Genomic DNA, 67,977 nt, shown 5'->3' on the forward strand with positions numbered 1-67,977 from the left:
TTATACTAATACATGAGTGGGCTTTGGAAAGTATTAGCCACTTTCTCATAGCCCAGTTGTTGTGATCCTCTGTCTTCCTATAAACTTCTGCACAGGTTGTGATCCAGTATTTGAAACAGGCTAGAAACAGTCCTACTGAAAAATTTTCCTGTATTTGGACATAACAAGGCCTTGGTATTTACTTTCTTTATAATACTCATAACTTCCCCAGAAAATTCCAAATGTACTGACAGAAATGTTATTGATAGCACTTTTTACTCATTTCACAAAGGAAAGATGTACCACCTCTTTACAAGCTATTGGTACATGCCTCAAATTTTCTTCATAGAACTAAAATATAATTGTCATTTGGGGTTCTACAGCATAGGACTTTATCATATCAGTCTTCACCATCACTACTACAAAGGATCTTATGACTCTAGGGTGAAAAGACTCTGAAAAGGTCTTGGTGACTGATACCCAAATGAATCACTTGAGGACACAAAGGGCCAACTTTCATAATATATGTTTATTCTCACTGTCTATATTCCATGCCTCTGTCTTCCAGACTGAGTAGGTTGTCAATAGCCACAGAGCTGCTCCTAATGTTCAAGCAGTCTTAGTTACTTTTTCATCTAGAGCTCCCCTCACCCTTGGTTTAAACCAGATTAATGTTCACCAACAAGTGAAGCCCACATCTACCTTTTATCCCTGCCCTGTCATAGTTTCTCCAACCTATGCCTAAAACTAGAGACCTTTTCTTTCTCTTCTTGGGATATAACTAGTAACCAAATAATTAACACTTACTTTGTGCCAGGTGCTATACTAGATATTGAGGATACAAAGACAAAAATGAAACAATCCTTGCCCTCGAGCTTACATTCTAATAGGTAAATCATGTGTTTGTGTTCTAAGAGATGAAGATAAAGAAGTAGTCAATTTCAGGTGTGAAGCACAGTCAGTCTAAAGGCAAAGGGACATGAGATGGAGCTTTTTGTATAAGGAAATACAAGGAAGCCAGCTTGGCTAGACCACAGAATTCAAGAAGGGAAGTAATATACAAAGAGGCCGGGAAATGGATTGGGTACAGGTTGTGAAGGGCTCTAAAGTGTAAACAGAAGAGCTTATATTTTATCCCAGAAGCAATAAGGAATCATCAGGAGTTATTGAATAGGAGAGTAACATGGTCAGATCTGCACTTTAGGAAAATCACTTTGGTAGTTCTACAGAAGAAAAAGTATACTAGGGAGACATATGAGTCAGAGTCTAATTAGGAGGCCTTCACCAGATCTACTTCTAGGGCCTTCCCTCTGAGACTACCTTCCACTTACCCTGTATATATTTTGTATATATAATTTTGGGCATGTTGTATCTCCACTTGTATTCCCCTCCCCCTTAAAATATCAACTCCTTGATGGCAGGGATTGTGTTTTTCTTTCTTTGTATCCCCAGCACTTAGCACAAGGCCTGGTACCTAACAAGTCCTTAATAAGTGCTTGTTGACTGGATGACTGACTGATTCTGAGTTCATGAATCTAGTCGGGAGTAGATAATCAAATGTTCTAACTGTTAGGGCCAGAACCAGTAAAGGAATTATGCTGATACCTCCCATCATACACATCTGTTTGTAGGGTGTTAGTGCCCATAAGATACACTATATATCCTCTATTGAGATAAATCACAGTGACACCATTATGAGAATAGCAAAGACTGGGGACTAGATCCACCATCAATCTAGTCACAGGGGCTATGATGTGCTGTTGCAATAAGGATATACCCAAATTATCCCTTTAATTAAGGATGAGGCAGCTACTTCTGTTCACTAATATTCATCATGCCAATCAGAGCAAGCACATGTTTCTCAGACTGCCACTAACTGGCAGAGTGATCACATCAGCTGTCTTCACCAATGTCTGGATAAGAATTTGTTCAGAATACAGCAAATTCACCGCTATAGTAGCCAACATAAAAATTTTTACAAAACATGTCCTTGTGCTACTCCCTCTACCTTCTTTGCTCCTGATCCTAGCACCTATTTTACTTCAAAACAGATTCAAGATTGGGCAGACAGTAATCACATTGATGGCATTTTCCATCTCCTATATCATCTTTATACATCTGTTATTGTGCAATGCTGAAATGAATTCTTTTTTTTTTTTTATTAAGCAATCGGGGTTAAGTAACTTGCTCAAGGTTACACGGCCAGTTATTTCTGGGTGTGGTGCTGAGTGTCTGAGCCCAGGATTCGATCTCCAGGTCGTCCCAACACTGGAGCCGGTGCTCTTACTCGCTGAGCCACCTGGCCGCCCCTGAAATGAATTCTTAAAACAGCAAACCTCTGATTATTCATCATACCTCCTATTATTAAGGTTGGATCCCCCTCATAGAAACTGTGTGATGAATTGACATTATCCTAGAAAGCTGAGAGCTCTTGACTTCAGTGGTTTCTTGATCTGGTCTCTAAGAAGATTTACCTAAAAAGGATAGACTACTTTTAAACATAGTCCTAGTCAATCTTTTCTAGCCCTTCCTCATTCTATACCCTTGTGCAGGGACACCCAGGCCTTGTGGTTTTGGCCTCTTCAGAAGGTTCATTATATTCAAGGGAAATTTTTCAGGGTCTCCTTAATTAGCAAATCTTCTTAGCCCTGAGACAGTTTGGATAAATTCTTGCTGGAAAGGGGTTGTATTGCCAAGAGATAGAGTTGGTAGGAAGTGATTTTCTAATGATATAAGAGAGGTGAAATTGTCTTCTCATAATTATGGTAAATGTGTGATTATCTGGAAGACACAAGATCCTTTAGTGGACTTGGTGGCAATCTTGAATCCCTGAATGAAGGTGAGGCATCTTCACTGGACCTCTGCAAAAGAATGGGACAAGGGGCAGCTAGGTGGCACAGTGAATAGAGCACCGGCCCTGGAGTCAGGAGGACCTGAGTTAAATCCAGCCTCAGACACTTAACACTTACTAGCCATGTGACCTTGGGCAAGTTGCTCAACCCCAATTGCCCTCCAAAAAAAACAAAAGAATGGGACAACCCCTTGGTTGAGTTTCTAAAAGGGCATCTTTGGTACCATCATTGTACCAATCTCCTGGATGGGCCTCCTAAGGAAAGAAAGTTTTGTTTTTGCTTTATTTTTCTGGTGGGCCAGGAAACACTGAGTAATTGGCATTATGGGTCAAGTTTCTATATCAACTCTGTATCAACTGGTATCTAAGGACAGTTTGCATGCAAGAGGTTTGTGACCCCTTATTACAGGTCCATGGGTAACAGGTAATATTACCTTTTGTTACAGATGTCCCTAAACCAAAATGTAAATTTGTTATAGATTTTGAGATACCATGGTCTTTTTCACCTGATGCTGTTCCTGATCATTACTGCTGTTTTACATTGGGAAATTTATTTGGAACTATTTCTGATATTACCCCATTTCATGGACTATACTTTTCAGAGACTTTTATACTATTTGAAGTTTTTATCATTCTATTAAGTTCTATGAATTATTAAGTTCCACCTTCAGTGCTGTTTATTCTAGACTTACTTCTGAGGTTATGGTTATTTTAAGGTAGAAGTAGAAGGCCCTCTAGAGAATGTTTTTGGACCTTGCCACCAATAGGTGGAATATGGTAGGAATAGCATTTATTTTAAATATGCTGGAATGGGTTTGCAAAGAAGGGCTATCCTCCAGATTTGGTTGGTCCAGAGGACTAGGGGTATAAAAAGCCTAGCCTGTGGAGGGTGTTGTTGTTTCTGAGGTATGATGGAGTTCTTACTGCCCCTGATAACCTGGTAAATGTGAAGGCAGAGAAGAGCAGTGTCTATTTTTAGTAATTATATCTTTCATAATAAATAAAGTGATTTTTATTGCATGTTATGGTCAATAATCATTTTATTGCTTTCCAATCCCTACCCTTAATTATAAGGCTGGATGAGTTAGGCCTGGCCTGGGGAGGGGAATAGAAAGTGATATATTCAGAAATGAAAGTGATATAAAAACAAAAGATATAAATAAAAGTTAATTTTTTTAAGTATTTAGCTCAAATAGTTACTATTCATTTCATCTGTTTATAGGGAAGAACTCAAGGGTAAATGTCCTTCATGTAGGACAAAATATTATTTATATGCTTTTCTGCCTCAGAACTCTCTAACCTCACATTCTCCCTAATGACAAATAGTAAATTAGTAGAATATTACAAAACAATATTCATTGGAAAACATTATGCAGGATATGCCTATATTGTCTCAGCAACCCTTTAAGAGATATTTTGAAATTCCTTTCTAAAAGTCTTAGAGGTAACATGGCACAACAGAAAGGAAAGTCAAAGTCAAGGAAGGGGGAGTCAAAAGATCTAGGTTCAAATTCCAACTCCCACACTGTGACCTTAAATAGGTCATTTAACTTTGCTGATTCTTGGTTTCTTCATCTCTTAAAAAAAAAAAAAACTCAACCAAGAGTTAGACTAAATCAGTCGTTGATCCATTAGGGACATCACACAGATGGCCTCTGAGGTTCCGGTTCAGCCCCAGCTCTATTATAGCATGAATTTCCAGAGAGGTATTAAATGCTCTGATAGAAGAGAAGAGCAAGAGAACTTTTGTACAAGTACTAGACCTGATGTCAATGTACTGTGACCTTGGGTGAGTTCTTTAACTGAGTCCTGACTCTGAGACTTATTTTCCTGATGTGTAAAATATAGGAGGTGAGTAAATTATCTTTAAGATCCTTTCTAGCTCTAGGATTCTGAGTGTCACTTTCCTTCTGGGCAGTGAAGACTGAAAGTAATTGAATTAGACTTTATTGTTTTCTGATGGCACTACTTTCGCCTGATATGGTCTCATAGTCACAGAATCAAAGGGTTGAAAGGCAGCTTAGAAGCTGTCTACTCCAACTGGACCCTGAACAAGAATCCTCATTTCCTATAGCCCCCACTGAAGCAGCCATGGTATTATGTGTAGAGAGTCAGCCTCAGAGTGAAGAAGGCCTGGGTTCAAGTCCTGCCTCTAACACATACTAGCTGTCTGAACCTAGGAAGGCCAATTAACTTCTCATTCCTCCAAGCAATTCTGTAAGACTATAAACTACAGAACAGTTGCTCATCTTCACTGATAGAGTAAGCTGCCTACATCACTGAAATCACAGATGCAGATCAAAAAAATACACCAAACAAAAATCTCCACCAAATAATCATCCATGCCTTTGCTGAGCCCAGGGTAGCCAGTTCTACTTTCAGACAGTTAGAGAATTTTACCTTATATCAAGCTGAAATTTGCCTCTTCGTAACTTCTACTCATTGCTACTGATTTTTCCCTTTGGGGCTAAAGAAAACATTTTTAAAATTTTTTTTTAAAGCAATTAGGGTTAAGTAACTTGCTCAAGGTTACATGGCCAGTTATTTTTGTGTGGGTGCCAAGTATCTGAGGCCGGAACCGATCCCGGGTCTCCCAATGCCAGGGCTGATGCTCTTACTCACTGCACCACCTGGCCGCCCCAAGAAAAGACTTCTAAACCCTCTGTAACTTGGCACCCTTTCAAATATTTTAACATAGCCATCATGCCTCTCCTTTTTTTCCTCCAAAATAAATAGTTCCTTCAGTGCTATATGAGGCTTTTCAATATGCTGGTATTATCTTCTGGACATTCTCAAGCTTATTAATGTCCTTCCTAAAATGTGATGACCAGAAATCAAAAGTATTTCCAATGAAAATGTATGGAAATGGGAGGAAAATGTTTATGTAGATCCACCAATTAAACACCATAGAAAGCAAGTATGATGAAGGGAAAATGGCATTTGATACACCTAGAAGTCACAGAAGACAAAATCCAAGAAAGAAGCCATAAGTAAAACATAAAACCTCAAGTGTATTTACACAAACATCCAAAGATTAAATAACAACCAAAGGGAACTAAATAAAGGTCCTAATAGGAGTCAAATTTTACCTGAAAGGTGTAATAGTTATCCTCTAAAGGAAATCAGTTGTGGGGAGCCATCCCAGTCAGCTGAGAAAACCAACTCTTTTTTTTTTTTTTTTAAGCAATCGGGGTTAAGTAACTTGCTCAAGGTTACACAGCCAGTTATTATTTCTGGGTGTGGTGCTGAGTATCTGAGCCCCGATTTGACCCAGGTCATCCGGACACTAGAGCCGGTGCTCTTACTTCCTGAGCCACCTGGCCACCCCTAAGCAATTGGGGTTAAGTAACTTGCTCAAGGTTACACAGCCAGGTGTTTCTGGGTGGGTGCTAAGTGTCTGAGCCCGGGATTCGATCTCCAGGTCTTCTCAACACTGGAGCCGGTGCTCTTACTCGCTGTGCTACCTGGCTGCCCCTGAGAAAACCAACCCTTAAGAGAGTTTCAAGAACTTTTTGGCAAGGGGAGAGAAGATATCTTTATTCTCTTCCTCCCTAAGTCCCTCCCTTCCCCAGTCCATGGCAGGTGGTATCCACTGAATCAGAGTCCATCTGTAAGTTGAGACAAAACACACAGATAATCAACCTATATAACTGCCTTACAGAGATGGCATGCCCAGGAGAGAGCAGCATGAGGACACCATGAGAAGCAACATGAGGGCTCTTCAGCTTCAGATGCATGGCTTGCCTAGGGTACATGTGTTCCCTAGGTGTGTGTTTCTCAACTAGTATACTCTACATATGTGCCCACCCTTCCTACTGACACTTTAGAAAAGAAAGAAAATTATGGGAGAATGGACCCTAGGTGCAGGTTTGAGGAGGAAATATTTTGGTAGTCCTGTTTATGTTATGCCATTTTAGTAAATGCCTTTGCTTTTAGTTAATTGTATCAGCTGGCTCACAAATGTGAACACAACAGTGGGAGTATTTGAGCCATACTTTCAGAAGAATACATAGAATAAATTGAACCCAAAACAGTGGTTCCCTGCCAGCCAGCAAGTACAAGCTGGAGGTAGCCACAAAGTGAATGCTATATACTTTAGTAGATATTTGAGATAAATGTTGTCCTCCATTTCTACTGTACCTTATAAGTACTCACAGGTTCATAGGATTTAGAAGTAAAAGGAACCCTAGAAAATATTTAGTTCAACTCATAGTTTCTTTCCTTTTCATCCTCAAATAAATATCTAGGTTTCCTTACCATTATTAGTATATCAATTATTATTCCATTCCTGACACCTTAAGTCTCTGACTTTTCTTCAAATAAAGCAAATTTCTTTTCCTGTTTTTATACTGTATTAATGCCTTCTTTCACACCATATCTTATACCTAACACTCACTTTGATTTGTCATTCAGCAATTCATATCCTCTTTCCCACCCAAAAAATTTAAGTTCATATACACCTAGCTTACCTTGATTAATGGAGATGAGGCAACAACACATATGTCACTGAAATAAAAAATGACAGGCAATGAATGTCCCACTCCAATTCTCTTCTCAGTTCTGGTCCACTTTTAACAAAATTGCAATCAGCAAACAGAATAATGTAATTTTGAAAAGATTTTGGTAAGATTTTTATTAAGCATCCTCGGATGCTTAAGCATGGTGTTAAAATAACCCTGTTTTCTTATATCCCTGCAAACTGCAATCTCTGGCAGCTCCTATGAAGCTGGAAAGGCTTGAGTTTAGTGTATGACAGCTTGCTTACCTGTCATCTAAGAACCAGTCAACTTAAGTTTAGATAGGCTCATCACAAAAGTGGATTGTGACATTTTTTTTAATCAGCCTCTGTACCTCTCTGTACCAAGGTACAGAGAAAGCTGAGACAAAAGTAACCTTAGCTGGACATTTTTAGAAATGAGCTTAATTATTTTACCCTGAGGTCATAATTTATCCTTGGCTTTCTCTCACTCCCCATAATCAAAACATAGACAGGTGGAACAATAGGACACACAGGCAGGATATACCTTCCTGGGAACCAAATCTATCAGGACAGAACCAAGGGCAGGAACATAAACTCTCACAGGGCAATATTAAATTCAATTCTCAAGACTACTATAGGCAAGAGAGCTACCTAAGTCTTATACAAATCTCACAACAAAATCAGATTCCTTGTTGACATTTCTTGTTATAGTTAAGAAGGCAAAAGCAAGCAGCCAGATCTAGATAAAAACACAATTGCAAGGTCATCCTTTTTAAAGGTTCTTAAATGTTGACTGACTTTAGGAGAGACTAGTGCCAACTAATAAGTGCACATCCACATCAGAATGGTTTCCTTATTTGTACTTTATCTTTTGCAGATGAGTTCCTGCCTTCTCATTCCCAGCATTTTTTAGTCACTTCAGCTTTGACTTAGGGGTGAACTATTACTAAATGCCCATATGCACAGTGGATCAAATGAGATAATATTTGTAAAGTTCTTGGCACAATGCCTCCTGGCACATAGTAGGTGCTGAAATTAAATGCTTCTTCCTTCATTTCCTGTTTACTTTCATCAAACATCTCTTTGCTTGTGAAGGGAGACATTGCAGACATTGCTTGCCGACATTAAAAGAGTATTCTTGTTGGGGTTCCAGTCAGACTAAATCACCTTTGGGTTTGTATGAATCACTTCGATTTAGAGAAGAAGTTGTGATCTGCATTGGTGGAGGGAGTAACTATGTAGATATAATTATATATCTTTTAAGTGTAGTAATAGTAGGACCATTTCAGCTGAATTCAACAAATAATTCAAATCATCCTAAATTAAGTACTAGAAGAAATCCCATAGGTTATAAACCCTTTTTTTTAACGTATGACCCAGACGTTAAATGACTTATTAAAGGTCACACAGATAGCAAGTGAAGGAGGTAATATTTGAATCCAGCTCCTCTGACTATTGTCAAGGATCTTTCTACTGCATCACTGCGGGTATAAGGCACTGGAGATACAAAGACAAAAATAAAAAATGTTTGGGTTTTTTTTCCTCTACAGGAACTTATATTTTACTAAGAAAATGTAACATGACCACAAAAAGTAAGTTCAAAATATATACAATGTAATACAAAATAACTTCAGGAGGGTGAGCTAGCTAACGAATGGGGAGATCAGGAGAGGCCGCATGTAGGAAGTGAGCTGTGCTATGAAGGAAGCTGAGAGTGGTGAGGAGGGAGTAAATTCCAGATACGGGATGCCATTTGTGCAAAGGCACCAAAGTGAGAGGTTGTGCACGAGGAACAGCTAAGCAGGCCTGCCTCTTTGCCTGGAGAGTCTGTGCAAGGTAGGTGGGAGTCATATCGTGGAGGGCTTTAAATGCTAGGGTGAAGCTTTTACATTATATCCCAGTGGCAATGGGCAGACATTTTAGATTTTTAGGTAAAGGGAGTGGCATCGTCATTGCTGTGTTTTAGGATTATGCATTTGGTACATGTCAGGGTTTTATGCTAATCCTAACTTAGCATCCTCCAGCACCGGGAAAATGCTTTTAATACCCCATATGTTTGCAGAGTAAATCCTTGACCTCTTCCTGGGTACCTGTGCACAGCCGGCTGGTAGTCACTTAAAAATGCATTATTTAAGAAGAAACGTGAATCCTACCTCAAACAGCTTACCACCCCATAGAGGGATAAAACCAAACTATGGCCACCAACGTGTGTATGTCTACACCTATTTATGATTTCTAGGAGACTCCGGAAGGGAGGGCAGTTTTAGGTTTTCAGCCAGAAGATAACGAAAAAGCTGAAAAAGTAATTAGAGATCAGCTAGTCCAACCCCCTAATCATTTTATATGTTACGAGGGGAGGCCCAGACCCTTGCCCAAATTAACGCTAGGAGCAGGGGTAGGACGAGACTCCCGACTCTGAGCTCAGTCTCTTTTCCTCCAGGCTGGGGCTGCTTCCATCGCTCTTCGCTCCCCCGCCATCCTTAAGAACTATGGCCTCCCCTTCTTCTTTCCCTCAGTCTCATCTCTCCCACCCCTGATGCGCAGTACACAGCCCCACGCTCCCCCCTCCTCCCGGCGTGCACTGCCTCCGCCCTTCCCTCAACTCGACCCTCCTCCTCTGGGCGCGACTGAATGATGCGTGGCGCGGGGCATTATGGTCTCCTGCGCGGCCGAGCCGGCGCAGAAAGGATTGGGGGGGTGGGGGGGAGTGTAAAGAACAAGGCCGACCAAATAAACACAACGTGTGGGGGGGGGTGCGCGCAAGCGCGCTCAAGGTAGCGAGGTGGGCCGGGGTGGGGAGGGGGCGGTGCGTGGCTACGGCGAGCCGAGCGGAGCGGGGCGGGGCCAGGCCGCGCGGCCTTGGCGGGGAGGAGGGGAGGTGGGAGGGGGGCGGGTTAGGGGGAGCCGGAGGAGGAGGAAGTGTCATGGCGTCGGGCCGTGGGGCTTCTTCTCGCTGGTTCTTCAGCCGGGAGCAGCTGGAGAACACGCCGAGCCGCCGCTGCGGGGTGGAGGCGGATAAGGAACTCTCCTACCGCCAGCAGGCGGCCAACTTTATCCAAGATATGGGGCAGCGTCTCAATGTGTATCCTTTATTTTTTATTCCTCCCCCATCTCACCTTCCACCATTCACCTCTTAATCCCCCTTCTCCCAACCTCCATCTTCCCTCCCCTTTCCCTGTCCCCGCCGCCTCCCTCATCATCCCACCAGCTGGGACAGGCGTCCGGGGCCTGGACGCGGCGAACATGGCGTTGCGGCCGTCGGCCACGCCGTGAAGGGCCCGGTAGGGGCCGGCCCTGGGGGGAGGCCGGGGGTGGTCGGAGCCGGGACCCCGGATCCCCGGCCGGGTTTGAACGCTGCGTTGTGTAATCCCATCGGATGCTCCGCGTGGCGGGGCGGGGGGGAGCGGTGCAGCCTCTCCTGGGGCTGCTGATCCCGGAGAAGCCTCAGCGCGGAACCGGAGGTGGGGGGGGGGGGGGAGACTGTTAAGAGGAGAGGCCGGCGATTGGAGCTTTGAAAGACTTCTCTCCGGAGGCCCCCTGAGCATCTAGGAGACGGGGCGGCCCTGACCACATGTGCTGTGGCACGCACCGAGCCTAGGCTTTATGTTCTTGGGGTGGCTTTGAAGTGCTTTGATTTTTGGAGGAAATAATACATGCAGCCAGAAATCCTCCTAAGAGCTTTGGCGAGCTGGCTTGCTTTGAAAAGCTTCGTATTTTTTTCCTCCCACCTCACCCCCATAGCAATTTTAAGGCCCTCCTTCTCTCCTGCCCTCTCCTACTAGTTTTCCATTTTGATTTTTTTTTTTGGGGGGGGGGTCTTCTTTATGAAGGAGATGCTTTGGAAAAGAGCATTGAAATATTCCTTCAAATAAACTTGGTACCAATAGTAATATCAACCTTGTGCAGCATATTTTAAGAAGAAAAAATTAGATTCTATAATTAACGTCTTGAAAATGTGCATTTCCTAAACACTACCTTCCAGCTCTCAACTTACAATAAATACTGCAATTGTTTACATGCACAGGTTTTATATGCACCATTCTTTCACCAAGTTTAACAGAAATGTAAGTACAATTTTTTTTAACAGCATTTGGTCATATATTAAAAGTAGTTAAATTTTCATTTATTTTATAAAAGGGAAAGATTCTTTCGGTGGTTTTATTGATGTGAACTGGGTATTAATAGTAATTTTATTTTTGCAAATGATGTTTATATTTTCTTCAAACGGTCAGATTGTGTTTTCATGTTCGTATGTAGAACATCAGGCATCTTCATCTCTAATCCTACATGTTGGAAAATCATATAGTCAGAGTTATTTAATTGGCAACAATCCAGTTGAAATTTTATACTTACATATTTAAACGTTTCAGTAAAGTACAAAATTTAGGCTGAACAAGCCAGAAGTGTGAGTATACAGTTGTTAGGAGACTTTGTTTGAAATGTGGACTTGAACTTTGTCAAAACCAATTTTTCTTTATATTGACTTTATAATTGATTTTGGAACTGACCATTTGTTTTAAAAAAGAAAAAGGTAAATGTTGAGGGACGTTAATTTGCAAAAGGTCAGTATCTATCTAATTCATTTCTGTGGTAAACAAAGGATGCCAAAATTTCTTTAGCTATTAGGGCAACTTGTTACCTTTACAAATACTGGTCAACCAAATGACAAATCTTGCTTCAAACATACCACCTCACAGGTAAATTATAGAAAAGGGTTATAAACATTTTCTAGTTTACTTTTCCATGTGACATTAGTGTTTAATTTCTAAGTATGCTATTTATAGTTTATGAAAAATACCCATATAAGATATATTAGATGCTCTTCAGCAGAAGATGTGCTGTGTATGTTGCTTACAATGAAGAAAGTTGCCTATCTTTAGGTGGAATTTTGCACTACCCATATTCTATCCTTCCCTCAGTTTTAGTTTTTTGTTCCACCACAGTTTTACAAATAATGTTATAATGATAAAGATATATCATAGAGGGCTTGATCATCAGTAGATAATCCAAAATAGTTACAGCTAAAATAACCTTTTAAAAAAAGTTATTAGCACACTTTTAATAAATAAATGAAAAGGCATAATGTTTAAATTGGAATTTTGTTGTTTAACAATCCATTTTATAAATTAGTCTGATGATCCTTAGCAGTATAATTTGTTTTGCAAAATTCTGATCTGAATATTTTCTAGTGGACTTTGCAGCACCCCCACTTGCATTTTTCTGTTATGTATCTTTTTTCTTTCTCTGGTATGTTCCCCTTCTTCCTACTCAATCTCGTCTGTCTCAGTTCTTATATTTCTAGTATAGTGGATTTGAGTTAGTGGTGGTGGCAAGATGAAAGTTAAAGGTTGGTGATAACCTTTAGATTAGGAATTATGAAATTTTAACATGAAAATTGCTTATATAGGTAGACATAGATAAATATCAAAACTTTGATAAAGGTGGCCCTGAAAAACCCAATTGGCAATTAGTAATCAAATTGGAGTTTATAAAGCATATGGAAATTCTCTTATGTAGCTATAGATCATGTATTTTCTGAGTTAAGTTTGCTTTGCTCTTTGTATTGAAATCAATTACTGGAAAACCTCTTTTGGAGGAGGGTGGGTGAGAGTGGCTTCTTCCCATAATTTGTCTCCATGGCCTGTGTGGTGTGCTTTAAATCAAGCAATTTGTCAAATCTGGTGCCAAGATTCAAAGCTTTGTCCATTTCAGAAGTCCTTTGTGCAATATTTGAAAGTATTAGCAACTTTCATTGTATTTTTCAGTCTTTACTTAAATAGTATTAAATTGTAATTGCAAAGCTAAGTATCTGGTGTGTCTGACTTATGAATCAAACTTGAGTTTTTGAAACTTCTTGTGTGTGTGTTAATGTAAATTCTAAAGTGTTACTAATGTTTTACTCTGAAAAGTATTAAAAGGTAGCACAATACAGCCTTCATATAATCCTTTTCAGAATTTTTTTACATTTGCTGTCATAACATCAAAAGTGGTTTTAATATTTATGTTGGTGCCCTACCATCAAATGTACAACCTTACTCTTTTATCTTTTTTTTTTCCTATTCTTTTAGGGTGAAGGGGGTGGTCTCAAATTGAATGTGAGTCACTTTTAAATTCATACTCCCCCAAATCAGGAAAATTTAGCGAAATAATAGGGTTATAATTGAAGACTATAAATTTTAGGAAATTACAATTCTTTTCAATATTCAGCAAAATGAAAAAACTAGTTCCTTTTGGTAAACAAACTTGATATAGAATGTTACAACAGCAAAGACAGGCTTAAAGCATACCCAGTAAGATATTTTATATTTAAACAAAAATATTTTATTTGTGGCATGCAGTATTTCCATTTTAAATCCATTAATATAAAATTAAAAGTTAACACAACAGTGGAAGTGTAGTGTTAATGTTCTGTAGCAAAAGTGGATTTGATTTACCAAAAAAAAAAAAAAGCAAAAAAAAAAACCCATGGATATCTTTGTCCCTGAAAAAGATTTTGGCGAAAGAAGGCAGGTACAAATAGTCATTACTTTTCTTGCTTCAAATCTGGATTAAAAGTGGCTACAAGACATGGGAACTGCTTCCTAGTAACCCTTACTTTTCTCCTTCCTAAATGCAATATTGTATCTTTCTAGTGCTCTCCCTCTCTTTAACAGTTTTTTCTTATTGCTTGAAAATACTGTTGAATTGTATTGAGGATTTTATTTGGAAGGTTAAATATCACATTGAAAGCTAAATGACATGAATCAAGTATCTTATGATTAGGTAAATGTTTCCTTTTACCCAAGGGAAAGAAGGCTAGTTATTTGTCAGATTTTTTTTCCTAATTGGAATGAGGAATATAAGAATAGCCATACTAGGTCAAACTAGTATGGATCTGCTTAGCCCTGTATTCTATTGCTAATAGTAATTACAGACAGAAGTGCTTTCCCTATTGATAACTTTTAAAAATTAGCTATTTCCTAGTTTCTTGTAGTAGGCATGGTTTGGTATTCATTAATAATATGTGCAAACCCTTTTTTAATGCATTTAAATTTAACATGAATATTATTTTGAATAGATGCATTTATCCATTACTAAGATAAGCTCTCCTCGTTAATAGGGATTACTTTATTTATCTTTGTATACTTCTTAATTCTTAGTTTAGTGCCTGGAATGTAGTAGATATTCGTGTTTGTTGAATGAATAATTGGAAATTAGTGAGTTTTTGCCTCTGTTTTGAACTTGCTTTACTTCCCCTTTCAAAGATACCCTTTTGTACTATCATCTTAGTATTGCTGGATTTAATGTACAAGTCTATGCTTACTTTATCCAGTCATTTTAAGATTCTATAGCTTTCCATCTCATCCCTTCTTAACCTTTTAATTTTGTACATTGAAGAACTCCTGTCCTTTTAGTCTCTCTCCATACAACAGCCCTGCTTTTCCCTCCAACTCCTGCTCCCCACCCCAAATCCTCTGTTTATTTTAGTTATCTTTCCTTGGATCCTCCTTGGCCCGTCTAATTACCACAACTCAAGAAATACATAATGGAATGAGAGCACTACACACAATAGGCCTGGTGTGGATACACTAGTTTTACAAAGGTAGGATGATGTTTTTTCTGTATTTTCAACCTTTTTAAAATGCTCAACCTTTTTGTCAACCCTCAATAGAATATTTACAAGGACGCTAGGGCCCTTTTCTGGGTGTTTGCTGAGAACACAGTATTTTTATACCACTTATTTTGATCTATTTCATTTAAATTTTCTTTAATGTATTCCATTCATTTGGTACTTTGGTAGAAGTTTGTTATGTGAAAAACTGGGGACTTCACTGTACACTCACTATTTTAGATCTTTTATTAAAAATAACTAGAGCATTCTAATAATTCCTGAGGGACCCCACTATTTTATTTTCAGTGTAGGGAAAATAACCCCACCTTTTTTTTTTTTTTTTTTGCTTTCCCCTTTCTCTAAGTTTTCTAGCCATAAAACAAAGGTCTCTCTAGTTTCTGCTGTAGAAAATTTCAAAGTTATTTTAAATTAATTGACTTTTATAGGTTCTCTTTTACCTCAGTATGCTTTTTTTTTTTTTAAGCAATTGGGATTAAGTAACTTGCTGAAGGTTACATGGCTAGGAGTTTCTGGGTGGGTGCTAACTGTCTGAGCCTGGATTCGATCCCAGGTCATCCCAACCCTGGGGCTGGTGCTCTTACTCCCGGTGCTACCTGGCCACCCCAAAGAAACAATCCCTGCTCTTTTTTTTTTTTCTTCAAGGGCAGTTGGGGTTAAGTGTCTGAGACTGGATCCGAACGCTGCCCCTTCAGTATGCTTTTTAAACACCTCAAATACTAGTAAACTTTTTAGGCATGATTTCCCTTTGGACAAAACAACGATAACAGAAATTGGAGCATTTCCCTCAATTGTTTTTGTTTGATGATTCTGTCTTTTAGTGTATGAAGTCTACCAATTGCCCAGGAATGGGAGTTTTACTCCTGACTCACCTGCCTAGAATCCCCTTGAGCACTATTAGCTGCTTTTCTCATGAACAAGGGTCATATTTGTAGTCTGCTACTTCTGACTTTGTTAATTAAGTGTTGTGGAGTACCATTTTCTAGTATATTTAATGCTTTTAAGTAATTTCATTTTGTAACAGAAACTATAACACCTAAAATTGGAGTGGTAATTTTAGTTTAATCTCTGACAGTATTTTGATGTACTTTAGATTTTTATGCTGAGACTATCCCAGGTTTTAAGCATTACATTTTTTTTCTTGAGCCTATTAGATCAATACTATTTATTAACTGCTTGAACTTGGTGTCATTTTAGATTTCTAAAAAGATTTATTTGTTATGTATTTTATCCAGACAATATTTAATAATGTAGTATTGAACAGATTATTGAACTATAGAATGTTAGTGCTAAGAAGAAACTTAGAAATCTTCTAGACCAGTGGTGTCAGACTCAAATAGAAATGGCCTGCAGGCTGTATTGATTTAGAAAACCACAAATTAATGTTCTGTGTTGTATTTTTATTTTGTTAAATATTTCCCAATTATGTTTTAATTTTGTGCTTACTGAGGAGTTTTGAGGGCTGAGTTTGACACTTCTGGTCTAGTCCATCCCCTTGTTTTTACAGATAAGGAAACTAAAGGCAATAGAGTGATTTGCCCAAGGTCAAAGAGTGAATTAGTGGCCCATTTGAAACTAGAACCAGGTCTCCTGACCTGATTAATTTATTATTAATTTTGTTTTTAAAGTATTTTTCTTCTGAGCCATTTTGATTTTTTTTAATTTAATTCCTAGGTCACTGATAAAAAAGCAACATAAGGGCAATTTCATCTTTAATGGAAGTATCCAGAGATTTTGAGTTGGAAGGGATGTTAGAAGTTGGTCATCTATTCTAATCCCCTCATTTTATGGGGGAAGAAACTGAGACTGAAAGAGGGATGATTTGCCCAAAGTCACAATTAGTTAAATGATAGAACTGGGATTCAGATACAGATTCTCAGATTTCTAATCAAGCACTCTTTTCCATTGTCTTCTACTACCTCTAGTTTTATTGTTTTAAAATGTCTTTTAAACTTCTTACCTACCAAGGTAAATGTTTTAAAATAGTTTGTTTTAATATGTAGGTACAATTTCAATAAATATTAAATGTCTACTTTGTACAAGACTCTGCTAGATAGATTTAATTTGGAGGTCTTTTTGCTTGCCCACCAAATGGTTTATTGTTAAGTTAAACCAACTTTTGCAAATACACAGGTGAAAAAAATTTAGTCTGGTTAGAATTCTTAGTAGTACTCAAGAGAGTACAGGTCATGAGCTTTATTACTTCCAAGATTGTTAACAGAAATCTAACAGTAATAAAAACTAATAGCTTTAAATGTCTTCCCTTTAAATTGATTTACATGACAGAATTTTTTTTTCTGGGTAAATTTATTACAAAAATTTAAAAACCAGGAATAAGAAGTATGATTGTATGATATTCTTTCACTTTAATTGCATAAATATATTCAGTTCCAAAGTAATAAACTGACATCAAGGATATACCCTACTTTACCTGTGAAAAAGCCATCTTTTGCATTATTATTATTTTATTTTAAGCATTATTTATACATTAAAGGCAAGAAACTATATTTAGCAAGACAGTGTACAATACTTTTATAGCATTCATTACAGAAATACAACTCCAGCTTAGGGTTTATAAATTGCTTCATGTCTATGCACCCCCATTGAACCTAGAAACTGTCTGTGAATGGAGTTTAAAAGCAAATTTATTAAAATGTAGGGAAATTTAATACAACTGTTGCCAAGGAAAACTGCACTAGCTAAAAGCTAATCTAAAAGCTTATTAGAATTGCAGTCCTGATAAGCAATGAGAAGAAAAATTTGCTTTAAAATAAGATTTACAGACTTTTAGCATACTTTCAACATAACGGCTAAAAACATTGAGGACTTGTACTTGCAGGGTGCTTAGAGTCTAATTGCGGAGATGCAAAAAATAAGAGTAAAATTACAGGAACTTAGACATCAGAATTTGTGTTGTCTTTCAAAGCAAAAGCATTCACCATGAAAAGTAATAAGCTTGATGAAATTATACTGCCATTATTTAAAATTTTTTTAAAATATCTCTTAGGTTTGTCATGCAAACAAATTAGTTTTATCACTTAGTGAAATAAAAAAACTAAAACTGTCATCCATTTTATTAATTTAGCTCTGAATTCTGACTTTTCATAATGTTGAACACATTCAGGTACATGTTCTAATTTTTTTTAATTTCAGAAACTCCATATTTTATTGCAGTACCCAACATCTTGACCCCTTCTAACTTTGGTGCAGTTACATGGAGGGGTATATGTGCACCCAGACTCATTGTGGCAGAAAATATCGTACATTTAATTTGATCTTAAAATTTAGAAAACTGTTCTAAGTTTTATATTGTCTACAATAATAAGTGTTATAAATACAAGCTACCCAATTAAATGTATAATGTGAAGACATTTTCCTAGTTAGTTTTCTTAAAATGAAAGGGATGAAGGCCTGTGATATTTTCTCTTTGCTTAGTATTATGCTTTCTTTTTTAAATCATCTACCTTTCCTCAATAGTGACTGTATATAGTAATTCACATTTATGTAGTGCTGTATATTTGCAGAGTCCTTCCCTTTTCAATTGGTAGTTCATTTGTTATCCATATTTTACAGATGAGGAAAATGATGATCAGAGGCTTAATGAAACTTGCACGTGATCACATAGCTAGGAAGTTTTGAGGCAGTATTGAAATCCAGGTCTCCTGATTTCCCATAAAGATCTATTTATTGTACTATGTTGCTTATGTGACCCCTTTTCTGTTATAAATTTACTGTACTTTAAAGGTCATTTGTAGTACTTTTGTAACAGTGATATACGTATTTATATGCTCTTTCCTTTGAATAAAAAGATGACTTTTTTTTTTAACCCTTCTACATTTACCCAGTGTCTATGTATATATTGAGGTTAAGAGCATAGGCTGTGAGATGTTTTCTTTGCACAGACTAAGTTCTGTATGGAAATAAAACTTTAAACTTTGCCTTCGTTTGGTTTTTGTACCAAACTGAACTGATGTTATAGTGAGTTAAATTGAATGGCATCGGATTTCTATAAGTTTAATAAATTGCTAAAATAAAAAAATACATATGTAGCAGTTCAGTGTCATTTCCAACCCAAATATCATAATTCAACATCTGTTTCATTTATGAACTTTAATATGTACTAAATATCTGTATAGGAATTTTGGGTTGCTTTCAAATCACCTAAAATCAACCCATAAATCTTCACTTTTTTAAAATAAGTTTTTTTTTTCCCACCATGAGAGTCACAATAATGAAATGTTAGCATCCCAAGCAATTTGGATTCATCATTTAAGAAAGTAATCGTCCTACTTTAGATGGTAGTGGTTTCTTCTCTTTAATTTGAGAATTCATGTGGGAATTGAGGAAACAGACTTCTTGTTTTCCATTCTGTAAACAAGAAAAGGAGGGTCAAGACTCATAAACCTGAAAGAACTTGGAAGAAAAAGGTAAAAGATTTTCTGAAAATACTTTCAGTCTCTTCTCTATTCCTCCTCCCAATCTAAAGAGAAAAATTCTGGGAAAACCCTATTTTCCCAAAACCCATATTTTTTGATACCCTTATCCCCTTCCTATTTATCTCCATGTAGTTGCATGATCCAATATTTGTAGATTTTTCATTTGGGCTTTGGAGTCACCAGCTTGTTTAAACAAATTGGATTAGAGCTGCTATGGATATAATGAATTTCTTGTCTTTCTAATTTGGTGTTTACTTTAATCTTTGCTCTAACCCGCCAGTGTCTCTGCATGTAGGCTACTATTTCTACAACTATAACTTGTCACTTCCTGTCTGTTATGATTTGTTATGATTTCACAGCATGCAACATGACTAGCACCTTCCAACTATCTTCTTGAAAAAAATAGTTGTCATTAAACAGTTGTGAGATTTCTAAATAGTCTTTAAGTCTTGCTTTTTATTTCTTGGTCCCAAATCAAGTAATCTCTTCTCATCAGCAACATTAATAGAACCATCACATCAAGAAGATGAATAAGGAAGAGTGACTGCCAGAGATGAAACAATTTGAAAAGCTTTGGGGAATGTTCTTGAAGCTATATCAAAATGGGCAAAAGTTGAAAAGAATGGAAAAAATCACAAATTTTGCATTAACCAAAAAAAGTGATCCAGTAAAACGTTAGGCATATGGGTTCATAGTTGATACTTTATCACCTCTATAAAATCTTTTGAGAATGGTTCCTACTTTCTTTAAAGGCATCTTCAATGAAAACATAAATAATTAGGTAGTTTCCACAATGAATTTAATCTTTAGGGTCCAAAGACTATTTGAAAATATCAAGAATATGATACCATTGTGGGTTTTTGGTTGTTTTTTTTTTTTTTTTTAGCATTTAACTTGGTAAAGCAAGATGAAGCCTTTAAGGTCTTCTCAAACAAGTTCTGTATTATATATTTTAAAATTATAAGACTTCCATGGCAAGCTATTTCAAAGAAAACTAAAATTTATTCAGTGGCCCACTGAGTGTCTACATTGAGGGTGTTAAGTTAAACAGGAAAATTTTCACTCAAATGCTTACAATGTCACAGAAGGTATTTAACAGAAATTTCAAAGTAAAAGATTTTTCATTGATGGCAAGGTTCTCCAGATTTTCCTTGGAGACAGTAAGATAGCATTACATTAATTACATCAAGCTCTAGAAAACTACAAACCCCTTAATGTAAATACTAGAAAAAAATGAATGGAAATTATATATTGCCCTAATGTTGAGCAGTGTTTGGGAAGATTAGTCAGTATGTTTTTTGTTTAAGTGAGACAGGTAGATAATGAGTTGAGGCAAAATTGAGAGGGATAAGAGAAAGTTAATATCTGACATTTACATAGTGTTTTAAACTTTGCAAAATGTTTCATCTCTTTATTTTGATCCTTACAGCCACCTTGTGAAATAGATAGTATAATAGGCTTTATCCTTATTTTGCCAGTGAGGAAACTTGAGATGCAATAAGAGATATATGTATATGGCTTCCACATATTCATATAGGATAGCAAAGTGGCACAGTAGATAAGAGATCTGGGCCTGCAGTCAGGATGACCTGAATTCAAATCTAGCCTCAGACACTCCCCTCTTTATAAACTGTCAGTGATTGCTTACTCAGCTAGGAAAAAATACAAACTCTTCCTGGTATACAGTAAGTATATGAAGATACAGCCAGGTGAATAGAGTGCTTGGGCCCAAAGTCAGCAAGATCTGATTTCAAATGTGACCTCAGATGCTGTACTAGCAGTGTGACCCTGGGCAAATCACTTAATCCTGATTTCCTCAATTTCCTTATCTGTAAAATGAGCTGAAAAAGAAAGGCAAACTCACTACAGTATCTTTGCCAAGAAAACCCCAGATGGGATCACCAAGTCAGACACAACAGAAATGACTACAGCAACACATTTACATATCTAATGTCAAAGACAATATTTGAACTTAATAGTTCCTAATGCCTAAATTCAGCCCTCTTTCCCTTATACCATACTGCTCCTCATCAAGTTGAATTATCTTTGAAAAACTGAATAGTACTTTCATTGACAATTACAAATGTACAGCTTCCCGTCTTTTTTATATGAGTATGTGACTGATGATTTCTGTATGACTACAAATCTTGGAACACCTTGATCTCAGAAAGTATAGTCTGATGAGTACAGCAGACATAATAAGCACAGGGTAACATGTTACCTTAAAGGCCCAGGTGATAGGATTAAGAAGAGAGATGTCAAATTCAGACTTGCCAGTGTGACCCAAACCAGAGGGAAATGTTGAACAAGATAAATGAAAATACAGTACAGGCTAGATAATATTAATTTGTAGTTTTCTGAGTCAATATATGGCCCAAAGGTATCTGTTTCAATTTGAGTTTGACACCACTGATTTAGAGCAGTGATTGACCGTAGAAATCATCCATTCGAATCAGGCCCTTCATTCTGAATAGGAAACTTGAGGCCCAAAAGGACTTGCTTTAGACAATACAGGTTATTTATAATAGTTAGGATTTGAATCCACAGTCCTCTGGCTTCCGGGTTGGGCTCCATGTCTGTAATGCACTCATTGGCTGGTTGGTAAACTCTGGCCTCCTTCAAAGCTCAGCTCAAATGCATAAGGCTTTTTCGTAACCATATGCCCCAATTGCTATTTCCTCTTCTGCTGATTTATATTTACTTTATATCCATTTATGTGAGGATGTTGTTTTTGCTTATAAGTGATCTATGAGAAGGAAATATTTAAATTTTTTGTCCGGTCCCCCAGCACCTTATGTAGTGCCTCCCACATGATGCTTAATGATTGACCAAAGAATATTATTGAACAGATGTAAAATTGCCCTCAAGTCAAGATCCTGAAAGAATGAACATGTGAGAGGATTCATCGGACAAATACAAGGATCTGATGGGAAGGTATAGAGCGTTGGTACAGGATATACACACTGGTGACATTATGGATACTTTCCAGAATAGATGTCTTGCTGATTTGATTAAGCACTGCTAATATGTAACTGTTTTGCTTTCTCACTTGGTTCTTTCAGACTGCCACAATAGCAGTGAGCACTTTCTCCCTCTTCAAATGACTACCTATACTTTGTATTTACTTGTGTTTCTGTCCTATCCTCTCCCCTTGGAATTTAAGCTGAGGTAGTAATGGAATAGTAGAAAAGGTGCTGTACTTAAGAAGATTGAGATCAAATAATAAGACTGCCTTTTAATCTGTATGACCCTGAGTAAGTCCCTTAACTTTGGGGTGCCTGTGTTCTCATCTGTAAAAGGGAGGTTGGAATAGATAATCTATGATCCTATGATACTTCTATTTTTGACTTTATTTTCACAGCAGGTAGCTTAACACTTTGTACTTAGGAATATAGAATCCTAGATACAGATCTATAGAGAGGTCTTCTGGTCCAACCCTTTCATTTATACAGATGAAGAAACTGAGACACAGGAGGGTAAGTGACTCGTCCAAAGTCATACAGGTTTGTTTTTTTAATGGCAAAGCCTGGATTTGACCCAAACTCTCATGGCATTCCCTCTACTAAACCAGAATTGCCTCGTTCACTGGGTTTTTTTGAGTCATAGTGAATTGAAGAGGTCTGACCATGTTACTTCCCTATTCAAATGAATTCAGTGGATTGTTGTTGCTTTTAGAATAAAATATAAACTCTTTACTCTCCAGTTTAATTCCAACCTCTCACCCTTATTTCATAGTACTTTTACTCTTAAATTCCAACTAAACTAGTTGTTTCCCCAAACTTTATATACTTTCTTCTGCTTTTCTCTATGAATGCTTTACCCTGCACTTAGAATTTACTCCTTTCAAGAAACCTTTTCTGAGCACCCAGCTTATGATCATCCACTTCATACTTTCATATTGGACTTTGGCTCTCCCCATTATTCCTGTCACACCTACCTTGTATCATAATTAAACTGTATATGTCAAGTCCTCTCCCACCTCAAGTGGCCTGTGGGCTCCTTTAGATCAAGGACTGTCAGTCTACCACTGCGCTTTTCATACAGGCAATAATTTTTTTAATTAAATTCAGCGTTGCAAAATTGATTAGAAAAGTACAAAAATCATAGTAGCAAAAAATGCTGGAAACAAAGTGGGTACCCATTGAATGAGGGAACAGCTGAAACAATTTTAGTGTATGAAAATGTTGGAATAGTATTGTGCTGATAGAAAACAAAAAGTTAGTTTAGAAACTTGGGAAGACTTGTATGAACAATAATTTAAACAAAAAGAACATTAAAAGGAAGACAATCTTTAGTATTTGTTAGTGACCAGTCTTGGTCCTAGAGAACAAATGATGAGATGCACTTACCTCCTCTCATTAAAGAGGTGGGGTACTATTGAGTGCCAAATGTTGCATGCCCCGAGGTTGCTATTTCATTTGGTTGAAAGGGGGGATATTTATGTGTCTATAAATGACTGATGCAGTAGGATATCAGACATGTTTTTTAGAAAGTATATCTAAGTTGTAAAGAAAAGGGATTGACTAGATCAAATATTACAGGGTCTTAGAATTTTGATTGACTTTAGAGGTTATCTAATCCTATTTTGACACAAAGAAACATCCACTGAAATTGTTTTCTTGGCTCATTTTAACAGGTTTGATTTGTGTAGCATTTGTCCTTTTTTTTTCATTATGTGAATAATCGTTGACAAGTTACCACTTTGAAATTAAGGTCCCATTTCAGTTGGTGATACTGTAATGTCAAGTTATATGTAACCGGAGTTTACATTTTCTAGCTGAAAGCTCATTTTAACAGATTTTCAACTGATATGGATCTAATAAAATTTGAACAAAAAGTTTGTTTTCGTTTTGGTCTTTTTTTTTTGGAGGGGGGAAGGCAGGGCAATTGGGGTTAAGTGACTTGCCCAAGGTCACACAGCTAGTAAATGTTAGGTGAGGTCAGATTTGAACTCAGGTACTCCTGACTCCAGGGCCAGTGCTCTATTCACTGCCCACCTAGCCGCCCCTTTTATCATTTGTTCTTAAGGACCAGATTCGTCATTATAATTATTCAGAGTTTGGTTTTATTCTAGTGGTTTTTTTTTTAATCATTATTATAATACAGTCATTTTGTATTTTAATTACTCTTGTGGTTCTACTTATTTCACTGTGCATCAGTTGTATACCTCTTCCCAAGTTTCTTTGAAATTTCTTTATTTCTTCCTTCTTTTTTTTTTTTACAGTTGGAGTTAAATGACTTGCCCAAGGGTCACACAACACAACTAGAAGGTGTCTGAGACCAGATTTGAATTCATGTTCTCCTGACTCCAGGGCCAGTCCTCTATCCACTATGCCACCTAGCTCCCCTCATTTCTTAAATGTTATTCCATTATCTTCTTTACCAGAGTTTATTTTTTTTTTAATCCTTTACCCACTTGATGTACATACCTACATTATTTCTGGTTTATGCTACCACAAAATATGCTGCAGTGAATATATCGGTATATATAGAATATTTGTTTTTGCCTTTGATTCCCTTGGGAAATATACCAACTATGGGATTTTTCAGAAGAGTTGGTTCAGTTTATAAATAACTCCAACAGTGTTGTTAGTATACTGTTCCTTAATAAAAAACACTTCTGGCTTGGGGGAATTGGGAAGCTAAGAAAGGGACCAAGTTTAGGCAGGATAGAGTATTATGACAACTGTCTTAACTACTATGTCTGAATTGAGCAGGTGACTTCATTCAGAAAAATCATTCTTTTTCCTGTATCTCCAAAAAGTATTGTGGTCTTTTGATACAGTAGATTAGGATTTTATTTTTTTATTCTGCTATTGTGCCCATAAAGCAAAAGGGAAAAATAAAAGCATTTACTCATATCTTTGAATGTGAATTTTCTATTAAGCAGTCAGCAGTAAGATTGTTGAGTACCTTGTCTGGTCTGTTTTTAAATTTTCTCACATAAAAGAGTTTTATCTTCTTCCCTAACCCTTTCCTTTGGAGATTAGCTGGTATATAAGGAATATTTTCCATTGGGATCACTTTGACCCAAGTAAGGATTTTTATTTTATCTGTATAATGTAGTTTGAATACCAACAATTATGGGTTAATTTTTGTCTATGCTTGAAGAATATCAGTACTTAAGATTTATTAGTGGCATAGTCTCCCATTTATCTCAGAAAAATCATTGCATGGCATGTGGCACATATCTGAATCATTATCTAAAACTACTTATTTATACATAGCCAAGTTCAGTTTTTATGACTTTACAGAGAGGTGCAGTGTAAATGAGTTTAAGTAGGTTGATTGGCTTCTAGAGACGAGAAGATGAGCATTTTCACCTATTATTCCCTCCCTTTAATTTCTTTTCTTTTGTCCTAGCATGTTTTTGTCTATATCTCTTATATGTGACTTTCCTAGCCTGATACTGCTTTCAGTTCAGCTCCCTAATTCTGAGTCACTCAGAATTGGTAGGGTTGTACCACTTTGAACTATACTTTAAGAACAATGATTTCTATCTTTACTGCAGATAAAACAGCTAGAGTTATCTTTAGGCATATGTAAAGAGCTTCAGAGAGCACATCAAGCAGCTTTTCCAACTCTAAATTTAAAGGTGGGAGGAGCTAGATTTATCAGGCAGAAAGTATATGTGAAAAGATATGAAGTTGAAACATTAAAAATAACTTATAAATTTAAAGTGTTACTTCCTCAAACCACACCAACAAAATGTTATTACTATGGAATTCCTTTAGTGGTATCAAAATCAGCATTATTTCATAGTCTTTAGATACAGTATTACTCCATTCTTCCCCCTCTTTTTCTATGAATTATTGAGGCAGCAGTTAGTAATAAAAATTACAAAAAGTTAGCCAGCAGTGGGCATTTATAATAAATAGGAAAGCAGTGAGCTAGGAACAGAAAAAAAGAAGGGTTGCAGAGAGCAGAAATAGGAGTAGAAACAGATATGGAAATATTTGGTAAAGTGGAATAGAAATGGGGCTAGACAAAGCACTGAGATATGTATTCAAATTAGGATGTGGAAAATAAGGCCATATGTATGTGGGAGCTTTTTTTTTTTTTTACTTTTTTTTTCTATAACAGTAGAAAGGGGAGGGTAAGAGCAAGATTTACTTATTTTGCCACTTGATAGTAGGGCTCAGTAACAAAAGTCCACTAGCAATAAACTTTACAACAGCTATAAGGATTACCTGTTAGCAAATATTAATGACACCCAATCATTTGGGTTGGAGTTTGCATTGTCCTGTTGCCTCATTTTCTTTCTCAACCAAAAAAAAATTACATTGTGTTTATATTTAAAGTTACACATTTAGGATTTTGTGCAACAGATGATTCCATGATACACAGTGGTGTCAAAACCAAGATTGGCAGTCACTGTTTTAAGCATCACCTCTTTTTTGGAATCCTATCTTAAACTTGAACCAATCTAATCTACATTTCATGGGGATATACATTTAAAGTTGGTAGGACCTTAGAGGCTGTCTTGGCCAAGTTCTTTATTTTATAGATGAGGAAACTAAGGCCCAGGAAGGTTAAAATGACTCGCTTAAAGTAGTGTCAAAAGCAGTATTGTTTCTTTCTTTGTCTAATCAGTCTTGATTCCCTTCTTAACCTAGATTGATATTTATTCTTTCTTTGTATCATTTTTCCTGGTTGTGGTTATTGTTTGTTGTTAGCTTTTTTTTTTTTTAAGCATTTGGGGTTAAGTAACTTGCTCAAGGTTACACGGCCAGTTATTATTTCTGGGTGTGGTGCAGAGTATCTGAGCCCGGATTTGATCCAGGTCATCCCGACACTGGAGCCGGTGCTCTTACTCGCTGAGCCACCTGGCCGCCCCTAAGCAATTGGGGTTAAGTGACTTGCTCAAGGTTACACGGCCAGGTGTTTCTGGGTGGGTGCTAAGTGTCTGAGCCCGGGATTCGATCTCCAGGTGTTCTCAACACTGGAGCCGGTGCTCTTACTCGCTGTGCTACCTGGCCGCCCCTAGCTTTTTTTTTTTTTAACTCTTGACCAGAAGTATATCTACACAATTTTTTTCTTCCAGTAGATCCCTTGGGATATAGGACACTTAAATCAATAAAAACATCATTGCTGCAAACATTTTTGAGATTCTTTTGGAATTAATTCCAAGGCTAGGCTCTAAGCCACAGAAGAAAATTAATCACTTTCCTGCTTTTATAATAATTGTTGTTCACTCATTTTTTAGTTATATCTGACTCTAACCCCATTTCAAGTTTTCTTGGCAAGTCATTTAACCCTTTTTGCCTCAGTTTCCTCATCTTATAAAATGAGCTGGAGAAGGAAATGGCAGACCACTCCAATATCTTTGACAAGAAAACTCAGTCAGACATGACTGAAATAGGACCAAACAACGAGAGTTTATCACAACATGAATGGGAAAAGATCTTTGGGACAAAAGTTTAGAGCAAATGTTTTAACTTGCAAGTGAATAAAGAAATGTAATAGATCTGCATTCCATTTCCATTCAGAATATTAGAGCTGGATAGGACCTTAAATGATCATTTAGTACCATCTTATCTTTACAAATGAAAAAATAAAGTCCCGGAGAAGTTATCTAGCATATTCGGAATTAAATGGAGTAGTTAACACCTGAAATGTGATCCTAGCCTCAGCAGATTACATGTGGGTGCTACTAGCAGACCTGAGAGATGAAGAATATGAAAGAAGGAAAATAAATGCTGTAGGAAAGAGAAATGAAAGAAGTACGTGATAGCAATTAGTAAAAATGCCATCAGCACTATTGCCTTAGGTGTCACTGAAAGGATAGGTTCTTGGACTAAATCATTGAATAATTTTGGTTTTCCAAGTAAGATGATCCTAATAAAATGAAGGTTAGTTACTCTTGCATGAAAAGAGGACCACTTTGAGTGACTGAGTGTGAGCCCCACTGGAGGAGCAAATGTAGAACTCTACAGTGAGAAAATTGTCTTGTCAATGACTTGAGTAGTTTCAGCCCTACCAAACTTAAGCGTTGCAGTTTAAGCAGCCAGGCCCTAGAATCAGAAACCTGCTGTCATTGAGCTTTGTTAACTACTGCCAGAATCTCACAGCCCTCCAATATTTCTGGCACACGTCCAGGGATGCTTTACAATCCATGCCTACTCTTGGTACTGTTTTTGCTCTTGTGCTAAGTAACTTTGTAGTTGCAAGTAAGAAAACAAGTAGTATTAGCTGACTAACACCAGGATGCTCATAAATAACAAGTAGATTTAATAAACTGGTGATAAGTGAAAGGTTGCTGATCTACATAAGAACATTGGAACCATCTCATAGTTACATTGACCTAAAAGATGTAGGTGCACATTGCAAGATATCATACATACATATTTACATGCATTCATCTTTTCCTTAACTTTTGAGATTAAGGCAATGTTGAGACTGGGAATAATCCTGGTGAAGGTGTGACTCAAAGAACCATGACTGAGCTGTAAAATATGGTGTGATGCTCATGGTCATGTAACAAAACAAGATTTTTTAATTCTGGCAGCAATTTCAAGGATGATTTGAATGGGAGAAAGATACTGGTTGCATTGAAATGAGTTAACAGATCTTTATAGAGATCTCCACCAGGATAAAGACACTTTAGTGCAGATATTTTGCTTCCCATTGACTTGGGACTATTTTTCAAGAACAAGCTGTTTATTTCAGGTGATAGGTCAGAAGAAAAACTTAATTTTTTCTACTTATGTAAATTCAGGTATTTCTACACAAATAACTATATAGCTGTAATCTCTCTGCTTTGGTCTTGAATCTGTCTGTTAGATTCAGTTTATCTGTTTGAATGCCACTGCACTTCAAATTCAGCATGATCAAAACAAAACTAATTTATCTTTTCCCATAAATCCTCCATTTTTCCCGGAAACACTGAACCTTCTCAGTTGTGTAAGTGTTCACTCCTTCCTAAGATTATGTTGTAATTTATCTGTGTAGATGTCATCAACCTCTTAAGGAGATATTTTTAGTGCATGTATTTATTTGCTTTTTTTTTTCCTGTCCCTGGTGCCTAGCACTGTCTTAAATATAGTTTCCCAAATGTCTTAATACAGTTTTAAGCTTTGGTAATGGCTTAAAACTGCTTAAAACTAAGACTTTGCAATGCCCTGTAGAGTAGGCACCTAAATCTTTATGGGATTAAATTGAAAGCCATATAGTTTCTGGTTGTTAAAGATGAATCACAGTTTTATTCAAAGAGCCAAAACTTTTGGCAGAGATGGAATAACCAGAACCGTAGCAAGTACTATTTGCGTGAAATAGCAAATTAATGGCAGGAAGTTGGAGAACTACTAGATGCATACATTCCTAGAGCTGAAAGGAACTCAGATAATTGGAGCTATTTTTTTAAATAGGGAATTGAGAGGTTCTGACTAGGTAGAGATTTTAAAGCAAAAGCTAGTGTAACTACTTGGTATGTATTTTGTAGTGGAGATTCTTGTTCAGGTGCAGATTTCACTAAAGGGTCTCTGAGGGTTTGGAGATATTAACTGGCTTGCCCAAGGTCACAGGGCTAGTTAGTCATACTGCTTTTCTAAAACCCAAGTGTCTACTCGGTAATATATAGGTCCAGTTGTATCAACTCTGCTGTTTCTATATTATCTTTAAAACATTTCTCTCTGTTTAGGATATTCTAAAGAAACTGTATAAGTATTCCATGAAATGCCCTCAGCTTCCTAAAGACTGGAGAAATTTGAAAAACCTGAAAATTTGAATGAATAAGAGAAGTTAATAGATGAGATTTACTTTTCTCATTTTCTTTATTTTTCTGACTGAATTATGACATTGAAGATTTTTTTAACAACTCCTTTGGAACTTGTTTTTGATTGACAGTTATTTGCTGTCCAAAAATATTTTATAAAAATGAATCCATTTGAAGTTACAGAATTTAAGTTCCCTTTTAAGTAAATATTTTAATGAGAGAGGCATATAACCTGGTAGATGGGGGGATACAGGCATGAGATGGAAGGGGACCTGAGATACACTCCTGTCCAACTGAGGTTTGGGGGTCAGTTAGGTAGTGATTTCTTCAGTCTCTTGAATTGCCTGGGAAAAAGAGGAAAATCAGGTCTTACCCCGAAAGGGGGAACAACATAGGATAGGGGGAAAATAAAAATGTATTTCCATTGTAGCTGGACAGGATATTGGGGTATGTACCTCATGGTAGATTTCTTTGAGGGAATTAACATCTCAAGAGAGCCCCTTCATACTTCGTGCTTCTACGCCCCCTTTCTTTTTTTTTTTATTTTTAATGCTTTATTAACTTCTGATTTACATCATTCGTTTCCGCCAGATTTTGAGTTACAAATTTTCTCCCTGTTTTCCCCCCACCCATCCCCCCAAAACAGCAGTCCCACATGATATCCCTACCTCCAATCTGCTCTCTCCCATATTTTCTCCCATACCCGTTTCAACTTTTCCAGTGGATCTATATGCCTCAGTGCCTGTATATCTTTTTTTTTCCTTAATAACATGTAAGATGGTATTAATAATAGTATATATATATATATATATACACACACATATATATATTTGAATATTTGATTTTAAAACTTTCAATTCCAGATTTATTCCCTTTCCCCCCTGCCACCCACCCCCACTGGGGAGACAAGCAGTTCAGTATAGGTTGTACCTGTGTGGCTAATGCAAAACAATAACATAGTAGATGTATTGTAAAAGACTGACTATATTTCCCTCCCTCCTATCCCACCTCCCACTTGTTCTATTCTCTACTTTGATCCTGTCCCTTTTCAAAAGTGGGTGCTTCCAACTTCCCTCCCCCCAAGCCTGCCCTCCCTTCCATCCCTTCATACTTCGTCATGCTTCTCAGAAAACCTCATAATCCACCCCTAAAATGGGAGTAGGTAGAAGAGGGGGAATAAAGGTTCATTGGCTTTGGGATGAACAAGTAGTAAAGGAAAAGAGGGGAGTAAGGACCAAAGCAAGTGTGGTGACTCAGGATACAGAGGGACCTCCATTTATACCACATCCCTTCTCATTTGTTTCCTTCATTCTGCTCACATAGCCACCTCCCCTCCTTTCCTTCTCCCTCTCCTCCCTCTGCCTTTTCCTTCTCCCCCAGGCTCTGTCTCTCTCTCTTCCCCTCTTTTCCCCCTTCTCTTCTCCCTCTGTTGCAATTCACATTTACATCTCCCTTTTGTTTGCCTTTGCACTTTCTGTTCGCTGTCTCTTAATCTTCCATTTCTTAAAATCCCCAGCTTCCTTTAAGACTCAGTTGCACCTCTTCCAAAAAAACTGCTAGTGCCTTCCCTCCATAAAAGTATTAATCGGAAAGCACTTAAGTCTAATTAATAATGCTTATTATTTTGTTATTTGTAATTCATTGCTGATATTATTATAGGCAACTAGGTGGCACAGTATATAGAGTGCTGGACCTAGAATAAGACCTGAGTTCAAATGTGGCCTCAGACACACCTCTATTTGATTGTTTCCTCATCTTTAAAATGGAGATAATAATAGTACCTAGTTCCCATTGTTCTTTTAAGGTTAAAATGAGATAATACTGTAAAACACTTTTCGAATCTTAAAGCAATATATAAATGCTAGTCATTATTTTTAACCACCCTACTGTATGCTAGACATTGGGAATACAAATATGAAGAATAAAATCTTTTCTCAAGGAGCTGAGCTTATGCTTCACCATATATATGTTGTCTCTCCAATCAGTAATTATTTCATTTTTGTTTTTGTGTCGTCAGGATCTAGCACATCATCTGGCATGTCATAAATGCTTGGTTTTTGCTGCTTCTAAGAGTGATACTCATAAGAAGATGGGGGGATATAAAATCAAACAAAAGGGGGATGGGTGAACTCTTTAATTGTACTAATAATGAGACAGTAGAAGTCAGTCAATAAACAAGCCTTTCTCAATCTCCCCTTCCCTCTAATGATTATCTCCAATTTATCCCATATGTATCTTATTTGTGTGTCTCTCATATTTTAAACAGAGTTCCTTAAAAGCAAGGTTTGTGTTTTACATTTCTTTCAATTCTGACACTTGATTAACATAGTGCCTGGCAAATTGTAGGTACTTAATAAATGTTAATGTTTATTAATTTCTTGGAAAAGGATCCCACAATTCAGTGCTTCTAAAGTTAAAAGAATGGATTTTGGGGTCAGGGTTATGAGGACATAATATTCTAAATTATATTTTATCTGGGCTAGATAAGGCTTGGCAAAGGGGGTGCGGTATGTGACACCTATCTCTGGGACTAATCAATGGCAGCTAATGCAAACCTTACAGTTATAGCTTTAAGTATGAAAGATTTGTTCTTGGCTCCAGATTGGGGAGTGAAGTGCAAATTTTTGATGGCCCCAAATGTGTCTTCATATGACACAAGCAGCTACCCCCCAGTATCCAGATTGTGCCAGGCTAAGTTTTCCCCTCATTGAGATTAATGTCAAGTTCTTGAGGTATGTTGGTAGTTAAGATGGTGCCATGTCTCCTCTGACCACCAAAATAGGTCCCTTGGGTTTGTCTTCAGAATGGTTAGTGATGTTTCTTAGCAATTGATGATGGAAGAAGCCTCAGGATAACAGTGAAACTCACCATTCAAAACTGTCAGACCTAGATTTTAAATGGTATCTTCTGCCTCATTCGTGAGCATCAAATCCCCTGTAAATCTTCTGTGAGAGAAAAGGAGTTTAAATGTTAAATACATTGAAAATACCCATGTGTAATGCATTAGGTGCCTTTCCATCTCCACATATAAGGAACAGGGGGCTCAGTAATGGTGTTACAGAATGTCTAGTTAGCTAAGACCCACAAAGGAGACAATTATAACAAATTAACAAAAATTGTTAGAGTTAAATGCCCTGATAATGAAATGGGTGAGGAAACAAACCTCTACAGTTTGCTCTCTCTTCATATGAGAAACATTTTTTAAAAGTCTGAAAAAAAAATCACCATGCCTCACATATTTAACAAAAAAAATTGGAGTTATAATCTTGATTTCAGACAGAAAAGCAGTAAATAATACCAAGAGGGCAGGCTTGAACCCAGGTCTCAGAAGCAGGTTCTCTGTCCTTTATACACCATGCTATCTCTCACTAATAATTATTGACATAAAAGTCTTAGCAACTGCACAGTATTCTATCCAAATAAATATTTACTAACCAAGAAAGTTCTTAACCACAGATGTTCAAGAGTGAATCAACATTAGGAAAATAGTACAGTTAATTATAACAGAAGAACAAATTATTTGATCAGTAGTGGGGAAAGCTTTTGAAAAAATATACCACTCATTTGTGGGGGGGGGTTGTTGTTTTTTTTTTTACTTTCAAACCATAGGCATTAAAGGCCTTTTCTTTTTTTTTTTTTTTTTTTGTGAACAAATAAGTACAAAGATAAAGTGAGGATGGCTCTTTCCACTATTATTTTACGATTATACATGGTTTTAGAAATTTTAGCTACAGCAAAAGACAGAAGAGAAAATTGCAAACTTAAAACAGCCACAAAGACAAAATCATCTCTATTTGCAAATAATATGATGATTTACTTTGGAGGGAAAAAAAAACAATTAACAAAGAAACTAAACAAAATGGTTAATAGTAACTACAAAATAATTCTCAAAATAATTTAGCATTTCTGTAGACTTAGCAAAAATGAAGAGAAAACAATTGTCTTCATTTAAAATAACTACAAATGGCATAAAATGTGCAAATTAACTTATACCAAAACTGGAAACAAACAAAAAGATGAGACACTTGTGCTGTAAGAAATAAATAAAATAAGCAAAACCAGGAGAATAATTTATGTAACTGCCAAAATTTTTGTGATAACCCTACTTAATTGCAATAACTAATCTAGACTTCGGAAAACAGATGATGAAACATACTTTCCTCTTTGGGGGAGGGAGAAAACTGATTACAGGTTCAGAATGTTACGTGTCCTGTTAGGTGTGATCTTTCTTGGTTTTACTTCACTTTTCTATCACAAAGGATCGTGGAAGGAAGGGCATTTTGGGAAATAATGGATTATTAAAAAATTAAAGCATCAACAAAACTTTTTTAATGTAGAATAGAATAGTAGACCTGAGAAGGGACTTTAGAGATTATATGACAACTTCAGCCGTTTTATTTTAGAAATAAGGAGACTAAAAGTAACTTGCTAGAATGAGGACGAAAAATGTAGGACTGCTCTCAGTTTGGTACTTTTTTTGTTACATTTGAGAGGAGACACCCTGTCTCATTACCTTTGTGTATATTCCTTAGCCCAGAGGTGTCAAACATGTACCAAAACAGATTAAAATATAATTGAATCATATATAACAAAACAAACAAAAATACAGTAGAACATAGATTATGTTTATATGTGGTTTTAAAAGTCAGTACATGACCCATAAACCTTATGTAAGGTTTAGTGGCCCCCAGTTTCTATTTGAGTTTGACACCCTGCTGCTTTAACCTTTATTACAGCCCCTTTAAATTAGTTTATTTATTTTTAGTTGACCATTTAAAAGAGTATGGGGCAGCAGCTTCTAAGCTGGAGTCACTTCAAATTTAGTTCCTCGGTAGGCTGTTCTTTGAGGGATAACTTGGCCCAAATATAAAGAGAAGGTTCTTCATCAGAGTGGCCATTAGATGATATATTTTTGAGTTTCCTTTTTTTTGGGGGGGGGGGGTTGAGGAGGGAAGGTAGGGCAGTTGGGGTTAAGTGACTTGCCCAAGGTCACCTAGCTAGTTTTCTTGTGTTAAGTGTCTGAGACCGGATTTGAACTCAGGTTCTCCCAACTTCCCCAGGTGATGTATTTTTTAGCTATATTAGCTCTTGAACTGGGTAAAAGAAAGTATGCAAAAATTTCTACTTTAAAGCAGTTTCCAATACTAGACAAATTTATATGCTAATATAGTTTACATATTTTCTGATCTGGCAGTTGGCATAGAATATCAACTAAGGTCAGTATCTTGAGGATTTTACTTAACTTATTGCAAAAATATATGCAAAATTTTTTAAATTATATTTTCTTGATGTCGTGATGATAAAAGGTCTTACTGACTTTTATCTCAAATATTTGTTATTTAGGCTTATTACTTAGAGCATTTGAGTGAAAATAACTCCAATAAGGGCGACTAGGTGGCGCAGTGAGTAAAAGTGTCAGCCCCAGAGTCAGGAGGACATGAGTTCCCGGCCTCAACTTAACACCCACACAAAAAAACTAGCTGTGTAACCTTGGGCAAGTTACTTAACCACAATTGCCCTCCAAAAGGCAAAAAAAAAATAACTTCAATAAAAGTCATAAATGGAGCTTTTGTGTTTAAATTACACTTCTTTCCTTTACTGATGACCATATTTTATTCCTGAAGTCCAGCCCTTAAGTTCTGTGGCTTTTTCTACACTTAGACTGTTCTTCCTCAAGACAAGGACAATGTAACCATTGGTAAAACTTGCGGTTGTCCAAATCGTTGTTTCTTCAAAATCAGTTTCTAGGAAGTGCTAGGAATAGGAAACAAGTTGTGCTTTCTTGCCCCTGCCGAAAATTTAATCCAATGTGTCATATTCTTAAAATCATTAAAATGTTGGAAGCTACAAGCTAAGTTGGCTAGTGTAATGTGTTAAAAAAAAATTAACTGCTGCTTTCTCTTTGTTTTTTGATTGTGTGGCTGAGTAATTAATAATTTAATATATTTAATTTCTGAATGGGGTCAGGTTTACTCTATATTTTGCAAAGGATAGTAGTAGGCATTATGTCTGTATTTGCCTCTGAATATATTTATTTTAACTGATTATAGAATTAAATATAATTTTACAAATGTATTATCATTATCTTGTTTGCAAAAAAAGTATATGTACATACGTATATGACAGACTTTCATTATATGTTTAATTTTTAACCCTTGATTTGATGCCCTTTTCTTTTACAGTGAAAGGGAAATCATATTTCTGTGACATTAATGAGCATAACTATAAAATTAGTACTATTTAGACTTTCCCATATAACTAAACTCCTGTCTGAAGGAAAATTATCCTTTTATTCTTTCTTTTGCCCTTGCCATGTTATTTTACTTGAAGAAGCAATAGATATTTGTCTCATGATCAGATACTTAAAAGAATTAAACTGACACAAGCAATTCATCTGTTCCCCAAATACACTAGATGTTACAAATAAGGAACTTTTTTGTTTAATTTAAAAGAAAACTAGCGAAACTAAAATTAAGTTGATCTTTTCTGCAGATAATAGCACCTACTGCATTATTCTTGGCTGCAAAAGTTGAAGAACAGCCAAGAAAACTTGAACATGTCATCAAAGTAGCACATGCCTGTCTTCATCAAGAGCTACTGTTGGACACAAAGAGTGAAGTATGTGACAGAATTTTTTTGAATTGAAATTATTTCCTTCAACAGTTGACACTGATTGACCTACATTTTCATCAGCATTCATGAAATTATGGCAGAACTTTATTTGAAATACATGGATTATTAGAGCCCCCATCTTTAAGTCTCTTAACTGAACTTCAGCTCACAGAATCATAGATCAGTTTTTGATGTAGTCTTTAAGAGTTGTTTAATTTATATAACATGCATTTCCTTTTTTTTTTAAAGGGGGTATCACTTAACTATCCAGTGGATAAAACATAGAATTCTGAGTTTTATTAAGCCAAATAAAAGCTCTACTTCCCCTTCATTTGCATGGTATAAAATATAAGCAGAGTATGGTTTTGTCCAAATAAGAAAATTAGGCATGAAACGAAGGCTGTGTGTGGTATATCATATCGTAGTGGAGTTTCCAATCATAAAAATTGAGCTGGTTATCTGTCCTCAGCAATGAAGTGAAAGAAGGATGATAGGGAGAGCAAGTGAGAATGGTTTTAGCTGTTCCTTAACCATAAAAACTGTCATCTTGGTGGTTTTTTGTCTCTTAAATAGCATAATGGTGGGGAGTGATGATTTTTATTTTATGTCCATTATATTTTTACCCTTTTCAAAAAGTTCTAATTTTATTAGGCTTGGGCTATATTCACAACAAAATACAGTATTTGTGACTTTTTTTTTAACTTTTAAGTAAATTTGAGCATTAAGTTTATATATGTTCTCTCCTTCTCTCCCCAATTTCCCTTTAGAGAGGTTGATTCATTAATGTCATTTATTGAAAAGAAAGTACTAAAATTGAATTTAAAGTCTTGTTAAAAACATAAATCAGTTGTGGGTGTTTTAAATAATTTTTCTGACTCACATCAAAAGCCCAAAATCTTGATACCCACTAGCCTATGCTTAACTGATTTTGTTTGGGGAATGGGAAGATACTTAATATCCAAGTATCTTAACTAAAGTGATACTGAATGTATTCTTGTACTTGGCTATAAAAATACACACTCTCAAAATTTAATATTAATGTATTCATCCATATTCTTATAAATATTGGAGATAATTCAAAAACTTTGGACCAAATCCCTTTAGGATTTTATCATAACTTAGGCATTCTTTCATGTAATATAAGAAGAGTCAGTAATCTGTTCTTTATAAAGTGGTTGTCATTTTTCCATGGCAGGCATACCTTCAGCAGACTCAAGAACTGGTTATACTTGAAACTATAATGCTACAAACTCTGGGTATGTAGTAGGTATCATTTAAAATTTATTTCTAGTATACTCAGCCTCTTAAACCCCTAAAGTGAACAATTTGAGTATGTATTTGGCATAACATGTTGAAAAGTTCTTTAGTCAGTAGTTTTAGGTCATCTTACTCCAATATCTTTATTGTTTAGTTCAGAAATGTTTAAATATTCCAACATTACAGTTTTCATGATTTGGAAATGAGATATACCCAGACAAGATCACTTAATTCCTAATAATTGAGAAGGAAAAGTGATTAACTGTTGACATTTTTTCACATCCTGCCTTTCCAGAAAAGGAAATTTCTTTATCAGGGGAGTGGATAAATAGAAATAATATAATAATGTGGTGCCTTCAGGTTTGTAAAATGCTCTTTGTATTATTTTATCTTTATAACAACCTGGTGAGGTAGATTCCAATTATCCCCATTTTATGGGTGAAAAAACTTAGACTGAAAGAGGTGAAATTTGGGTCAGACAGTTGATAAGTATATGAGGCAGGATTTAAACTTAATTCTTCCTGATTTTAAGCCAGCTGTTTCTCTTTTAATACCTAGGGAGAAAAAAGTTTTTTAAACTGTTTCTTAAATATAGAGTAAGCCTTATATGAATATGTTTTAAATAACTTTATTTTTAGGGGAGGCTAGGTGGTGCAGTGAATAGAGCACTGGTCCTGGAGTCAGGGGGACCTGAGTTCAAATACTGCCTCAGACACTTAACACAAAAACTAGCTGTGTGACTTTGGGCAAGTCACTTAACCCCAATTGCCCTCCCAAAAACATAAATAACATCATTTTTGATTCTGCAGTATGACCCATGAGGTGATCATGATAAAAATTATTTGCAACCTAATAACCTTGTTTACCTGGCATTAAAAATGTGGTTGTTGAAGAATTAAACCAAAACATTTCACTTGTGTCTGAATAGTTTGGTTCAGTGTTTAAGAAAAGTCTCTTCTTCATAAAAGGTGATGCAAAAAGCCAAACTGCAATAGTAAAAAATTAATTTGAACAGTATCGAATCAGTGTTCAAGTCATTCCCACAACAATTTTCTGAATTAAAACATTAGTTTAAAAGTCACTTTGTTAAGTATATCTTTGTGAATGATATCTCTTTTCTATAGAAAAGCTCAGGATAAATGTTGAAAGGGATATAGGAAAATAGGCACATTGATGCACTATTAGTGAATCTGTGAATGAATATAACTGTGCTAGAAAACAGTTTGGAATTAACCCCCCAAAAAAAGTTATTAAACATTGCATGCCCTTTTAAACTGCTTTACCAATGCTAGGTCTATACCCAAAAGACATCAAAGAAGGAAGAAGTCCTGTATGTATTTGTAACAGTTTTTTTATGGTGGTAAAAAACCAGAAATTACAGGGATTCCCATCAGTTGAAGAATGGTTGAATAAGTTGTGATTATATAATTGAGGATCGAAGAGATAACATGTATAGTGCTTTAAAAACTTAATGCTAGCTGTTACTATTAATGTAATGGCATACTGTTGTACTATAAAAGATGAAATAGATTTCAAAAAAAAATGTGAACTTAAAAACTGATGTAGAGTGAAATCAGAACTAGAACAGTTTATACATTGTAACATCAGTATTATTAATATGAACAATTTTGAAGACTTATAAACTGATGAAATTTTTAAAAAACAGAACCAGGAGAAAATGTATACAATAACAGCACTATACAAAAAACTTTGAAAGCTGTAAAAACAATGAAAATGGACCATTTATAATTCTAGAAGATTGATGATAAAACCTGCTATCAGTTAATTTCAGGTGATAGATTTAGAGTATCAAATGAAACATGCATTTGTATACAGTCAATTGATAGAATTATTTTGTTTGACTGTATATTTGTTATAAGAAATTTGTGTTTCTTTTTCCTCAATGGTATAAGAAGTGGGAGGGAGAAAAAAATAGATTTCTATTAATTAAAAAGAAATGGAGAGTTTGGGGAAATGCAAGCACATTAATATTTTAAGAAAAAGGTTCAGGAGAATCTCTTAAAAGGTTATTCTATAAATGAGTTTGGTTCTTAAATTGAAAAATGTAATATTTTTTTTCTTTTTGGAGGGCATTTGGGGTTAAGTGACTTGCCCAGGGTCACACTGCTCTGCTAGAAAGTGTGTCAAGTGTCTGAGGTCGGGTTTGAACTAGGGTCCTCCTGATTCCAGGGCCAGTGCTCTATTCATGGTGCCACCTAGCCGCCCCAATTTAAAATTTTTTTTTTTCAATAACCATATTCTCTTTTTTTTTTTCTTTTAAGCAATTGGGGTTAAGTAACTTGCTCAAGGTTACACGGCCAGTTATTTCTAGGTGTGGTGCTAAGTATCAGAGCCCGGATTAGATCCCAGGTCATCCCAACTCTGGGACCGGTGCTCTTACTCACTGTGCCACCTGGCTGCCCCTAAGCAATTGGGGTTAAGTAACTTGCTCAAGGTTACATGGCCAGGTGTTTCTGGGTGGGTGCCAGGTGTCTGAGCCCGGATTTGATCCCAGGTCATCCTGACTCTGGGGCCGATGCTCTTACTCACTGTGCTACCTGGCCGCCCTCTTATTTTTTTTTTTTTAATTTCTAGTTGTATACTCTGCTGAACTAGAATGAGTCCCGGTAGTTTTTCTTATTTGGTATAGACTTGTAGTTTGTTAGTATAGGTAGCTCTCATTAAAAAAGCTACCAATTTCAGATCTGTAACTTAAAATTTTTAAAAGAACTTCCTGGAGGCAAATAAAGGTGTGTTGATTCAAGGTTTGAGCTATGTGGTAAGCAGGGAGACAATTCCTGATCTCGAGGAGTTTGCCTTCTAATCAGGAAAGCAACTTATAACAGCTTCAGGGCTTATGGAAAGGCCAGATGATTTTTAGTGTCAGTGACAAAACCCAGGAGTTCTTAGGGAACAGTGGTAGTACAGATTGTGAGTCTTGTTGGATATTTGACAGTAATGGCAGGATGTTTGGTCCTACCTAACCAAAGTTGGAAAGAGGGAGATAGACCTGAGGTTTAATGCCGAGTAACTTTTGTTTTATGTTAAATTATACTGGTTAAAATGGACGTTGAAATGGTAGCTAATTTAATAAATGTTTTCTTTTTTAGGTTTTGAGATCACCATTGAACACCCACATACAGATGTGGTGAAATGTACCCAGTTAGTGAGAGGTAAATAACCTCTGAAACTTCATAATGGTATTGGGACTTAATTGATTTTTGTGATTTCATTCTCATATGTGAGAATTTTATGAGAACAGGAAAGTTATTTTTCCCATCAACTATTGGAAGTTTTTTGAATATTCATAGAATTGTAGAAGGTTAAACCTAGAAGAGAGAAGGACCTTGGAAATTACTTAATTTGGTCCCTTCATTGTATGCTATGCTATATTTCTTTTCTAATACTCTTACTAGTCTACTAGACTACTTCTTAAGTCTACATGGTGATTTAATGCCTAGCCTTGATTTAATAGAGAAGGCATAATTTCACTAGAAAACTTTCAGTAGCTCTTTTGAAACTCAATACTTATGCCAATCTGTTCCCTTCCATGCCCATTGCAAAGGACTCCATAGGTGTAAGCCAGCAATATAGATAAATAATGGAATTGTCATCTCATCAGCTAGATATGCCTCATACTGTTAGAAAATAATGACCTTTCCATGCTTTCTAATTCTGTTTGGTTCTTATTCATGTCCTTCCATAAATCCTTCATAAATTATATAATACCATTATAGTACATACAGCATCATTAAGTTTGAATGAAATAATACAAGTAAAGCACTAGATAAATGCAGATATTATTACTGAATGAAACTGAACATGTAACTGTTGTCTACTATTAGTAGCCAAATATCTGTGTAATAAATGTATAAATACATATTTGTAGCTAAATATAGAGAGGTACAGATCTGGGTAGAGAGAAAGAGAATGCATTTATCTAGTGCTTTATTTTGATTTTATTTAATCTTACTAGTGCTGTGTGTACTATAATGGTATGACTAGTGTTGCAATCCTGAGCAGTGGAGACTTACCACTTTTGCATGTTGCTGTACCTGACTTCTTGTTTCCATATTATTGTTTCCCTTTTGAAGTGCCTTTTACTGATGGCCAACAAGTTTTTGTCCTGTTAGCTTTGTGTGGACAAAAATATTTACAGAATGTTACAGCTAGAAGGGACCTTAGTAGGTCCTTCCATTCCTCATTTCACAGATAAAAACCAAATTCATAGACAATTTAGAGACATAAAATTACCCAGTCAAATGACTAATAATAAGTGGTGGAGCTTGGATTTTAATCCAAATCCCTTGGTTTTCAGTCCAGTATTCTTTCTACTATGTCATGTTGTCTCAGTTTATTTGAAAGATTTTTGTCATCCTGCAGGGTTTTTTTACTTTCCCTCTAAGCTTCCTAATATCATTGGTTTAAGGAAACTAATTCAGATCACTATCTGCACCTTATAATCCTAAAGAGTTACCTCTGACACTATGACATTAAATAGTCGCCAGGGAGTCATATAGCCAGTATGAGTCAACAGATAGTGAACCCAGTCCTTCCTCATACCAAGGCCTCCTGCAGCTCTCAAACCTTTGGCTTCAGAATGGGTAGGAGATTTAAAGGTTATTTGAAAAGGAATGATTTAATTTTCTTTTAACCAACACTACCCCCAAAACACACACACACACACATATACTCTTATTCGAATGGGACTAGATCTTAATTCTGTTCGTGTAAGGACCTCCTGATGAGCAAACTTATTTTAGCAGTTCAAATCATCTACTCTGCTAGAGGCAAGAAGGGGTAAGTTACTAGCCCAGGTTAACACAACCAGTATATGTCAGAAACAGACATAAACCTATATCATCCTGCTTCTGAGGTCAGCTCTTTATTCACAGCTATACACTGCTGGTCACCAAGTTGTAATATCTCATTAAAAAAAGATTCTATTGTCATTTGATGGTGTTTTTTAAACCTACTACTTAGAGTTCAGTTTTGGTTATGATTCATAATGCTACTTAAATTCATAGATAGGTGCAGGATTTTTAACCTAACTTTATACTTAAACCTTTCTATTTTAAAGCCTGGACATGTGGCTTATTTCATTAGGTATTTAATGCTAATTCTTATCTCTAATTTTAAAAATACTTCTGTGGCATGATGTAAAAAATGTCCAACCTGAAGTGACCAAAATAAGATCACATTTGCTCTACAGAGTAGTTTTGGCTCTCTGTCATAGAAAGTCAGTGTAACTTTCATCAAGGGTAGGGGAAAGTACATAATGTAATTTCATTTGCAGAGTTGTTGAAATGAAGTATGAATTCAAATAGACTGAAAGTTTTGTTTTTTGACACACGATGGAAATTGAAACTTTATTTTCAGTTGAATTGTAAGAGTATTTTCAGCTTCTAACCTTTGTCACCTTGTTAGGAAAACTTGTTTTGAGCTTCTTCCCCAAAGTATTTTTTATTTTATCATTGGTTACAAATTTCATATATTTCTAGGTAGAAATTTTGCTTATATAAAAATTTTTAAGCTTTTTATATTTTTTATGTGCAAGTTTTAAGATATGTCAAATGAAATACTTAAACCTGTTTTATATTATTTACGAATGAATTTTTTAAAAATTTGCTTCATCTTTAATTTGCCGTTCAAGTTGAAGTTTTTGGCATTCTAATGATTTTTTCTAAACTTTAGTATTAATAATTATTCTACAATGCAGACTTCCATAAATAAAAATAACCTGTCTTGTTACTCCTTACACCAGTGGTTGCTGTGGTTTAGTGATGAAGTTATGGCTGTAATCATTGTTTTGAGACTCTTCGGGATGGAAACTGCACAAATTTGGAATCATAATTTTGTTGCTATTTTGTACATTAAGTAATTTTATGGCCTCCTCAGAAGTGGTGACACTGTGAATGTTTTTTTAAATAGTCTTGGTGACTTTTATTCACTGCCTCCCTCACTTCCAAAAGAACCCAACAAGATACCTGACATACTGAAATATCTTCTAAGCTCAGCCAAGCTTCAAGAACTCTTTTGATCACTTTTAGTGTAGATCACGACAGATGTTGATATCCTTAATAGTCACAGTGGTGAGGGAATTGGGTTTCAATAGTGGCATTAACTTAAAACATAGGTTTAAAAAAAGAGGAAGAAAGAAAACAGCCATGGCAATAGGAATTATTTGAATTTGATTTAATCAAATGCTTCTTTCAAGGTTATATTGCTAGTTATTAAAAAGTATTTTTTCTGGAGTTACCAGAGTTAAAGTATCCTGATAACACTGGAATAGATTTCTCATCTGTTATTTAATTGAATCCTAGGAATAATTTATTTCTTGTAATAGGAAGGAATTTCAGAAATATTCATATTTTAAAAATTATTTTGGGGGATGAGTTAGCAGTCTGTCAAAGGGCATTGAGCAGTTCATTGTGCTAAACATAGATCTTTTTCTTCAGTTTACTTAAAGATGATCAAACTAGTTATGGATTTTTTATGGTTAGAAATGCATTTGTCATCTTGACAAAGTTGATGACAAGATAAAACTATATTTTTGTATTCATCAGCAGGGCTCCCATTGATGTTTTCTTTGTTTTTAAATCAAGAGGATTTGTCTTTATTAACTTAGTAAGAAATTTTAGCCAGTGTAACTGGCTAGTTCAGATTTGGTAGACTTTCTCAGATCTTTGAGTGAATAGCATAGGACATGAATATTATTGAAGGCTTGCAGTACTTTTGAAAATGTTGGAGCTATACTGGTATTAATTTTTATATATTGAAATTATAGCACTTAATTTTGTGCACAAGCCTTTGAGCTGAAATATTTTCTTGTATTGAAAGCCTTTTGCTGTTAGCATGTTAAAACAAATAGTAATCTTCATTTTTTTTCTTTTCTTACAGCAAGCAAGGATTTGGCACAGACATCCTATTTCATGGCTACCAACAGGTTGTTATCCTGACCCTCTTTGTTGCACTGTTGTAGCACACTATAGCTTCCTTTACTGCAGGGCCCCCTCCATGTGTCTTTTACCCTTGTTGCAACAGGCGACTGGACCATCTAGAGTGGTGGTACCTTCCTGTTTGCAGTGCGGTGTATTGTACAAGGGTCTTTTGGCACAAAGGGGTTTAATGCACAATGAGAAGTGTAGTGGTGCTTTCTGATGACATATTCTCGATTGTGAGTGCATAAGTCTAAAATTGGTAGCCTGAATAGCAGCTAAAGATTACAAAGAGCTAAACTTAACCTAGAAATTCGAGCATCTTGGTAAGTACAAAGCTATTTCTAGTTTACAATTGTAGTTAAATGACAATTTTTTTTAATTTAAACATATTGATCCAATCCTAACTTTAAAATAATCATTAAAGCTTAAAAAAAATCTTTTAACTTGGATTTTTTTCCAGATGATACTCTCTAGTAGTAAACTAGAAGTAGTGAATCATATAAGTGCATGGGTTTCCATAAACACAATTTATGCCTTAAGTAAATGGGTTTGTTTTTTTTTCAACTTAAATAAAACAATATGTATAAAAAAAAAGATTCAACTTATGTAAAAACTTTTGTGTTTGGTCAATAAGTATATCCATCACTTTTCCATTTCCATCAGTTGAAAATTATACATGGAAGAGTAGTTAGTTGTCAGAGTATTTGGACTCTAAATATTAAATTTTTACAGTATAGACATAGCATTAACGTTTTACATATTTTTAGAAGATGATTGGGAGGGGAACAAACCAGCTTTGTGTGGTTCTTAGTTTCTTATGACAGAAAACATTGTTAAGCAATAAGATTTTGTAAATACACATGTGTCCTTAGATGCATGTTATCATTCCTGAAATTGAGCCTTCATAGTTGAAAATATTTTGGGATAATACTAGATTTAAAGACTTTGGATGAGATGGGTATGGAGAGAAGGCTGTCTCAGAAGTTACATGGTCAGCCTACTGGGAAAACATTTTTGTAGTTAGCTTTTTTAGCTACTTTGGGCCTTAAGAAGCTGTACAACCAGAGGTAAGTTTTGGTGGGACTTTTGCTAAGGGAAAAAAAGAGAGAGAGTCATTAGTGAGATTAAAATGTTAACTCTTGTGTGACTGGAGAATTTTGCTGTTCATAAGAGCTATTGGAGATCCACATGAAATGGTTTGATCCCTACTTATGTATGATATGTTTTAATTTGTTAGTTTAACAAATTATGCTTTGTTTTTGTTTTTTAAAATGTTCTCAAATTACAAAGGAAGTAAATGTATGATTTTAAAAATTAGTATGACATTTATAGTAACTGATAGTAAATTAAAAATGAGTGAAAGATAAATGAATGTTCTATCTTTTGTCCCTATAAATAAGTAAAATATTTGATTTAAATATTAACATAGCCTCATTGACCTGATAGCAGTGTGTATGTGTGTGTCTGGTTTTTTATTTTGTTTTAAAGAAAACCTATATGTTTTGGGTTACTATTCCTAATCTTACTGGTTAATTTTTTTTCCTTTGTTTTTGCATATTTGAATATCTGGTTCTTCATTTTCAAACTTCTCCTGCAATAGTCTACATCTTACTACCTTCTGCCTTCAATATAAACCAACAGTGATAGCATGTGTATGCATTCATTTGGCCTGCAAATGGTCCAATTGGGAGATTCCTGTATCTACTGATGGAAAACATTGGTGGGAATATGTGGATCCATCAGTTACTTTAGAATTACTAGATGGTAAGTATAATCAAAGTATCATCCCCAAAATAGTAAAAAGAATTGTTCAGTGAGATAGACTCAGGATATCAGGTGTAGTTTTCCCTAAGAGGCAAAAAAATTCGGTTACAACTGCCATAATATAAGGTGTTCTCAGATTGGCAGAACTGCGAGGTGTCCTTACCAAATACAAATGTCTTAACTAGTTTTGCAGTTTCAAGGTTATAGAATTGATAGAGTGAACTGGTAATTCTTTGTAGAAAATTGGTATCTCCCATAGAAAGATTTAGCCCTGAAAGGGACCCCTTGATTTTATAGATGAAGAAAAGAGGCTTAGATGGGCTAAGTATCTTGTCAGAGGTCATACAGGTAGTACCTAACAGAGCTAGGATTCCAGCCCAAGGCATCCAATTCTCAACAGCACTGTTTTGCTACTCCATGCCATCACAGCTCTTAAGGAAATTTCGAAATAGAACATGTTACTAACTGGTGATTCCCAGTAATAAAATGTGATGCACTTAAAAATTCCTCTGACATTGAAAGCCCTTCATAATCTACTTCCAGCCTCCTTTTGCAGGCTTTTTACACATTACTACCCTTCATATATACTACGTTTCACTCAGAATGGCCCATTTGCTATCTTTCATAAGACATTCCATCTCCATGTCATTGCATAGATTCTCTCTCAGGCCTGGAATCCCAGAATATACCCCTGCCTTTTAGATTGTCTGTTCTCTTTTAAAATTCAGTTTAAGTTCTCCCTCTTGCCTAAGGCTTTGTTTAATTCCCCAACTTCAAGCATTCCTTAGATGACCTTCACCCCTGTAAAGAACATCTTTTATTTATTTGAAGCCATTTCATATTTACTTAGATGTGTACAAGCTGTATGCCCCAATAGAAGGTTTTGTATCCCCAATACCTAGTAGTAGACATGATGAGTGCTACCCGTAGTTGGTACTTAAAAATTCTTGTTGATTGATGATATAGCCAGTTCTAGTAGACGTGACCGAGCCAAATAACAAGAACCAGAATTCTAAGCACTAAGTGAGGAAATCAGAGATTATCAGTCATTGGAGATATTGGAATAGTAAAAAAGTGGAAGAGGACAAGGGTTACTGAAGCTTTCTCATACCACAGACCTTGCCCAGTGTCTCATAACCTCTTTTTTTTCTAGTTTTCAGGTTAGTCCATGAGATGTGATTTCAGGTTTTATAATAGAAGCCAGCTGGAAATAAAATTTTACATATAACTGCTAAAAACATATTACATAAAATTGATGCCTATAGCATTTCATTCGGTTCCTTTTTAAAATCTTTCCAAAATGTTCTTGTGCAAAATATTTGTGCTTGTTTCCTATTAATTTTCCTTTTTCCTGATTATTTTCTCTTAAAAAGGAATACCATGTTCATTCATTCTTGGGGAGGACTGTTGAAATAAAAGGTTTGGAACCTACCTACCTTAATTACAGCAACTTTAGAATTTGAACAGAATTTAATTTCCTTAAACTAAGAAAAGTAGTTGCTGGGTTTGAATTCAACTAAAAATTTAAAACATTAAAAAGGCTTTTTTTTTCCTTCTTCAAAAGGGAGAAAAAAATCTTTTCTTTCTACCTGTGAGTCTCAAGGGTAAAGTGGGTCCATAACAAATGCCTGATTCTCAGCAATGTTAACCAGTAAATAAAAGATGATTAAAAAAGAAAATTCCTTGCTCAAAATATGAAGACCACCTCTGGACTAAGTATAATACCACTTTTGTTTTGAAAAATGGAATCAGTAACCCTTGCTACTGCCAAAAGTGGGGGAAAGGGATGAATGGTTTTTTATAGGCTCCTTAGATTTAGAAATGCAAGATCATCCTTAGATATATCGTCTAATCCAACCAACCCCTTCATTTTATAGAATGTGCCCTGGGAGGTTCTGATTTTACCAAGATTATATACATATTAAATAATGGTAATGCCATGAGTGTTGATTAATTCTGTAAAGAATGATATACTCTCTGGGGTGGCCAGGTGGTGCAGTGAGTAAGAGCGCTGGCCCCAGCGTCGGAAGACCCGGAATTGGTTCTGGCCTCAGATACTTGGCACCCACACAAAATAACTGGCCGTGTAACCTTGAGCAAGTTACTTAACCCCAATTGCTTTAAAGAAAAAAAAAGAATGATATACCCTCTCTTTGACTTTAGAAGCTCCTGTAAGTTTAGTCATCGTTATCTACATTAAATGACTCGTATATCAGTCCCTGGTTTGCCTTCTGTGCTTCAGTCCTCTATTACCAATTGACTGTTGGACAGTCCATGCTTGATATGGCATAGTCATGTCTATCTTATTATGTCCTAAACAGAATTCATCTTTCTCCTCTAGCCATCTTTCAGGCTACCTTATTTCTATCAAGTACTACTACCATTCTTCTAATCATCTAGGCTTACAACCTGGATCATTTTCTAGTCTGCATTTTCCATTACCCAGTATATCTAATCAGTTGCCTATCTTTTCTGTTCTCACATGGCCACCACTCTTGTTCAGACCTTCATTAGATATCTCACCTAAACTATTGTAGTAGCCTCATCTATCACCCACACAGATGAAAAAAGTAATATTCTAATCATAGTTCACATTTTATAGACTCTAGTGGCTCCCTGTTAATCCCTAAGATTTAACCTCTGCTGTGTGTCATTTTTTTAAAGTCTTCACAATCTGGCTCCTAGAATGGGATCGAAACTGCTAACTTTCCATTTTTGGAATTGTAACATCAGTAACTAAACCTCATAGATTTGAGGGGATAATAGAGAGTCATACTTCAGAGTGACTTTAGAAAAAGTACTCATGCGCAGTTTTCTCAAATTAACATGCTGGACCTTTTCGGCCCTTTAAATTTCTTAATCAGATCATATTTTAGTTGTGAAAGATGGGGTTCTCTCCTGTTTAGGGGAGGTAATTGGCTTTTTTTTTTTTGCCCTTACTAGATATTTCCAAAAAAACCCTTAATTGCCAAGGAAAATTACCTAATACTGAATAGTTATCTGAAACATTTTCCATCTTTGTAATTTGATTTGTTGCATCCTTTATAGTTAAAAGGAAGCATATTTTTAAATTTTTTTATAAAATGTATTTTTTAAGATGTTATTCTTTTGTTTCTTTGACAACCATCACACTTTTACCCTTTTTTTACTGTATACCAACTAAAATTTGAATTAAGTCCATAATGAGTAGAGGATTTTAGACATAAGGGTTTTTTGGGTTTGGGGTTTTTTCTTTGTTTATAGTTTTTGGGGCACTTTTAAGAAGCTACCTTAAAAGGCAGCCCCAGAGTCATTCTTGGGTTCAAGTCCCACCTCTGACACATACGTGGTCACAGGCAAGTCATTTAACTGGCCAATACCTCACATTTTGACCATGAGTTTCACCTGAGCAGGTATTGTTCCATATTGATAAAGGAAGTTTCTTCATAAAGAAGTATAAGTCAGGAATTGCAGAGAAGCAACAAATACAAACCAAAAAATTTGTATACTAATAGTATCTTTTACCAGGTTGGGTAACAAGCATCATAGACTAGGAATTTTATAAATATAAAAATTTGCATTTTTATAAGTAAGAAATGCAAGATAGAACATCATTTTACCTGAAAACTAGTGGAGCTTAGGAATCACTATGAAATAAGGCAGATAACAAGTAGGAACCCTAAAAAAATTTATCATTTAGGTTTCCTCCATGAAGTTAATAAAATTAGTGTATATATGTATATAGTCAGTATCCTGTAGATGTGACAGACTACTCTTTTAATGTAGATTCTCATTGGTCCTTCCCTTTAGAGGGAGCATAAGCATGAGCTTCATTGATGTTGCTCACTCAGGGAGAGGTTCATTTTTGCAGGTTCCTTGAGGTATGCAGAGCCTAGCTTCACCTTTCATTTTTGAAATCATTCATAAAAAGTTGATTGTTCAGGGCCTAGGAATGGTACTCCCTAATACAGCAGAACAACACGACATACTGAATAGAGTCCTGGAACAGAAGTATATGAGAGAGGGTCATATCTACCATAACTGTATGACTTCAAGCAGTTCACCTTATGCCTTATTTAAGATTCAGGGTTCTTTCATCTATATCTTGAGGGTAGTAATGTCTGTAATATGTCACATTTGTTATGAGGTGCAATTGAGATAATATCTGTCATGTATTTTTTTTTTTAAGTTAGCAGGAATTTGTAGAAATTAATTTGCCCTCTATTATGCCACGTACTTTTAAAGTTTATTGAGTGCTTTCCTCACAGCTGTGTGTAATAAGTAATGTAAGTGTTCTCCCCATTTTATAGATGAGGAATCTAAGGCTTAGTGAAGTGACTGGCCCAAGGTAACCCAACTAAGTAAGTGTTAGCTCCAGTATTAAAAGCTCCGTGCTTCCTTTCTGTTACCACAGTATGGCAGGCAATCTTAGCAAGATTGTGACCATTTCTCCAAAAGTGAGTTTTTTGGAAAATCTGAAGGAACTCTTGAGGTACTTGATTTAAGCAAACCATAAAGTGATAGAATATTTTAAATTCTTTACAAGTGTTCAGAGTGTTCATTTTCTTTTCAGAATTAACTCATGAGTTTCTACAAATTTTGGAGAAAACTCCTAATAGATTGAAGAGGATACGAAACTGGAGGGTAAGAAGAAACTTAAAGGTTCTCTCAGAAAGTCACTGTATCACTTTGGAATGGATTAAATATCCGTTAATTTTTTTTTTTTTGTCACTCTTCCTAAAAATTATCTGTTTTTCACCTCTATTGTTTATACATAATGTAAGGAACATATGGTTCCTCTCATGAGGAAATTCTCAATTGGCATGTGACATTAACATCTTAAACCCCAAATTAATCTATTTTTTCCATATAATTTATGCGACTTTTTTTACAGATAAAAAATTGACTATGGTCTCCTTTGCTTTCACTACTTTCTTTTGTGTTTTGTTTTGTTTTGTTTTTTTCAAATAGGCTAATCAGGCGGCTAAAAAACCCAAGGGGGATGGACAGGTGTCTGAGACAACTCTTCTTGGTTCATCTCTGGTGCAGAATTCCATTTTAGTAGATAGTGTTACTGGTGTGACTACAAATGCAAGCTTTCAGAAACCATCTTCATCAACATTTCCTGCACCAGTACCTCTGAATTCAGGAAATATTTCTGTTCAAGATAGTCATACATCTGATAATTTGGCAATACTAACAACAGGAATGCCAAGTACCTCATACAGTTTGGCATCACACCAAGAATGGCCTCAGCATCAAGAACCAACAAGGACAGAACAAATATATTCACAGAAACAGGAGACTCCAATGTCTGGTAGTCAGTACAACATCAACTTCCAGCAAGGACCTGCTGGGGCATTACATTCAGGATTACATCACAGGTCTGACAAACTGTCTGATCATTCTTCAGTTAAACAAGAATATACTCACAAGTCAGGAAGCAGTAAACACCACGGGCCCGTTTCTGCTGCTCCTGTAATAGTTCCTCAGAAAATGTCATTAGATAAATATAGAGAGAAACGAAAGCTAGAAACACTTGAACTGGATGTAAGGGAACACTATGTAGCTGCCCAAGCAGAGCAACCACACAAAAAGCACATGCAGTTGCAGGCAGCCGGCAGCAGCTCTGTAACTTCTCCCATTAAAATGAAAATTCCTATTGCAAATGCAGAAAAACCAGAAAAATACATGGCGGATAAAAAAGAAAAGAGTGGATCACTTAAATTGCGTATTCCTATTCCCCCCACTGATAAAAGCTCTAGTAAAGAAGAATTGAAAATGAAAATAAAAGTTTCTTCCTCAGAAAGACACAGCTCTTCTGATGAGGGCAGTGGAAAAAGCAAGCACTCGAGTCCACACGTGAGCAAAGACCACAAAGAAAAACACAAGGAACACCCCTCCAACCGTCATCACAGTAGCAGCCACAAGCATTCCCATTCACATAGCGGCAGCAGTAGTGGTGGCAGTAAGCATAGTACTGACGGAATACCACCCACGGTTCTGAGGAGTCCAGTTGGCCTGAGTAGTGATGGTGGTAATTCCTCTAGTTCCAGTGCTGCAAGGAAGAAGTTGCACATCAATGATGCGTCTCACAACCACCACTCCAAAATGAGCAAAAGTTCCAAAAGTTCAGGTAGTTCATCTAGTTCTTCCTCCTCTGTTAAGCAGTATATATCCTCTCACAACTCTGTTTTTAACCATCCCTTACCCCCTCCTCCCCCTGTCACATACCAGGTGGGCTACGGACATCTCAGCACCCTCGTGAAACTGGACAAGAAGCCAGTGGAGACCAACGGTCCTGATGCCCATCACGAGTACAGTGCAAACAGCCAGCATATGGACTACAAAGACACATTCGACATGCTGGATTCGCTGTTAAGTGCCCAAGGAATGAACATGTAATCAATTGTTTAGGTCAATTTTTCCTTTACTTTTTTAATTTAAGAATTGTTAGAATGGAAAACTTCCTGATCTAGCAAAGGCAGCACCAGCTGTTGCTGCCATTGTTTCAATATATGTAAGTGCTGCTTTATCCTTCACTCTGAAAAGAAGAGATTATAGTAAACAAGTCTTATCTCCACATATGATAGTGTTATAAATACTGTAATAGCATGGAAGGTGCAAAAATCTCAGTATTTTTACAGTTGCAGCTAAGAACAGTAGAATGAATGGCTGCTTCTAGGTGTATAGGATGCCTCAAGCATTATTTATCATTTGAATCCTGAAGCCACCAGGTTTTTTTTGTTGTTGTTGTTGCTTAGCTTTTGAATGAGTGTAAATTGTTTTCTTTTGTGTATTTATGCTGTATGTATGATTTGCATGTTTCAATGATAAAGGGATAAAACAGTATACTGACAACTGTTTACAAGAAAGTGGAGAAAAATGTACATACATTTTTGTATGTTTAGATATTACCATAAATACTCAGGATTGGAGCTGCTTGTAAGTATAACAAAATATACAAAATAACTTTATTTTATCTTGTGTCAGAGTCCATCAGTAATCTTTAAAGAGGGGGGGGTGGCACTTTGTCATGTTAATCTTTAACTATAGGCCTTATTGGGAGCCGCTGAATGGGACGTTTCACTGCTGAGTGGGTATCCAGTGCCATGAATGGTTATCCATACCTAACTGTGAGGCACCGAATTGATGCCTTCATGGATTGTTGTGACCAGATTGGCCATTGAAAAGGTCCCTAGTTTTCTGAAGGAAAAAAAGGAATAAAAATAAAGTTTACATAATCTTTTGATGTGAAGTGCATTTAAATGTTTATTGGCTTGATGCAGTAATATAGACACAGAGCTGTTAATAATGGTTATGTAGATTAATGTGATTTGAGAACTAAAGAATTCATAAAAAACTTACATAGTAAAAAAATTAGTAAGTTGTTTTTTTTTTAATTTTAACACCATATATGTTATTTTAGTAGCAAACAGGGATCACTGTTCCATAGCATTCAGAATCTCTGTATTCTGAATTCCCCAAGAAGTGTGTTTGTGTGTGATGCCATGTTTCTTTTACAGGTGAATGCAGCTGTCACAATAAAAATGAAAGTAAAACTATTGCTATCACAATTTTCTTTTATATTCCAACAATAAAATAACTATCTTTGACTGTGCATTGTACTTGTGATTATAGTTTATACAATCAGAAAGCTCTGTGGGAAAAAAAAGATCAGTCTCCAGTTAAACCACTAGTATACATTTTTATATTTGTTTGCACGTCTCATCATATTCCTGTTGATGTAAAGTTTGCACAGTCTTCTGACTCTAGAACAAATGAGAGGCTATAACTTTTTTGTTTCAAAGTTGTAATTAAAAGCCAGTACTCTTAATTCTGTTTTATCAGCTAATATTGAGAACTTGTCCTGTGGTAAATCTGTAAGCAATCTTTAAGTTGTTGGGTGTTTTAAGTTGGGTTAAATTCAACTTTTGCAAGCCCCAAACAGTTCCTGAAATCTGTCTTAATTTTTCCCTAAATGTACATGAATTTTTTAAGTGTTCTGAAACTACTGGTACATGCACAATTGTAATTTTATTCAAGTATCTGTTGTAGTTTATTGTAAATATTTGAAAATTTAATCTCATCCTTTACTTTTTAGTTTATTAAGTAATCCAATAACTACCAAGAACTACATCAGCAGCTATATAATTTGGTTTAAACTTTAAAAAAGAGAGAGATTATGATTGTTAATTCTTTTGTCAGCTTATCTGAATTTAGGACATATAGTAGCCTACCCCTAGGGACACCTAGAGCCCTGTCTAGCCAGTGTGTCCCAATACGTTAGCATCAGGTTGACTTTGAAGTTTCTTTCAGTGAGTTTAATAATTTGTGCCATTAAATGTCACTTGTCACTGTTTATGGCATAATGTTGTATTCAAAAACATAGTATTTTTAATGCAGTCTTATTCTTGCAATGGTACATAAACCAGGGACTAGTGTAGAATTGAGCTGTGTGCGAGATGAGGGTGGGGAAGGTTTTTGTTCTTAAAGTGATAACTGTAAGTAGATGTGAACTTTTAAGGAGCTATCATGTGAAATAATATAGGGTTGCTGTGCTACTGTATAATGGGGAACCATAATACCAGGAATTTTAATAAGATTTTGTAAAGAATGTCCAGGAAAAAGTGGTGAATTTATTTTCAGAATGAAATAGAAAACAATGTGAATATTTAAGGTCTGCAACTACACTTAATAAACTTCACTAAGAATTTGGGAGTTTGTTTTGAGATGTTGTGGGAATAAAGGTAATTTTGTTGAATCTTTTTAATTGGTGCTAATGATGGAAGGTTCTAAAATAGCTAGTGTATCTTGTTATGGTTTAGTACTTGGTACTTCCTCAGAATTGAACTTGAAGTGCTATGTATTCACTTTTCACTCTGTAAATGTAACTCTATACAATGACTTTATTTATTAAAAGGCAGCCAGTTGTAATTTTTACAACACTGTGTGAGCTATTCAGACTCCTTAACTTCACTGTTCTTTCCCTGAACACTTTATATAAAGAGGTAATGACCTCTATCAACAATTGCAAGGGGGATAAATGTGGAAATTCTTTAAACTTCGTTTCCATCAAATGAAAATCCTTGGAATTAAATGACTTGTATTTTATTTTTGCAGATACCTTCTCTTTCCATAAATAAAATCTATAGGTTAGTTTGCCAGTTCAGTAGGCTCTACCAAAGAATAAGACTTCCTCGGTTTCTAGTAAATGGAAGTCATTACTAAGTCTTCCTCTAAGCAATGGTAAATAAACTAAGATGTTACCATAATTTATTTAGGTATAGCATTCCACATGCACAAGGTGATGTATAAAGTTAAGGCGATTGGTAAGATTTTTTTTAATTGTTGAAATATTATTAAAATGTATTCTCTTTAAAAATCTTTTTAAAAGAGTGATTTATTCTTAAATTGTATTTACCAAGCTGGAACAGGCTCCATTAGCTTAATACAGACTGAAGCTCAAAAAACGGTCTTAAACCCTACCTTGGGAAGCAGGTTTGGTTTAATAAACATGTGATTTGATGTTTGACCTTGAGGTACTGGTAAACACTTATCCCAGATATTTTTATAGCAATTAATTTCTTCAGTACTTGAAAAGAGTTATGGTTCCAGGTATCCTCTTCCTTGATGCAGGACACAGACCCCCTTCTTTGTAGGTGGTGTCATAAGTTGCTGTGGCCAATTTTCCAACAATGAGGAGCTTACATAAACTTAGACTGGTCTTTAGATGACATACATGCAGTTAACTTGGCAAGGGGCAGGTTGTTCAGATGTAAAGGCCTACTGTTTTATCAAGTAATTTTCAGCTGTAATACCTTGTCTCCATTGAGCAAAGCTTTTGGGTATAAAAACCTAGCAAATATTTTTGGTTTTATTTGAGTGCATCCTGCCTACCCCCTCCTGAAAATTTAAATTTTACTTAATTTGTCCCTCAATATAGTTGAAAAAATATTAACACCTGCACTTTTAAATGTTTTAAGCATACCTGTAATTATGTTCAGATTTCTCACTATATCCAAGAAGATCCTTGGTTTAAAAAAGTTACTATGGTTAAACCATTTGCTAGTGTTTAATTTTATTTAACACATTCCTGTTAGGATGGTGATCATTTTTAAGCTTACCAGCTTTAAAAGAAATTCTGGAAGTCAAATTGGTGTTCAAAAGCTATGAACAGTTTCAGACCATGTATGATGGACTTAACCTCAATTTGAGGTGTAATCACAAAGGCTAACTGGTCCCCTTACGCCAGCCCCCTTTATAGCACTCTATACAATTACATTTTAAGAAACCTTAATTGTGAGGCCTCTGATTCAGATAGCCAAGAGATAGGAAACCAGATAAGTTGATTTTGTTGAAATATTTAAATTTAAAAATTAGCTGATGAAAAACTCAGTGATTTAATAATTTACATCATTAAATTAATAATTTGACTCAGCTGCTAATATGCACAAGTATAAATTTGCTTTGAATAAAATAAGACTAAGGGTTTTTTGATAGAAATCACTGCGAGTTTTAACAATGAATAGATTATAATGTTCATTCCATCTCATGTTGAGGTCAGTGTATCTAATTAAAAACTATTTCTGACAATACTATTAGCTTTTAATTGCTTATTAAAAGGACCTTAAGTAGGCTACAGAAAACCTGAGTCTTAAGTTAACGTGTTGTGATTTGTCTTTCATCATAAATTCAGATTGAAGGCATGTTCTCTCCATTCTAACAGCAGTTATTTAACTGCTATTTTCATTATAAACTACCAAGCACCTCAGTAAACTTTCTATTTACTTATTTCCAACATTAACTGGAATTTTGACATTTCCAGTGTGCCTCAAGCCCCTAAAAAAAAACATAACCACTGAGGAAAGGACTCTTAGGTCTTAGATATTTTGAGCAGGAAAGCTAAAAAGCTAACACCAGGATGGCAAAACAGGATTGGGGATGAATCTAATGTTTGTGCATGGCAAGTTCAAAAAAAGTATTCTCAGTTGAGCATTAGTTCTTGCCACTAGGTTAGTAGGATGACAGTGGGTGGGGCTTTTGGAGTTCAACAAAGGATTTGCCATCACTTGGTTCCTTAATCAAATTGGTTATCGCTACTTTGAAAAGTCAAAAGATTTCATACCTCTGAAAATTTGCTATCTAATCTGTTTTGCAATGTGTTCTTGACTTCTCTGTACAGACTTCCTTTAAAGGAATATGTCTAGAAAATGCAAACTAGTTTAAATAACACAAAAGTTAGGAAGATGGACATATCCCTCAAGAAAAATTATTCCAATGTTGCCTATTGAAATCAATGTCTAGTTCTAATTATACTAATACACTTGCCTGTTGTTTCTTCTGTCCCTCTCCCACCCTCATGATGTAAGTGCCTTGAAATCAAAGACTATTTTGTTTTTATTTAACAGTGAATTAATTGTTAGTATAAAATGTAAGGTCAGTATTCTACAGAAGCCAACATTAGCATGGATCAATTTGAATTAATAATGTATCTTGGAAATCCCCTCTACTGAAATTTTTCACCCAAGTCAGTGGCAGCCCTGTTCAACCAGGCACCCATACTTTAAACTTGCTATTCTGTCTACTCCATCTTATACCCCGTTCTATGTATCTCTTCAATCCAGTCTTGCAATCCTTGCATAGGCTCTCATCATTCCACTATGCTACTATAGTTACCTAACAGGGGTCCTACTACCACTAGAAATTGGATTGTCTTCAAGATATGATCTATATTTTATATAAATATCTACATATACTCAATGTTTAAGTACCATATTCGTCTTCGTGTGTGTGCACAAATGTATTACTCCTTAACACCTTTCATTTCAAGTTGTCAGACTCCTTTGTAAATTAAGAGCCCTTGTAATCAAAGGAATTGGGTCTCAATCTCAGTCCAACCTACTTGTGTAACTTTGAGTGAATTATCTTAGTCTTAATTTCCTCAACTAAAATGACACCTTTGAATTAGAATGGCCTTTGCTGTCCCTCCCAACTCCAAGTTGTAATACTACCAAGTACTTCCTAAACCTCATATCCTGCTCTACGCATTTTAGGTGCTTACCATTTGTTTATCATCCTATGTGTACTGTAACCTTTGTTAATTCAGGTATTGTATTATCTAAGCTTGGTACATTATAAATATCTTAACAGTTAAACAGTCATTGCTTGCTTAAATGTTGGTTTAATTGAATCTCATTTTAACACATACCACAGATGAAACAAGTACAGAGATTGTTACCCAGTCCTCTTACTTGGACCTCCAGCTTATTTTCAACCAGGTTGCTTTCTGTGAACTGAATAGGAGGTAGGAAAGGAAAGGAAATTAATCAATTTTTATATAAATTTTGGTAAGAGGATTGGACAAAGGGAAAATAGCTAATGACCACAAAAAATAATGAAAACAGCAGAGTCCTGATACCATGATAAATGTGTACACACAAAAAAGTAACTTTTTTCTTAATGTGTAAAAATTAAGACATGGCACAGTTTGAGGAAAAGACCAGTCTTACTGTTTTGAACAAGTCACTTCAGTTCTGTGAGCTAGCTACCCCTTCTCTAAAATGAAGGGGCTAAACTAGATGAAATAGCGTAGGGCAATTAGTTCAGCAATCATGGAAAGCTTGAGACAAAAACAAAATACCTCTACTAAAAATGTTTCGCTGTCAAACAGTATTTGTCATTTTAGGGATATCAGCTGGGGATGTGTCTCTTTTAAAAATTAGTGGAATTTATGGTTAACTGGCAGATGAGAAGAAAAGGTTAATTGCATTTAGTGCCTAAAGTTAGTTCTATCATCCATTTAAGAGCAAGGAGAATAGACAGTAAAACCAAATAAAGTAGGAAGACCATGCCAGTGAAATCATAAGAAATGTTAGTTTCATTAGTGAGTTAAGTCATCATTGGAAACCATATATTTAATTATTTAACCATAATTTGATGTCAGTTTTTGCCCAATTAACCCCTTTGTGTGATCAATATTTGTTTGGTCTGGCTTGAGTTGGAGTCAGTAAAAGTATTTAGGAGCAACTTTTCTTCAGCAATAAACCCAAGCATTCAATGGTTGTAAAAATGGGATCCCATCTAGGTCTGCAACTATAAGAAGTAGTATAACATTTGATAGTCTTTAAGAAATGTCATATATGGATTGAACAAAATGAATTATCTCTTAGCTGCTGCTTGACTCCTAGCGAGGAGAATCCCCCTACCACCTGAATCAACCTATTCCAATTGTGAACCACTCTGATGACCAAAAGGATTTTCTTTACAGCAGGCCCAAATCCAACCCCTTGTAATATAATGTAAAGGAAAGGCAACTTCCCAGGTTCAAAATACCAGCATAGGTGCTCTCCATTTTATTCAGTGACCAACCAAGAACAGAGAAGATCAAAACATGACATCATTCAAAATACAGCATTTACTAAGGATGATTAAATAATCTCCAAGGACTACCCCACCCCAGGACCTTCCAATCATTCAATCAATTACAAAGTCCCTGTTCTAAATACCTCTCCACCCCTAGGCTGTACCTTCATTAAGTCCACCACAAAGCCCCTCTTCTCAAATGGAGATTAGTTTCCAAACATAAGTAAAATACATTCATTTGCTCAACCATAGAACACAAAAAGGTCAAAAGTTCCCCACCCCTGGATCACAATTGAATCTACCCCAGAGTTACATCAAGTTTAAGCTCAGCACTTAATACCCAAATGGAGGTCTTTTCTTCATCTTGACAAGAGGCAAGTTCTCAGCAATCTTAGTTCCTGGGGAGACAAGGCTTAGCAAGGCCACAAGATACATTGCCAGTCCCTTCATTAATTCATCCTCTGTCTGTAGAACAGTCCTAGAACCCCTGAAAACATTAGCAAAACCCTCTCCCAGGATTTCTGTAAACATACAACAAGAAAATCCTTCAGGGCTTCTGAACCAACAGAAAGCTTCCCAGACCCCTGCAACAACAGCACTGTCCTTCACCAGTGGACAGTATTCATTCTGTCTGCAGGACAGTCTCCAGACCCCTGCAACAACAGCACTGTCCTTCACCAGTGGACAGTATTCACTCTCTGTCTGCAGGACAGTCTCAGGGCTTCTTAGCGAACAGCCAGGTTCCAGGACTTCTTCAACAGGACTGTCTTTCACCAGTGGACAAATCTGGCAAAACAATATCAAAACAGACAGACAAAGTACCAGCAAAACAGCCATGTCTCCTCAGTCCTTGGCAGCTCAGGGGGCAGGTCTCAAAAGTCCAGGGCAATTCAAAGTGGCCACCAGCAATTCTCTTAGTCTCTCTCTCTCCACGAGGTGCTGCTTCCAAAAAAGTCCTTCTGCCTCTCTCTTGTCCCTCCAAATCTACGTCACCAGCTCCTCCCAGTTCAGGACTTTCTTTTCACATCAACAAGTCCATCCCACAGGTGGGATTAACAAGCTCTGGGTTTTAACACAATCAGTTTGAAAACCAAGCCAATACAGGGGAATCTTTAAATGCCACTACTATCACACCCCTATAACTTCACCTCTTGTTCCTAGATGAGCCCTCTTAAGCCATAGTAAATCTCTTTCACATGCCTAGTACATGAAGGCCACAAGTTCCTTCAGAGGGTCCTTTTATAAGATTTATATTTATAATTGATTTCTCATCATTCTGGTAACCTTCCTCTGGACTACCTCTATTAGTTTGTCAATATGCTTCTTAATATGAAGTTGAACTTATATATTCACTTTATTTACATATATCCACTTTAGATGCTGTCCCACTAGAGTAGAGTGCAATGTAATCTTCATTGTTGGAATACTCATGTTATCTCACATCTTTAATGGTATAGAGTGTTTTGAGGACTATACTCATGTTGAATAGGTGATTCACAAAAATAGAGACTGGGTCAAATGTCTCCATATAATCCAGGTATCCTATACAGTTTCCCCCCTAATCTACTATTCTCGTAATCTTGTCAAAAAAGGAAATAAAGTTAATCATAGTTGACTGGGGTAAATACAAGCTCAAACAGTAATCAGTGATATCCCTTCTAAATGCACAAAAACTACCCATTTAAGCAAACATGATTTGACTAGGAATCAGTCAAAATCACATGTATGGATTGAAAAACACACCTACCTCCCCCCCTCGTTTTTTTTTTGAGGAAGGGGATGGGATAGGGTGAGGAATTAGGATGACTTTTGTCTTCCTCAGTCCTGGAGCATTCTCCAGCGTGGTATAAGAAGTGAAAGAAACAAGCATTTATTATGTACTTACTATGTGCCAGATATGGTGCTGTGTACTAGGGATATAAATATGAGCAAAAAGAAAGTTGCTGCCTCAAGGAATGCTTCAGGAAGGTAGGAAGGAGCTGACCGGGGTAGGAGGTACAGTGAGAAGTTTAGAAATCAGACATCTAGGTTGAGAAAGCCATCAAGTGAGAAGGCCCCACCCTCTGAGGGAAATTCCAGGATGAGACAGTGGAATGTGGACATCTGAAAGCCAAGAACAGTCTTTATAGTTTTAAAGGAACTGGACCTGGAGTCAGGGGAGACATTGGTTTGAATCTAACTTCTAGTACTTCAGGACCTGATAAGTGTATGACCACAGGCAGGTTCCTTGACTTTTCTGAGTCCCAATGTTAAGATACGATGACCCCTGTGGTGTTGTGGAGGTGATCCTGCTTGGAGTCCAGATCCAAGAATCGTCTATGTGCTCCATTGGTATCTTTGAAATGTCAGAGGATTCAAGGGAGGTTGCTCACAAGTTGGATAGACCCCTCTGGTGAATATATGGGAGAATATGCAAAAGCATCTCACAGAATTGGAAGGCTCAATTCAGAGATTGTAATCTACATTGTTGAAATGCCTGATGAAGTATAGGGTTTGGGGTCCTCGAGACCCTAAAATACCAACAGGCTGGGTCCTGCCGAATGAATCGACTCAAGCCTTCCCTCAGCCAAAGAAAAGCAAAGTTTATTAAAAGTTTGCCATATTGGGTAGATTCTTAAGGAGCCTGGGTGTCTATGACACTTGCATTGGGCAAGAGGGCCAGAATCATCTGTCAGAATAATTCTATGCTAGGTCATTCTCTGGCCTTCCTCCTCTCATGGAGGTGAGAAAATTCTATGGTGCTCTCACACAGGAGGTAGGATGGGGTCTTATATACAGAAAGGTTGTGGGAGGGATCTAAGGGTGGTCTAGAGGAGGAGTTTGGGGGGGTCTTCAGGAGGAATCAGATGAGGTCAGACTCCAGTAAATAGTGAAGTTGCTGGAGGCTACCTGGAGACCCCAGACAAAGGTGGGCTAGGCCAGTTCAGGGGTGTAACAGTTGAGGATCTAGGGTGGGGGCTAGCTGGATAATAGAGTCTAAAGATTTGGGTAGAGGGGTGGCTAGGTGGCGTTGTGAGTAAGAGCACCTGAGTCAAGTTGGGAGTCTGGAGAACCTGGGATTGGTTCAGGCCTCAGATACTTAATGCCCACACACAAAAAAGAACTGGCCACGTAAACGTAACTTTGGGCAAGTTACTTAACCCCAATTGCTTAAAAAAAAAAAAAAAGATTTGGGCAGAGCCACAATGAAAGGTCTGTAGCCTCAGGCAAATGCACTCGATTCAATCAGAGTTCAAGGGGGTTCCCAGAGCCTGTACCTCACCATACCACAGTTCCATTGAAGTGTTGGAGTATTAGTACTTAGTGATTAGCAAGATGGAAGAATAGATGTTTTCAACATACCCTATTTCACCAACCTAATAATAACTTTCAAGAAAGAAACGGGAATGATACCTGTAGTACCAAAGATATAGTAATTAAAACAATCAACAAAATAAGACAACACTAAGTGCTGTAAAGGTCTTATCAAGCTTGTGCTTCAAAGTACAACTTTGATGGCCCTGATGGTCCTCCCACATGGATGAATCAGTCTGAAGCCCTCCCCACCCCCTAGCTCCATAAAAGAGAAAATCATTGATTTTACCCAACCATACAAAAGAGAAAGAGAGTAGGAGGGAAGGAAGGAAAGAAGAAAGGATTTGTTAAGTCCCTACTGTGTTCCAGGCACTATGCTAAATGTTTTACAAACATCTCTTTTGATCCTCACAACCCAGGGTGGAAGGAATAAGGTGCCCCTTCTACAGATGAAGGAAAGGAGGCAGAGGTTAATTGATGTACCTGGGGTCAAACAGCTAGCAAGTATCTGAGGCTGGCTTTTGAACTCAAATCTTTTTGACTGCAAGTCCATCACTATCCACTGTGTCTCCTTGGTAACCCTCCAAGTAGTGGTGAGAACAGAGAAATAGAGATTTGGCCATGATATAATGCATAAGTATCACACTTGGAAAGAAAATGGCAAGCTTATAGTGAAAAAGAGAATTCTGCAGATATCCCAGCAGAGTGGTCCAAAGAATAGGGTTCAAATAAACTCAAATAGAATCTTTGAAAGATGGTGCTAGGATAGAAATTAGGTCAGAAATCAGCCTGCTGCTGTCTTACTGTCTCTGGCATTAAGAAAACAGAATTGCACCGTTAACTAATGGAAACCCGTTTGATTGCTAAGGCTTCAGTTTCCCAGGATATAAGTATGCTTGCAGAAACTGGGTAATGCCTCTTGATGTAATGGTACTATAAGAATTAAGTCTACTTAATCCTACTCTGCTACTCCTACTTCTCTGCTCCAAATTCTTTCCTCTTTATTAGGTAATTTAGGACATATTCTCACTTTATTTGGCCCTATAAATAATAGAGCACCCTCCTGCCAGTATATTGGCTCTTTGTTTTATATGAGATTTGAGTTTGAGGGATTCAGGGCCTCTGACTGAAATATGGATACCCCCACCCCAACTCGCTTCTATGTGCTGCCCACTGTGGCTCATGGCTACACATTAAAATTGTGCCTGCTCGTAGCTATTTTCCTCTCCTTATGAGTAACAATAAAATTTGGTAAAAGCTATCTCTGTGTGCAGGCGTTCTTCATCCTGAAATCCCCTGCTCTACAAGGTCCCTGAGAAAGAAGCAATGAGTTTGGAGAGAGCTTCATTAAGTCGAACTTGCCTTTATGTCTAATGGTAGGGATAGAAATTCTGTTATAGTTATCAAATAAATCTAGAGATCTAACCACGATGAACTTCTGGTCTCAGTCCTATGGAGGTGTGTGGATATGACAGGTGAGACATTGTCCCAGTTGATCCTGATAGTAATTTAATGTGAATATGCCACCTCTTTTCCTTCTTTTAATGGTATGGATTGTAAAAAGTTCTTTTTAATTTGCCCCTTCCCCCTTGCCTCCAAAGAAACTTGCCCAATATCATTTCTGTTTCTCCCTCTATGGATCTTCACCCATCACTCTTTCCTACCATCTGGTTCATGAATTTCCTTGTCTATCTTTTTTAATCGTCAGTATTCCTATGCTGCCCATTTATTTAATCTCTTCTTTTCATAACACTGGTTATCCTGGTCTACATTGCCTAAAGGCCAGGTGTATTATATTTTACCCCTCCCCCAGGAATCTCCAAGTATCCTTAAGGGGGGGTTGGGATGTCTAGGTTCTCTGTCAATGGCTCTAGTCAATGATGTTCCTCCAATTGTAGGTTTCCTGCGCTCCAGCGCCATTTAACCACTTACAGATTAACTTTTACAAAGAAATATTTACTTCAAAGGTAAAATCACAAATATACAAACTTACTCCTCACCACAAGGGGCTTAATCCCCATCCCCATCACACTCACCCTCCACCTTAGTCTCTGAGGAAGGGGATTAGACTCATAGCTAAACTCAGTTCCTATAGGACTAAGTCCCAAGTCATGGACAAAACTCCATTTGGAATCAAGCCCCAAGTACCCTCCTCCTCTGGCCTTTCCTGTCAGGCGGACACTGCAACAATCTACCTGGAACCCTCACTTCAAGGTCACCATGGCTCAGATTCCAGAAGGAAAGGAGGAATCACTGGCTAGCACTGTGAGAAGAATAAATGAAAAAGAACAGAAACTCAAAGTCTAAGCCATGGGACCTAAAGAGGAAAAGAGAGGGGAGTATCCCCCCTTCCCAGTTCAGTCTCACTGCACTGTGGGTAAACTGTAACTTTCACCCTCTAGATGGAGTTGGAAAGAGAGAAACTGTCCTATTCTGTCCCAATCTGTCCAGCTACACAATCAATCAAAGGAAATTGTTCCCATCCATGTAGTAGGGGTTCATTCGTGTTAGGTGATCTGGGCATGCTATAAGACCTCAATGAGGAATAGAGACTAAAGTAAAAAATCTATAAGGGCCATGAATTAAAGAGTTAAAATCTAAAATGGGGAAGATAAATAATGAAGATGGGGAAAGAAATCCTTTTTTGAAAAAGGCACAGAAAGCAAAAATTTTTAAGTGACCAACAAAACAAGTTGAAAGGAAGAAAGGGCAGAGGATTTTGCTTGACTACAAAAAGCAATAGAAGAATATTGTAAGAAATAAAATAAAATAAAATATCCAAACTAACAGAAGACCAGATAGAGATCTTAAATAATCTAATCTCAAAAAAAAAAAAAAAAAACGGAAAAGGAACTATTAAACTAAAAAAACAAAAAAAAACCAACTCCTGGTCCTGAAGGATTGATTCACTGAATAATTCTATCAAACTTTAAAAAAAATAATTAGTACCAATTTTATATAAATTATCCTCAAAAATTAAAAAGCACCTTACCAGATTCATTTTTATGAGACAAACATACATACCTAATACCTAAACCAGGGAAAGATAAAGAATAGGAAAACTATAGACCAGTATAAGTAATGAGTTTTGATTGAAAAAAAAATTTTTTTTTTGCCTTTTGGAGGGCAATTGGGGTTATATAACTTGCCCAAGGTTACATGGCTAGTTTTTTTGTTGTGTGGGTGTTAAATGTCTGAGGTCAGAACCGAACTCGGGTCCTTCTGACTCTGGGGCCAGCGCTTTACTCACTGTGCCATGTAGCCACCCCCTGATTGAAAAATTTTTAAGTGCACTATAGCCAAGTTGGATTTATACAAGGGATGCAAAAATGGTTCAAAATTTAGGAAAATTATTAAAAATAAAAACATCAAAAAATCACATGATTATCTCAGCAGTTGCAGAAAAAGCCTTTGCCAAAGTACAACACTCATGTCTGCTAAAAACCCAACCCGATGAAGGATAGGTGTAGAGGATTCTTTTTTAATGATAAAAAGTGTATAAAACTAAAGGCAAATATCATGTACACTGGAGATGTGATAAAATATTTCCCAATAAATATGGAAGTAAATCAAGAAAATCCACTCTCGCTTCTACTAGTTGATATATTTCTGCAAATGTCAGCAATAACAACAAGACAAAAGAAAGAAATTATCAAAGGGGAATACTTTTCCAAAAATCTCCAAAATGCATAAAATACTTGGGGGTCTGTTCACCAAAGCACCAAAAATATTATTATAGATTCAATCACAAAATGTTTCTTAAATAAAGAACAACTTAAGTAGGTAGAGGAATATTCAGACCTCATGGATGAGCTGTGCCAATATAATAAAAATGATAATACTACCAAAGTTAATTTATAGTTTTGATGCTATACTAATCAAATTACCAAAACAATATTTTATAGAACTTAACAAAAAAAATTATTTGGAAAAATAAAAGATCCATAATATCAAGGGATATAATAAAAAGAGAACAAAAGGATGAGAGGAAACAAGAGGACAAAAAGAGAATAGTCTTTCCAGACCCCAAACTACTATAAAGCAGCAGTCATCAAAACTATCTCATATTAGTAAAAGAAAAAAACAGAGAGGTAGATCAATGGAACAGACTAGACAAGGGACACACACACACACACACACACACACACACACACACACACACACGCACACGAACAAATGCATAGCTCACAACCTGGAAAACAATGGCATAATGGTTAAGGTGCTGGTCTTAGAGTCCTGAGTTATAATCCTACCGTAGGTATTTACTTAGGCATGTGACTCTCAGTAAATCACTTAACCCTTCTCTACCTTCATCTCCTAATATCTAAAATTGCAAAAATATTGGCACCTACCTCACAAGGTTATTGAGGATCAAACAAGATAGTATATGGAAAGTGTTTTGGAAACTTTTGAGTTCTATATAAATGCTAGCTATAATCATTATCATTTTCATCATTATTATTCATCTTACCGTGTTTCCCCGATAATAAGACACTATCTTATTATTTTTTTGGACAGAAAAACACCAGAGGGCTTATTTTCAGGGGAGGGCTTATTTTAATGAACATTGACAGCAATTTTAATAAACAGGTAAATGTGAACAAGAAAATGTACCTTTATTCAATAAGCAAATCACTGGGGAAGAACAGGATGACATGCTCACTGCTGCAGCTCTGATTGGATGCAGCTCGGAGCC

At 36.3% G+C, this 67,977-nt stretch overlaps 1 protein-coding gene across 9 annotated transcripts; it reads left to right on the plus strand.

The window, feature by feature from the left end:
- Nucleotides 1-8,993: 8,993 nt before the first annotated feature.
- Nucleotides 8,994-54,243, plus strand: CCNT2 (cyclin T2). Of its 9 annotated transcripts, none has more exons than XM_069067819.1 (10): nucleotides 10,194-10,392; nucleotides 11,293-11,374; nucleotides 13,379-13,405; nucleotides 36,562-36,687; nucleotides 37,877-37,937; nucleotides 41,049-41,111; nucleotides 44,839-44,884; nucleotides 46,480-46,643; nucleotides 51,196-51,266; nucleotides 51,594-54,243. In XM_069067819.1, exons 1-10 carry the CDS (start codon nucleotides 10,235-10,237, stop codon nucleotides 53,025-53,027), a joined length of 2,232 nt encoding a protein of 743 aa, XP_068923920.1. In that variant the 5' UTR covers nucleotides 10,194-10,234; the 3' UTR covers nucleotides 53,028-54,243. The 9 variants fall into 9 exon arrangements, 8 of the variants coding, with proteins under 8 accessions (XP_068923916.1, XP_068923918.1, XP_068923917.1 ...); XM_069067813.1 differs by lacking the exon at nucleotides 13,379-13,405 and having other exon boundaries at nucleotides 51,594-52,758; nucleotides 52,860-54,243; XM_069067815.1 differs by lacking the exons at nucleotides 10,194-10,392; nucleotides 13,379-13,405 and adding an exon at nucleotides 8,994-9,146 and having other exon boundaries at nucleotides 11,335-11,374.
- The last annotated feature ends 13,734 nt before the right edge of the window (nucleotides 54,244-67,977 follow it).

Source organism: Petaurus breviceps, unplaced genomic scaffold (assembly GCF_028583685.1).
Source record: "Petaurus breviceps papuanus isolate PSGF00001 unplaced genomic scaffold, PetGlider_PUasm1.0 90752, whole genome shotgun sequence".
NCBI lineage: Eukaryota > Metazoa > Chordata > Mammalia > Diprotodontia > Petauridae > Petaurus > Petaurus breviceps.

Excerpts from the sequence above, each read along its gene's own strand:
- CCNT2 (XM_069067819.1), top strand. The coding sequence starts at position 10,235 with ATGGCGTCGGGCCGTGGGGCTTCTTCTCGCTGGTTCTTCAGCCGGGAG. Across the intron at positions 44,885-46,479 it reads TATTTCATGGCTACCAACAG|TCTACATCTTACTACCTTCT; the intron begins GTTGTTATCCTG and ends CTCCTGCAATAG. Across the intron at positions 51,267-51,593 it reads AGAGGATACGAAACTGGAGG|GCTAATCAGGCGGCTAAAAA; the intron begins GTAAGAAGAAAC and ends TTTTTCAAATAG.